Source organism: Triplophysa dalaica, unplaced genomic scaffold (genome assembly GCF_015846415.1).
Source record: "Triplophysa dalaica isolate WHDGS20190420 unplaced genomic scaffold, ASM1584641v1 Contig6, whole genome shotgun sequence".
Classification (NCBI taxonomy): domain Eukaryota; kingdom Metazoa; phylum Chordata; class Actinopteri; order Cypriniformes; family Nemacheilidae; genus Triplophysa; species Triplophysa dalaica.
Window position 1 is genome coordinate 298,751 of NW_026622640.1, and position 72,089 is coordinate 370,839.

At 40.0% G+C, this 72,089-nt stretch overlaps 1 protein-coding gene and 1 long non-coding RNA gene across 3 annotated transcripts; both read left to right on the forward strand.

The window, feature by feature from the left end:
- The first annotated feature begins 19,636 nt into the window (after positions 1-19,636).
- LOC130417003 (uncharacterized) lies at positions 19,637-30,294 on the forward strand. 2 transcript variants are annotated; one of them, XR_008906096.1, is made up of 7 exons: positions 19,637-19,695; positions 25,557-25,645; positions 25,751-25,803; positions 26,060-26,196; positions 26,276-26,387; positions 29,209-29,256; positions 29,514-30,294. It is a non-coding gene; the product is annotated as an uncharacterized LOC130417003 (long non-coding RNA). The 2 variants fall into 2 exon arrangements; XR_008906095.1 differs by having other exon boundaries at positions 26,296-26,387.
- Positions 30,295-31,806: 1,512 nt separating this feature from the next.
- On the forward strand, positions 31,807-36,460 carry LOC130417002 (uncharacterized). Its single transcript, XM_056742347.1, has 7 exons — positions 31,807-34,277; positions 34,375-34,548; positions 34,652-34,947; positions 35,024-35,187; positions 35,282-35,537; positions 35,612-35,924; positions 36,009-36,460. The coding sequence occupies exons 2-5, from the start codon at positions 34,484-34,486 to the stop codon at positions 35,426-35,428; spliced, it is 672 nt and encodes a 223-aa protein (XP_056598325.1). The 5' UTR covers positions 31,807-34,277; positions 34,375-34,483; the 3' UTR covers positions 35,429-35,537; positions 35,612-35,924; positions 36,009-36,460.
- Positions 36,461-72,089: the final 35,629 nt, after the last annotated feature.

Here is a 72,089-nt window from a genome sequence, read left to right on the forward strand (position 1 = left end):
TGGCGATTTGATCGGCCTCCGTTAACCCGGCGTAATGAGTGCTCAAACTTCATCGACCAATGGCGGCCATGTTTTTTGATATACGCCAATGTCCATTTAGATATTTATGTAGAATGAGACAAAGACACACCATACCAAATAATAAGTCAATCGGGCAAACTGTTGCGTAGTTATAGACATTTTCTAGCTCATTCAAATTATAGCGCCATCTAGTGGCCAAACGCCACTGTTTTTTTATTGTGACCCCGGACTGAGGGTCTACACATGTGTTCAAAGCCCCATGAAGATATCTCAAACAGTTCAGGAGTTATGGCCATTTTAGCTAAATATGTTACTTCCGGTTTGGATGTTTTAGCGCCACCTAGCGACCGTGAATTGAAAATTGAACTTTTTTTTAATAATTATTCATAATCACACTCCACAGAACTCATCAGCGTTGGTTTGGTTCCAATAGGGCAAAAATCCAGGGACTAGTTCATTTTTTTTTTTTTTTATAAAATGCTAATTAGCGAAAAATCTATAATGGCGGAAATGAAATCGGAGATATACGTTTTTTAAGTTTTGAGCCAGTGATTACACTGATATAAGACACTTGGGTGTGCGACAAACGGTTTCGGAGTAACAAGCGCAAACGCGTTTGGTATTGCTATAGCGCCACCTATGGGTCGATATGGCTGGCTCCGTGTATCTGAGTAGCGACAAGGACTACTACCATCTGACCAAGTCTCAGCTCTGTCGGCCTTACGGTTTGGGCTGCAGTATCAGTTTTATGGCAGAATAATAATAAGAAGAATAATAAAACCAACAAATACAATAGGTTTCTAGCCCTTCGGGCTCGAACCCTAAAAATCTCTACAAAAACAATAGGTTTTCAGCACTTCGTGCTCGAAACCCTAAATAAAAATCCTTACAAAAACAATAGGTTTTCAGCACTTCGTGCTCGAAACCCTAATAATCCATCTGACCAAGTCACAGCTCTGTCGGCTTTACGGTTTGGGCTGCACGATCACTTTTAGGGAAGAATAATAATAATAAGAAGAAGAAGAAGAATAAAACCTACAAATACAATAGGTTTCTAGCCCTACGGGCTCGAACCCTAATAAAACCAACAAATACAATAGGTTTCTAGCCCTTCGGGCTCGAACCCTAATAAGAATAAAAATCCTTACAAAAACAATAGGTTTTCAGCACTTCGTGCTCGAAACCCTAAATATAGCTGCAAGCAGCAATCATCGGGTTCGAGCAGTCTAAGGGGACTAAGGTCGACTGCCTTCGCTGACTACGGTCAGGAATCGGACCATAACACATCCGCAAGGGATGACACTTACCCATAACCAGAAAAATGAAAGAAATGGTCATCAACGGTTAATACAGACCACGCATGCTTACACTCATATGCAAAAACAGGTGTAAACCGATAATACCTGAGGGGCGAGTGAAATTAACCAATTCTCATGTCTCTACGATGTTCAGTTCCAGAGATATAGGTCTAGCTTAATGGTTGCTAAGTTAACATGTTTAGTTGCTATGGATGTGGCATGGCACCTGCCATACATTATGATAGACGTGTATAAAAAAAGCTTAAGGCTTATGGCCAGGAGCATCTTAAATAGATACATTGATTCCCATTCATAATAGTCTAGAATGCCGTGCCATTTAAATTGTGTTTATTTTGTACACACATTATACAGTATATCCCATTTTGATGTAAGGTTTGAACTTCAGGAAGTCATGTTTACCATGTCTAAATGCATTGAGTTGCTGCCATGTGACTGGCTTAGTAGCAATTTGGGTTTACATGCAATTAAACTGGTGTACCTAATAAAGGTGTGTTGTATATATATATATATATATATCAACACAGCATCATAAAAGCAGCCAGACATGTGCTGTATTTATAGATGTGTAATTATGGAGCAACGTTGAATGTGTAATACATTTTATTTCTAACACTGTCTTCCTGTGAGACACATTTCATTCCACACACATGCACAGTCTCGATCACACATGACACACAGAACTATACAGTACATGCACACTCTTATTATACAGAGAGACATAATATCCATAAATACACACATTGTGATCTGGTGACTCTAAAAAAGCCATTGAAATTAATTATATTTCACTTTTTTGTCTGTTATGAAGGCATGCCTCTTCCGATGACCTTCACATTTTGCATGCTTTTTTTGTGTCATAATATGTATAATAGTACTATATGGCAAGTCAGTTGGATTATTCATTAAGGAGCAGCAAGCTTTCAGGTAGACTTTTGAGGTTAATATAATAAAGGACTCTGTTATGGTCACATTTATGAAAAAGTTCAACATGTCCTTGATCATAAATTATCTAGAGAGTCCAGAGAATTGTACTGTGGTGAAAATTTGGAAATTGCTTGAAAGACCTAAAATTAGTATGCAAAAGTACGTCTTTAACATCATCACCAATAACTTGCGAACTGTTTGATTGACATCAATGGATCAAGAGGCAAAGTTGTTCTGAATGAGGAGAACTATCATATGATTATATTAGTTTGTGTAAATGACAAATGTCACGTGATACACAACTGCTTAAGCAATGAAATACGCAACAATTTTACCATTTTTACTGTTATAGCGCCACCTAGTGTGCAAATGTCACGTTATTTTGTAGGTGAACTTGGAGTGATGGTATACACATATTTCCCGAGCCCCATGATGATATGTTAAGCCGTTCTGGATTTATGGCCATTTAAATGTGATAGGCTCCTCCCATTTTTAAATTTGGCCGCCCCTAAGGGACCGTGAAAGGAAATTTCTGCTTTTTTTCGATAATTATTTACAATCACTCTCCACAGAAGTCATCTGCATTGTTTTGGTTCCGTTAAGTCGAAAAACCAACGACTAGTTCGCGAAAGTAGGTTTTAGACATCATCTGCGATAACTCACAAATCGTTTAATCGACAGAAGTGGTTCAAGAGGCAAAGTTGCTCAGAATAAGGAGAGCTATGATATGATAACATTAGTTTGGGTATATGTCAAATGTCACGTGATACACAATGGTTTAAGCACTCCTAAAGCGTTATTTCGCCCCCCGGTGGCCAAATGAGTTCATATTTCTTACAGACCTTAAGGACTGTGAGACAAATAATCCCAGCGAGTGTCGTTTTGATCGGCCTCAGTTAACTCGGTGTAATTAGCGCTCAAACTTCATTGGCCAATGGCGGCCATGTTTTTTGAGATACGCCAATGTCCTTTGAGATATTCATGTAGCATGAGACAAAGACCCACCATACCACATATCAAGTCAATCGGGCAAAGGGTTGCGTAGTTATAGCCATTTTCTAGCTCATTCAAATTATAGCGCCACCTAGTGGCCAAATGCCGCAGTTTTTTTATTGTGACCCCGGACTGAGAGTCTACACATATTTTCCAAGCCCCATGAACATATCTCAAACAGTTCACGAGTTAGGGCCATTTTAGTTAAATATGTTACTTCCGGTTTGGACGTTTTAGCGCAACATAGCGGCCGTGAATTGAAAATTCAACTTTTTTTTGATAATTATTTACATTCACACTCATCAGAACTCATCAGCGTTGGTTTGGTTCCGATCGGGCAAAAATCCAGGGACTAGTTCATTTTTAATTTTTTTCATAAAATGCAAATTAGCGAAAAAATTTGCATACCGGAAATGAAATCGGAGATATACGTTTTTTAAGTTTTGAGCCAATGATTACACTGATATAAAACACTTGGGTGTGCGACAAACGGTTTAGGGGTTACGTGCGCAAACGCGCCTTTCATCGCTGTAGCGCCACCTATGGGCCGATTTGGCTGGCTCCCTGTATCTGAGTAGCGACAAGGACTACTACCATCTGACCAAGTCACAGCTCTGTCGGCTTTACGGTTTGGGCTGCACGATCACTTTTAGGGAAGAATAATAATAAGAAGAAGAAGAAGAAGAATAAAACCTACAAATACAATAGGTTTCTAGCCCTACGGGCTCGAACCCTAATAATAAAAATCCTTACAAAAACAATAGGTTTTCAGCACTTCGTGCTCGAAACCCTAATTATAAAAAATAAAAAACTCACAGAAAACTCACGAGTGAATAATTTAGGGTTGTTGAGGGTTATTCTGATTTGTATAATGTTCATTTGGCTATGACTCCAGTCATTTTAAAGACAATGAAAACTGGCAAATGTTCTGCCATTAAATAAATGTGCCATTAATAAAGTTATCGCCCGTTATCACTGTCACAGTCGTATTCAGATCCAAGATCATGTTATACAACTTTCTGCATGATCTGATAATGAGCCTCCATAGCTTACAGTTAATTGTGATTTGAATTTAAAATAGCAAAACTGATTTATCTCATAGTATTCGTTAAGATAAACATCAATAAAACGTCTGAGTTAGAAAAGTTACAAATCCACACATTTTAATGTTATAAAATACTGTAAAAGTATAAATTATAACCAAAACAATATGGGCAAACATTAAAAAATATATAAACAGTGTAAAAACTTAACTTTAAAAGTGCTTCCCAATTATAAACTGCCATGAAAGACAAGTTATGTAAACACACACACAGCAAAAAAACTAAATAAAAAAATAAGTGAAGCTTTTTCAAAGTTATTTGTCAAGTTTAAATTAAACAAACACAAATTTGAATCCAAACAAAGTAATTTTCAGCATTTATAAATTCTTGCAGTCCGTCGAAGTTTAGAGTTGAAACATCAAAGGTGTTCTCAATGATCTCCTGTTGCTGTGAAGATGTGTCTGTACAAGAAAACATTTGCTTTACGTCAATGCACGTGAAAGAAAAAAGCGACTGATTATTAATGTGTTGCTACTACTAATGTACGTATATCAATCTGACTTGTTTTTCTAATTTTCCATCTTTGTGCGAGAGCTTGCAGCTGGATTGTACCATTGTCGCCGGGGGTAGGGGTAGTCTACAGCAGTGGTTCCCAAAGTGGGGGGTCGCGTGATGACTTACAGAAACTTAATTAAAAAAAAAAATTGTATATGTTAAAAAAGGTAGTAATGATGCGAGTATAAATTTAGGATAATTCAAATAAACTGGAAATAAAACTTCCCGACCAATATGACTGGATAAGGTCACCATTTAATGTAACCACGGAAAATAATGTGGCGTCAGATATGGAAGATGCGCTGATAGAACTGTTCGAGTTCTGGGTTTCTGTTGCGCTGGAATATCCACAGTCGTCGAAAGCCGCGTTGGATGTACTCATGCAATTTGGCTCAACGTATTTATGCGAAAAGACATTCTCCGCGCTGACTTACATTAAGAATAAACACAGTTCACGGTTTAACGTGGAATATGATCTGCGGGTGGAATATGATCTCCGGGTGGCGATCTGCTTTGCTCCGCGCACAGCGCCCATCCATCACATTAGGCGTTTTTTTCTGAATACAAAGTTATTGTTGTATGCGTGTTACAGGCAGCTTGTTCGTATTCTGTCTTTATTTCACAGTTATGGGATGTATTTGTTTTTGTCCGTAATTTGTTAATAAAATAGCCTGGCTTAGAGATTGTGTTCCTTTTTGTTTTAGCTCTGTCAGTATGTAACCAAATCGCAAATCCTTACAAGCTGTCAGAGGAAAACACAAAGATGAGAGAGGAGGGGGAGGAGGAGGGGGAGGGGGTCGCGGGTCGTCAGCAGTCTAATATCGGGGGTCGTGGTCTGAAAAATTTGGGAACCCCTGGTCTACAGCTGCGCACGGACCCACAGCGCTTTCACGTTATCAAATGTCTACGGTTGATCTGATAATATTTATCTCCCTTATGAAGTACACATTTATTAAATATATTTTCAATGATGCTACTGTCTGTATTCATATCCATTTGATATCGGTTAGCGTTTTGGTTTTAGTCAGTAGATGGCAATGCTGCGCATCTATGATGTCAGTGTAAGCGGCCGGCAGCAAGTGAAGTGAGTTCATGCACTTAAGAAGTGAAACTGATGGATAACTTATATCAGCCGCAGTTCAGCCTGTATAATGGCTCGAAGAGATTAATCATGGTAGCCCGAGATATTACGAGGGAGCGTCTGGAATCTATTTTTAAGGTGACTGTTTTTAATATATCATTGCTTTTCTGTCTATGTGCCCGGAATCCCTACCCCCCCATCACCTCTAGCCTTTTATATTGGCTAGTTTACCAGCTCCATATTGATATCTCCTAGGTATTAATAGGTAACTAGTAAACATGAATGAACCAAATGTGTCCATCTCCTTAGGTCATACCAGATAGTCTTTATTTGGAGGATGACATAATTAGAGAGACATTTTTTCCAGACCAATTCGGGCAATTTCAGACAACAATGATGCGAGACAGGGGGTCATTTGCAGTTTTAGGAACAAGTAAAGAACAACACATTTTGACACCAGTTGCAGGCCCTTCAACACCACTATCCTGTCGCCCAAGAGGGACCACTGCCATAACACATCCATCTAACACATTCCAGAACCCCCTCTGAAGGGCCAAATGAGTAAGAAAGCAAATATATGTAGCAAACATCGAAAACAGCGGAAAAATATCTCCATATAGTGAGTATAGTAGTACCCAAATCAGTAAGATCACACTATATGTTGTGTTTCAAATGCAGTTGCTAATGGTAAACAGGATTATTTTTTTTCTTAAACATAGTTACAGTGCATGTCACAATAAATGAAGGCCAGGGTGTTCAGGTGGTGGGACAGACTGTACAGGAATATTTAAATTCTGCAGACAGCTTCTCAATTTGTGTTGCCAAAGGTCTGGCAATTCCAGATACATTAGAAACCAAAGGTATTTCACTACACACATCCCATAAATCATTTGGGGGGGGGGGGTGGGCAGTGGTTACCCAGATGTTTGATAGCAGACAGAAACCATTGAATTAATGTTAAATTGATTTTAAATTGTTAATTGCGTCAATTTAGGTTAAATTTATTTCAATTTCAATTTTGCGGTGTTGCAAAGCAGCTTCACACAAGTTTAAAGCAGGTGAGTAAATATAAAGTCAATAGAGCTGGATCAGTTTGAATCATTTGTCCACGGCAGTGCAAGGATGAGCATCAGGCTGCGTGAGCTGGGTCCATTGGCTTCTTGTGTCCTGTTTGTGGTGTATGAAGAACATCAGACAAAAAAGATGGGAGGATAAGTTTTGTACTATAATGAAACCCAGCATGCATTGCATTATGAACTTTAAATTTGTTAATTGTAACCATTGTTGAGTTTCATACACTGATTCTTGATGTCGAATTGATGTTAACAATTTTTGAATGTGTACTTAATTTTAAATTAAATAATAAAAGAAAATGGTGATGTTGCTTCACAATGATTAAATCATTCAATGAATACATAATAAATTTAAATTTAAAATCACCATTACCTGATGCTACAGGATCACAGTTTTCTTGGCCAAATCAAATGAATTATAATACACTGTTACAACATGCAAAGAAATCCTAACCTTAAAATCCAAGAGCCTAGCCCAGGTAAAGCAAACACTGCTCACCATATTGATAGTAAAAATTAAACATTAATAACGGGTGCAAAAATGATATTAATTCAATGAGAAATCAATAATATATAACATTGCTTTTAGCCTATCCTAGCTTTAACTGAGTAGTTTACACACACAAAAATGTGTTTTTTGGCTATGTATGTTTTATTATATGTTATGTTAGCATAACAGATACATTGTTGCATTTTATATTTGGAATCTTGGAAAGCGTCAAGCCGGAAGGTATATGACATTAAAACCACGGATCTGTCCAGGGTGAAGAGGGGAAGACTAACCCTAACTCAAAATGAACCATTGTGGCCTGTCACAGTTTGAAATGGTGTAAATTACACTCATCATCAGTAGGTTTGGGTATCCTTTGAATTTTATTGATTCTGATTCTGACTTTTTCCATTTTCATAGAGTGGACTCTACTACCAGATGTTGAACTTGAGGTCAAAAACTCTGTGTCCAGGCTAACGGAAAACATGGATGAAAAATAAAGCGAGCTAACAATTTCAGTCGACCACATTAAGACAAATATCTTACAGGTAGTCCAACAGATGGATGTGATAGCAGAGTTGAAAGAGAAGGTTGCTGAGGTGTCAAAGTCATTAACCATTGCTTCCTCTCTGAACAATGCTTAAGCATGTAGAATGTGCACAAACATTCCAAATTCTGTGCTTGTCATTACTGCATGCTGTGGGCAGGTGTGGCCCCTGTATCCAGACCTATCTAAATGATATTGACAGCTGCCTTTTATGCAAAGCCAATATGTTCGCTGGCAAGCTGGTGTTTTTAAGAGGTCTAGGAGAAGTACTGTCATTATTGACAAATGAAGCGACGTAAATAGTCTGACTGACACTGTTTTGTTACAGTTAGGAAACATGTTTGATTCTGTTTATTGGAAGTGCATTTAAAGACAGCACAGTTGTTTTTGTTGGTGCTTTTTTTTTACTTTTTAAGAGCAAATGGAGCATCTCTCACATGTAGCACCTCACGTTGTTAGTGTATAAAGCACTGTTTACAAAATAGTACTGGTAGACTACTTAAAATATAGACTTAAAGTATGAATTGAGTATTTTCCTAACGTTATGGGATTAAGAAATCTTGTGGAATACTATAAAACATAAAAACTTGAACCGTTAATTTCTGTGATAACAAATGTTCAAATAAACCTGTTCAATTCGCAAAATGACTGTTGTCATTAATGCCAGTTGTGTGTGCCCTCGAGACAATGCTCAGTTTATCCATATTCATTTCCATTTAGTAGACGCTTTTATCCAAAGTGACTTACGAAGTTTAGGAAGACAATAGAAGCAATAATCACATTGAATAGCTAAATACTGTATTGTGTGTCATTATAGTGTTGTGGGATCATTTAATGATGCAGTTCATAAAGAGCAAAAACAGAATAACTCATTTTACTGAAATTAAGTACTGTACTTAATCTACAGCTATGTATTATAATCATGTTTGTACTGTAGCTTTGCTACCCTGTGGACCATTGTAGTCTGAAAATCTCAGTTTTCAGTAACTGACTTAAACAGAAAGTTCTCATTCTGACCAACCGCTTCGAATGTTATCAGTCGATTGAATGGCCGTTGTCAGTGATTATCATCTGATTCATATGGGCCAGATGTGGCTTGCTGCGGCAACTGGTAGGCTCAGAAGGCTGTTATCATGCATCCAAATAGCTAACGACTGTTTCAAATACAAGAGAAGACTCCAGATCAAGTCCCAGAGGAATCCAGCTGATCAGTGATCGAACGTCTACTTGATAACGTGGTGACGTTACGCTTTTTCCCGCTTGATATTTTCACTCCCGCATCATATTTCACTCACTTTCAGGTCAACTGGGCACTTAAACTGTAACTTATTTGTCAATAAGTAAATAAATGTAGAAAATGTGTTTTAATTGGCATGATATGAATGTTGACATGACATAATGATGTAAATTACTTAGTAGCCTACGTTATACTAGTTTCATGCTTTACGTTAGCATTAATGTTTGCTGTCTGAAGTTTAGTTTAACGTAAAATTACACTGTAACTGTTCCATGCTGTAAGACAGTTATCTACTCATAAATGCTTCACTGAAGCTAATGTTATATTATACTCGTATTGCGTGAAGTATTTAAACCCAAGACGTACTTTTACAGCAAATAAAGTGTTTAAATGTGTCTGTCTGTCTGTCTGTCTGTCTATCTAATAGAGTCACCAAATACATATACATCATCTGCATCCCATGTTCACTGAGGTGTTTATGTCTTTTAGGCTGTGATGAGAAGTATGGGTTGCTGCTTGCCTCATCTAATAATTGCCAAAAATTCTGATTTCAGATATGGGAAAAGCAGTTAAGGATGGCTCTGGCCAGCAAAAGCCGACACCCAGAAAGCCTTCTCCATCCCTCTGCTAGAGCTTTTTGTTTGTCTGTCACTGGAGTGTCAGGTTTCTGTTGAGGGTTTTTGCAACACCCTGTGCTGGAAAAATAACCTTACACTTGCAGAGGTAAGCCAGTTTGCAGAGGTCAGTTTGAAGTCCTGTCTATAATGTGAACATTTCTGTTACTTTCATATAGACAAACCATCTTGGATTTACAGTTGCTTGCAAACATATTCTTACTATTTTTCTATAAAATAACAACTTAGTGAACCACAGTCTACAGATGTGAGTATGTGAGACAGTAATGTTTTCACTGACTCCTGCTTATACCATAGGTTAACACACTTTACAAAGCCCTGGTGGGAGAATCCATCTCCTTTTCTGCATCACCACTTCCGAAAAATAAATTTGGTAGATGTTTGCACACAATTAGGTGATGGGACCACATGTCCAGCATGTCCAAAGGTTGGTTCTAGTTCCAGCGTGGTACTTGTTTGATTAACCATAATAACCTGGGCCCGTATCCCTAAAGAATTTTTGTGCAAAAAGTGGCTCCTAGCGGCCAAATTCTAAGAAAATTCTCAGAGTCATGACGTTTTCTTAGAATTTCCCCTAAAAGTGACACGAAAATCCCAGTTAATATAAAAGCTATTCCTCAAGATTCCTAGCGCTTAAAAGGGCTCCTAAGGCGAGATCTGCTAAGAGCAGGGAAGAGGACTTTTAGTGGCTTAGGAGTTCCCCTAAGCAGCTGCACAAAATGGCCAACAGAGGAGGCAGGAGAGATGTCCTGCAAACACTGGATGACAGAGAATTATTGAGACGCTACAGATTGGATCGTGCAGGAATCATGTTTGTCGTGGACCTCCTTAGAGATGCAATTACTTCAGCAACTGGGCCAGCAACAAACCTTGCTCCTCAGTCCAGTTTGGCTTGCGATTCCTTTTTTCTCCATTTTCTGTGTTTGTAGGATATTTGTTAACAAGCCTTCATAAATAGACCAGCCAGCAATCAGAGACATTGATAAAAGCTGAGCCATGTTACCCTCGTTAAGACCACACTGAGTTGTAATGTTGTAATTTCTACTTCATTACGGACAGCCCCTTGAGATAGGCCATCTTGTTTTCAATGGGGTCCATATGGGAGTGAAAGTACAAAATATGCCAGCTAGGATATTAATCTGAGCAAATAAGACACGAATCATTATTTGAACAGGGTGTAATGAGCTAAAGTTTTCACATATTTTAGATTCTAATGTTAGGCTATAACCCCTACAGCTTACTATTCATTTTCCAGATATTTTCTTGAAAGTGAAATATTATTTACAATTAGAGTCTGCATAAGATTAGAGTGTATAATTATGTTTATTGATTTGAGGGTACATCCTTTGCTCATTATCACCAAAAGTTCGTTTTCATCAAACTTGTAGGATCAACCAATCCCGGCTTTTGAAATGATGACTCATACCTAGCAACGGGGTCAACCACACCTCCTCACTAAGATAGGATTTCCCATCCATTCCTTGCTCAGAGTTCACTGAAAATGTTCTGGAATCACTTCTAAGCTAAAACTCCTGGCAAGGAATTTTTAGGTTAAGTTAGGAGCTCTCTGAGAGGATTCTCAGAATCTTTAGGGATACGGGCCCTGGTGCATATACAAAACCAGTATTACTGTAAGTGTTTGTCTTCCAGGCGGATGGAGATGTGATAGTGACATTGGATGCCAACTTTGGCCTTGTGAGGAAGCAAAGCTCAGGGACAAGTGCAGTTGAGCCATTACATGGAACCCACATGTTTGTTAGTGAAAAGGATGTAGAAGAATACCTGCTATCACATCTTGACAGCTCTAAGCCTCACGAGGTAAGACATAGTTGTAGAATACTCCGTGAAATATTAGATTTAAAAAAAACATTGTTCCTCCAATAAATCTCTGTTTTCCTTTAATCTTTAGGACTGCAGTAACTTCAAGGCTGGCAATGTGCTGAGGTCACCAAACAAGCTAAGAAACTTGATGTTACAGGAGTGTTTGGAGCCTCCTGTCGTCATGAAATGCCCCTAATGTTTGTCAACATGAGCCAAGGAGAACGGCAAGTCTATGCCACAGTAGGGATAATTCTCCTGTTTTATTCTACCTATTCAAAAACATTTTTGAATAGCTTGTCCCTAGCATTAGCCATATATTAATTGTATATGTCACCAAATATGAACCTCACTGAATGTATATTGGGGATTCTAAAATATTAAAAAATTTGAACTTTACCACCATTCGATAATCTTCACTTATCTAAGAAAAAGGGTTTGGATCATTTTGAGTGCCCCTGAGTATGTATGGTATGGAATTTGATGCTGGAGATTACGTATATATTTAATTTCACTTTTCCTTAGTGGAAAGTGTCATCATTTACATTTTTGTATTGAATAGATTAGCCTATCCCTTCTATGTCATCAATGAGCTACTTCGAAGATGTGAGAACAAGAACATACATCTGTGAGTAGTCTATGACATTGCGTGTGTGGTTGCCTCACATGTAAGTACAATGTTTCTGTGTTAAACTTAATTATTATTTGAGACCATGACATGTTAACTCAAAACCATGTTCAATCAGAAATCAGGGCAAGGCATACCAGACAACATCTCCTTGGCTCTACCAGCATTTCATGTTTATGGACACAAATTGCCCTGCCAGGTAATTCATTGATTTTATAGAGACATCAGCACTTGTGTCACACATAATTCACTCTGTGTATGGCCTCCCTCTTCCTGTCTATCACTATAAGCAGATTTCACTGTAGAAGGATCATGCTCAGTGTCAGTGTATGTGATATTCTACCAATTGCTTTTATCAAAGATCAAGTACAGGACCAGACGGCTCAATGGGTTTGGGCTCAAAGACGGGGAAGAGTGGAAAGGCTGTGGTCTTTGCTCCGAAGATTTGCCCGAGTCAAAAAGATGACTCCATCTCACCGCGTTGATCTGCTGACTGATACCTTTTTGCATTATGGACGGAGGTAATCAACCTTTCCTAGGTTTGTCCACTGTTGTATAACCTGTCAAAATTCTGTGACGGTGGTTCATTGTTTTTACAGTTTATATTTTCTGGAGTGAAGCACACACAAATCGGTCAGCATAAGTATATTAAACTGCTTTTACGGAGGTTAAAGTTTCCTGTTTCTCTTGGCTGGTGGTGGAATTGCCTTAGATGGAGCTGGGATGGTCAGTCAGTCTGCAGCTGTAGCTGGCATAATCTCAAATTGGGGATAGGCATCGGTCGTCTGGAGATGGTGGAACTTCTTCCTACCTCGGGATGGGCATGGGGGAAAGAGAATAAAGAGAATAATTAGCGTAGCTGCTGTTCATTAACTATGCATTAAGTGAAAGCTTGGCTGAAAAGATGTGTCTTTAATCTAGATTTAAATTGGGAGAGTGTGTCTGATCCTCGAATAGTATCAGGAAGGCTATTCCAGAGTTTAGGTGCTACGTATGAGAAAGCTCAACCCCCTTTGGTGGATTTTGTTATTCTAGAAGTCCTAAGTTTTGAGATCTTAGGGAGCGTGATGGGTTGTATCGTGATAAAAGCTTGGTTAAGTAAGTAGGTGCTAAACCGTTCAGGGCTTTGTAAATAATTAAAAGAATTTTAAAATGAATACGATACTTAATGGGTAGCCAGTGAAGCGATTTTTTTGTAGGAAGGTACACAGTTGAGTTGACACTACTTTTTCTAGTATTTTAGACAAGTACGGGAGATTTGAAATAGGTCTATAGCTTCCAAGTTCATGGGGTCTAAGTTTGTTTTTTTGATAAGAGGCTTGATTACAGCCAGTTTAAATGGTCCTGGGACATGTCCTAGATTAATTGACGAGTTGATTATGTTACAAATGGGCTCAATTACAGCAGGTAGTAACTCTTTTAATAAAGTAGTCGGAATGCGGTCTAATAAGCATGTCGTCGGTTTGGATGTTGCAATAATTTTATTAAATCTTCCTGATTTATAGGAGAAAAACACTCTAGCTTTTCTTTTTGGGTGACAGTTGAACCTAATTCTTCCGACACACTTGGAGGTTTGGTTTTAGCCATGTTGTCTCGTATTATTTCGATTTTCTCGGTAAAAAATTTCATGAATTCATTGCTACAAAGGTGCGGCGGAATACCCAGGTCAGGTGGAGTCTGTTTGTTTGTTAATTTAGCAATTGTACTAAATAAAAACCTTGGATTGTTTTTGTTATTTTCTATGAGGTTTCGGAAGTGCTCGGCTTTTGCTGCTTTTAGTGCCTTTTTGTAACAGCTTGCACTCTCTTTCCATGCAATTTTAAAGACCTCTAATTGGGTTTGTTTCCATTTTCGCTCCAGTTTACGAGTTTCTTTTTTAGGGCGCGAGTGGTGTTACTATACCATGTTGCTATGATCTTTTCATTTATCCTTTTTGACTTCAGAGGTGCGACCGCTTCTAATGTATTAGAGAAAATAGTGCCCATGTTGCTGGTCATGTCATCGAGCGATTCTGTATTAGTTGGAAAGGTTATTAGAGGAGTCAGATCTGGCAAGAAACTATCTTTAGTAGTTGAGGTGATTGTTCTACCCTGTCGATAACGAGATATACAACTGATTTCTGCAGTGCGCAGTGTACATGTTATAAGATGGTGATCGGAAACATCGTCGCTTTGAGGTATAACATCGATATTGGTTAGATCGGGTCCGTGAGATATAATCAAGTCTAGGGTATGATTAAGGTGATGAGTAGGTCTATTGATGTATTGTGTTACACCACAAGAGTCTAGTAGTTCTTTAAACGCCACAGCTAATGGATCGTTAGCAATATCTACGTGGATATTAAAATCTCCAACAATCAGTACTTTATCGACGTTAACCAATAGATCCGATAAGAAGTCTGCGAACTCTATCAGAAAATTAGTGTAAGGCCCAGGGGGTCTATACACAGTAACCAATGTAAGAGAGACCAATGATTTTTTACTTTTGTTTGGAACTGTTATGTTCAACGCAAGCATTTCAAATGATTTAAATGTATGCATTGTTCTCAGAGTAATGGTAAGAAAGTCTCTAAAGATTGTTGCGACACCACCACCTCGACCAACCGGACGTGGCTCATGAATATAACCGTAGCTTGGTGGAGTAGACTCATACTTTGCCTTACTAAAACCTGGCTTAAGCCATATGGTTATTTCAGTCTAGATAACAAAACTGTTGTCTGTGATCTTTTCATTTACAATAACTGCCTTTGGATTTAGTGATCTAATATGGAGATGGTGGTCTAGTGGGTTAAACCACTGAACTGGTATATCAAAGGTTGCTGGTTCGATCCCAGCAGCCACCACCAGTGTGTCCTTGAGCAAGACACTTTACTCCATGTTGCTCCAGGGGGATTGTCCCTATAATAAGTCCACTGTAAGTGGCTTGTGATAAAAGCATCTGCCAGATGACTAAAATGTAAATGTAAAATGTAATATTAAGTAGCCCAAACTTTAGGCATTGGTTTTGGTCACTGAATATATTGTGTTTGAGTTTAATCATGTAAAAAATCTTTTTTTTCTCTGACTTTTACATAAATTATTATTTGGTTGTATTATTATTCAATGCATTTGGAAGCATTAACATTCTTAACAGTTGGGTGAGAAGAACACAGACTATGGTTAAAGTTTGTACTTACTAGTCAAATGGTGCGTAGCGTCTTTGAGATGTTGTCAGACAGAATTTCCGCTCCAATGCTGCTGGAGAGCAGCCTGTCGGGGCGGAAAAGCCTTGGTCACTCCCAGACCAGATCAAAATTATTTACAAAGAGCAGCTTCTGTTCAATACACCATGACATTAACCAATAATTAAGCGTAAATAGTCTACTGAACTTTTTGTTCCCTCGTCGGTAAGTAGGAAGTGGCCCTGATACGATGATCCTCGACGTGGGCGATGTGTTGCAAACAGTATCGGTCAGACTGCCGCATTCTCACGTCATTCACCCCCGCGTGCAGAACTACGGCTCCCACTCTTGCATCCTCCTTCAGAATCGCAGTTACCTGCGCAGACACATCGAGAACACGGGCGCCAGGAAAACAGTGATTGCGAACATTACCTTCATTGAATGAAGTGCATAAGTTCCGGATGATTGAGTCTCGGATGACCACAACGTTGGGTTTCGTCTCGCAGAGGGGGCCAAAGCGGTTACTCGTAGAAATCTCGAATACCGGTGGCGGCTGTGGTAATCCTTCCGGTCATGGATTTTGCCTTTCGCCGTGTGGTTGCCGGTGCAGGAGTGAAATTCATTTTGGCTCGACGTGCTCTTGAAGCCTGGGCTCTGTGCAAAGAAACATTAGTGGTGTAATAATGAGAACAGTGGGTTAAGCAGTAAGGGCAATATTCAGAAACTAAAGGCTGGAAATGAGTGCGTTATATGACGATATTTGGTATGGGATACACTTAAGGATACGTTTTACCCTCTGTGAGTTATCAATTTAGAACATAAATATTAAGAAATAACAGGAATAAACGATGTATTTAGAAAAAGTTTGGCGGAGCTCTGTCTCAAACCACGCGCTCTCAGCCAACAGGAAGTGATGAGGTCATTTGTGAACACAAAAGCTATTTTATTGCAGCTATTTGCTAAAATCATTTAAGTTCATTTTTTTCCCTCATTAATGTACACACAGCACCCCATTTTGACAGAAAAACACAGAATTGTCGACATTTTTGCAGATTTATTAAAAAAGAAAAACTGAAATATCACATGGTATTCAGACCCTTTGCTGTGACTAGAGGTCGACCGATATGCGTTTTTCAGGCCGATACCGATTATTTCCATGTGAATTACACTGATAGCTGATATTTTGAACAGATATATATATGGTGAAGAAACATAAATTTATATAGAAATTACGAAATCAGGCTCTGAAACATTTGAAAGATTTTTAATTCTGACTGAGAAATCTTAATCATAACACTTATATTAATAATAACAAATGAAATAAGGGAGCACCCAGCAGAATTCTGTGAACATTTTGTAAACCACAAGCAACACAGTAAAAAACAACAAGAAACAAATTAAAAAATGAATTGAATGGAATAAATTATATTTATTTATGGAAAATAATATGTTCTGATGACTTAAAAATTCCATACAATACTAGAACTATTCAATTAATCATTATGCTCATCATTGGATTAACTAGCACAATTTGAATTTATATATTAAGTGTAAATAATTAAATTGCCTTCATAGCTTTATTGTGTATGTTGTTGAAAAGACCGCAAATGTTTTCATGAAGCTATAACATTAAAAGCATATTTTCGACACACTTAGTTAGTACATAAGCCTATTCCTTGAGTGTATTGTCGGCAAGACGGGCATTTAATCACACCCATGTGTGTCTTTGAACAATTATGTGTATAAATAAGTTGCGAAATATAACTCATTCTAACATTTGTCGCGAGCAGCTTGAGATGCGGAGTCTATGTGTGTGTGCGCGTGCATGAGAGTGCTCTGACTGAAGAACGACGATTCAAGTTCTTTATGCTTTAAAATGGCTTGTATTTTGAAATGGCGTAATTTAAAATGATGTGCAAAAGTCCAGCTCGATCAATTACAAGAAACGCGTGTGCAGTGTGCTGCTCGCTTACCGAGCGAAATCATATTTATACTATGGATGTGAATTATATCTACATGATAATGAGGCGTAAATCCTGCGGAACCTGAAGGAAACCCGCAAAGCTGCTCCGAAATTCAGGCCCTAATTAAATTGAAGTGTTTTGCATCTTCAGTGTAGTGGATTGAGATTTATCTCAACGTCTGATGCTATCTTACCTCAGAGAGCATGAACCCGGAGCAGCAGCACTTTCTGTTCCGCAGCCTCCCACGTTTATTGGCCGGACTTGTGACTTAGTCCCAACAAATCAGAGGGGCAGTGGGCGGGCATTACTCTTGGCAACAAACTACAGTGAAGTGTTCCGACTGCTCTCACTAAATCCTTGGCTGCGTCAGAGCCAAATAGCGCATTACAAAATTAAATGACTTTATCTGCCAATCTGCATTGAAAATGATCAATATCGATTATCGGCTAAATCTTTGATATCGACGCCGATAATCGGCCAGTTCGATAATCGGTCGACCACTAGCTGTGACACTCATATATTTAACTCAGGTGCTGTTCATTTCTTCTGATCATCCTTGAGATGGTTCTACACCTTCATTTGAGTCCAGCTGTGTTTGATTATACTGATTGGACTTGATTAGGAAAGCCACACACCTGTCTATATAAGATCTTACAGCTCACAGTGCATGTCAGAGCAAATGAGAATCTTGAGAGCAAAGGAAATGCCTGAAGAGCTCAGAGACAGAATTGTGCCAAGCCACAGATCTGGCCAAGGAAAAAAAAATGGGTAACACTTTATAATAACTGCATGCTATGAATCATTAGTTAAGCATCAATACATAGTTAATTAATCATTTATGAAGCATTGGCCCCACATTAATAGACATTAGTAAGCAGTTTATAAATACAGCTATAAATGCTTTGTTCTTGATTTATAAGCATGTGTATAATATGCTTAATAATTAAATTTTCATACTTTATTAAGGATGAATTCATCATTTCTAAATTAAGGATTACATTACTTACAAACCAGTTAGTTAGGAGTTGTCAGTGGTTCATGAGATCATTTAGAAAGTGTAAGTAAATGATTAATAAACTCTTTGAATGCACATTTATACATCTTATTATTCTGACATATAGTAACAGTTACTTAGTTAATTTGTTAATAAATGCTTTTTAACACACATTCCTGCTGTAATTCATGATTAATTATGGTAGTTGCAAAACATTTACTAGTTGTTAGAGAACTATTTTTTGTGAGCTCATCTAAAGTGAGGACTATGTATGTCTTGTGAAGCATCTACAAATGAGAGGTCATAAAAGTCTCTGCTTGAGTGACTGGTTGACAGAAACTTTGACAGGTGACCATAAATCAATCAAACTTTTGACACACAGTATATGATAACACTACTCACGACACACATGCGCACATGCAGATACACAAGCCAAGAAAAAACTGTTTTTTAACAGACTCAAAAACGTAAAGAAGAGTTTTTCCCGTGAATAAGAAACCGGAAAAGCGGATGCTTCGCGTTTTTTAAGGTGGAACGGAAAGCTTCAATAAGAAAATGCGAATAAGAAGCTGGATTAAGCCTCGTCGTCTGGTAGATATAATATGGCGAAGTGCAGCTTGTCTCTTCAAGGTAGGACTCATATTAGAATGGTGAAATGTGCAAATATAGATGTGTAACATGAATCGTAAATTACATTAGATTAATAATAAATGAAACGCGAATAGTCAATTATTGGAAAGGTAAAAAGAAATTAAACGTCACATGCTTTTGTTTATGAGTGTCTGAAGCTAGGCAACAACGATAGTTTCCCTAATGTGACGTCCTCGTCTACACACTTTTTTTGTTACCAACTCAAAAGTATCTACTTTTCCATAACAAAAACACTTCATACTTTTAGTACGTAATATAACAAGGCCAATTGGGACGCAGCAACAGTCTCTCTAATTGGGCAGACGAGAGCATAAGCCCCGCCCCTCTTGATAAAGTACGAGTGGTAGCGGAACAGGTAGAATATATGAGCACCGCAGTTTAAATCATCTAACAATAGATTCACGAAACAAGCGGAAAACTCGAGAAATAAATCTGCTTTTAATGAAGACTGTGAGAAAGTTTAACTTTATAAACCGCGTTAGGAGACGAGATGATGAGAGACTGAATCTTTCCCCTCAGAGGAACATTTATTTCTTTGTTCTTTAATGTAAATTTCTCCTCGGTGAGTATCACTGTTTTTATGATAATTGTGTTTATTAAAATCTGATGTTGAAATTTACTATTTAACGGGTATTGAACAGAAACCGATTTAAATTCAATGTATGATGTAAAATGCTTTGTTTGAGTTTAATAATGTATAAAGTGATGTTTGGAGGTTTCAGAGAATTATATCTCAATACAGTACAGTGAGATGTGCTAATATGTGCTGTGGGGTATCCACCATGTGACGCTAGCTTTGCTAGCTCTGTGCATAGACTCCATTGTAAAATCAAATTGGCGATTAGCACGTTTGATATATGTGTGCTAGTAACGTTAAATTGCGCATGTTTGAAATGTTGTGAATTCATTCTTGATTTAAACTTATTTCACATAATAACTGTAAAAATATTTATATAAATTATAAAACGATACCCAGCTAGACAAAATAAGTGACTGTTACGTAACGTCAACGTACAATTTTAATCAAATTTATGTCGTGGCGACGTAATCTTGTGACGTAATCTGCCGGTCTTGGTCACGTCGTGACAACGTAAAGGATATAAAAAATGTAATTATTTTAATATTTTATCTAATATTCTATTGGCGGACATGCAGCAAAACTAATTTAACTTGTCCTTATTTGCTCATAACTATTTTAGAGAATTTAAAAATAACATGTAACGACACAGACTCACTCCTTTCATTTCTATAGATAAAACGATATTAACAGCAACATATCAAATCGCGTTTAAAACATTAAAAACATTAAAATGAACATCAAGTGTTTGTTCAAATACATAACTTCATATAACAGATACTTTATTTAAAACAGGATAGAGCATGATTAAGACAGATCAATAATTACAGAATCATAAATATAACAAAAAACACCTCAAATATACTTTATATGATTGCTGGTTTTTTATGCAGTTATCATTCAGGGGTCTCGACCTTTCTCAACGGTGCGACTAAAAATAATCAGACTAAAAATAATCAGACTAAAAATAATCAGACTAAAAATAATCAGACTAAAAATAATCAGAGACGTTCCAGAGAAGAAAAGTCTCCTCAACACTGAAAGTCTCCCTGTGATTCAACAACAGACACACATTAGGCCCATATTGTAGTCTAAACCAATCAGAGATAGTGAAGGGCGGACCCCCCTCTGATTGGCTGTGGTCCTGATATTCCTGCACGTGTGTGTACCAGAGGTCACATTAACCCAAAATTCTGTGACATTGACGGAATGTTTGTTAGTTTCCTTGTGTAGTGATAATGACAGAGCTCTCGTTCTTTAAGTGTGTCCTGAACCATTTTCCTTACTTTCCTTTTGTTCAAACGGTTTTGTTCAGTATTTTTATAGACTTCAGTATTACGAAATGTCATTTATATTAAATTATTATTAGAGTAAGTCTCTTACCACTATAAAGTGACTTTAACTTGAAAATAAAAGCACAACAGTCCAGTATAAGGCTGCACGATATATCGTTTTAGCATCGATATCGCGATGTACGCATGCGCAATAGTCACATCGCACGAGGTGCGATGCAGGGAACGTTTTTTTTTCTATATTTGCCTGATATAAAGTATTGAATTCCGATTTATGGGTGCTTTTTTTTACAAAGCACACATTGTTGCTTCACGTTTTTGACACGCAGCCTCTGCATGCGTGCGCATGGCGAAATGAGTGAGGAACGGGAGAAAAGCACGGAAATGGACGTCTTGTTCGCAAAAAGAAGCGCATCTTCAATTATTTGGAAATATTTTGGCTACAGAAAGGATGATGATGACCAAAAACAAACAGGTACTTTGTCGGGAGTGCCGTGCAGTAGTTCCCACAACACGCGGAAACACAACTAATTTGTTTGATCATTTAAATCTGCACCACAGAGCTCTGTATGACGAGTGCAAAGCCAGATCTGATTGCCATCCAAAGCCGTTATTTGCCGTTATTTTGTCCCTCATGTTAATTCCCTAATGTGATAATTATGTGTCCTCTTTAGTGTAGCGCTCTGTTTTAACCTGGAATACATGCATATAGCATCCCCCATAACTAGATCGCCTCTAGACGCCAGACTGCACTTCTTCATTCACAAATGAGCTCCCTTATTTTAGGGTAAGAAGCAACATTTATTATTAAATAGCAATAAATAAAAAGTCATTTTCAGGGTTTCACATCGTTTACTTTCCATGAACATGACCACAAAATCACCCCAATTATTCTTGAATCAATTATTTATTTTTGGAGAAATTCAAGACATCTGATGAACAGCTCTGTATTTCTACACATCGCAATATATCGCAGAAAAAAAAACATCACAATGTACGTTTTTTCCAATATCGTGCAGCCCTAGTCCAGTATCACATCACTTAACTTTAAACACGTTTTTCTCCAAATCCGTTAATAAAAATCATAGCGCTTCAGCCGACCTCAGCCATAACTTTAGTTACAGACACAAGGTATGGGCAAAATAAAAAACTGATTTGGAAAGGGCTTGAATATGGTATCAAAAACTGTTATAGGCCTATATAATTGTGCACCATGTGTTGCGTTTTTCCCAGAACTAGTCACATATGAACATAAACATTAAAATTAGAGGCGCTCTGATTGATCGGTCGCCGATCATAATCAGCCGATGATCACTTTGGGAAGTATTATCAGCGGTCTCTAAAAGGCCGATCCAGAAAAGCAGATCAGATGACGCAAAATTGGCAAGACATTTTTTTTAAGCGCTATGAAAATGGCTTCACCGGTCTGGCAATTCTACAAGGTGTGTGAAATGGACAATTCATTATCAATCTAGAACGTGTTTATAATGTGCGAATTCCACAATGCGGGAAGAACCCAACACATTTTTACACCAGCAACCGCTTTAGACATTTGAGGGTTAGACACGTATAGGAGTGCGAGGAGTTTTCAAAGTAAGCTAGCGCAGAATGAGCGGGAAGTTCAGCAGCTCCAGCGCCACTCAGCTGCAGAGATCGCATCAACAGAGAATTCATTTTATCTACCAGTGATGGAAAAATCTGAATGCAATCTGTCATTTTGACGGACTACAATAAAGGCGATTTGTAGTTCCCCTATTTATCATTTGTGTCATTAGAACGTGATCGTGAATGGACTGAATGTGATTGTGAGCAGAAGGAGGTAGACTATCGCAAAGGAACGTGTGTTTCCTATTCATTGGACTTGAACTGCATATGCATCCATCACTCCCCGCGTCCAATGCACCCATACACACAAACGCTGTGGTGACGTCTTTACAGAGTTTTTACCTAAAAAATAGCTTTCAGTAGGTTAAAAAATGTCTCTCTCTGCGTTTTCTCTGTTCAGTGAGCGGCAGAAGCAGCACATATATGACCAAACCACAGCTCACTTGTGAGTACAAAACACCTTTTACAGGCACCTGTCATTGTTACTGATTGGACATATGAACATAAAATACTAATCTAATTACAAGCAAATGTTTATGTCCGACAACAGAAACATTGAATAATAAATAAAGCTGTCAGTAACAGAGACATTTTTAAAAGCCTCAACCCTACTGTAAGGACAGTAAGAAGCATAAATAAATATCAGATTATCAGATAAAATAATGTAATAAATTTGTGACCCTGGATCACAAAACAAGTCTTAAGTAGCACGGGCACATTTTTTTTAAAAGACAAAAATACATTGTATGGGTCAAAATTATTGATTTTAATTTAATGCCAAAAATCATTAGGATATTAAGTAAAGATCATGTTCCATGAATACATTTTGTACATTTCCTACCTTAAATATATAAAAACGACATTTTTGTGGATGGATGGCCTGCGACGGTCACTATGATTAACAACATTAAAGGCCATTTTCTCAATATTTAGATTTTTTTGGCACTCTAAGAGTTTCAAACGGATGTATCTCAGCCAGATATAAACAGAAAGCTTATTTAATAAGCTTTCAGATTTTGTAAAAATCTCAATTTCGAAAAATTGAACCATAAGACTGGTTTTGTTGTCCAGGGTCACATTTGCTTTGATCACGGCCACTTTATATATACGGATATCACGCTGGGACGCGGGAAAGACAGTTCACCTATCAAAGTAAACCACATAACATGAAGAATGAAGGAGTATTAATGCACATTTCCCGCCACTTCTGTGTAAACTATGGCATGTAAAGTTTTTTTATACAATGTTTTCATGAGATGACCGAGCTCTCAGTCTGCAGCACCAGGTGTTATCCCCGCTCCGCTGCTCATGCGAGCCGGACCGGGATCATAAAACATACAAGAGATGATCAAAAGTGAATAAAAAAGTCTAGCGCAGCCTCTGGTGTGCATGTCTGAAAATGTGTGTGCTGCAGTCAGACAGAGAGGTGAGTAGTCAAATGCCAGTATAGGGTTAACCCCTAATCAGTTAATCATAGTGGATGTAGCCGGCCCGCAGATGATGAGAGAAGATGAAAAGAACAATTGATAACTTTTTCGTGAATTATGTTAATTTAAGGCCTGATCCGTCCGAAAATCATAAGCAATGCTCTGACATCAACCTCCCAGGTTATGTCAAGCCCTGGTGCATTTATCTTGAGATCTTTTAACTTTAAACTTCAGTTCACTGAAGCACTTTAAGCACCAACACTTTTTCAGTCAGTTACCTTTCTTGTAGATTTGGGCTTCAAATAAAGAACTTTATGTTGACCAGATTGTTAGTTAATCATTTACAAGTCAATTTTGCCTATATGGACATGTAAAAAAAAAAGTGATCTGGTAAAACCAGTTAAATGTTAAAAGCCTTAAATGCGATGCGGTCTAAAATTTAGAAAAAAAGTTGGGCTCACCAGTACAACCAGCAAAAAGTTAGTCTAGAGCCCTGTCATATGTCCTCTTGAGGCGCCGTGTAATGTCCCGTTGCCTTGGATACTCTTAACTGCCAACGGTGATGTTCCATTCCATTCCATTCTCTACCGCTTATCCGAACTACCTCGGGTCACGGGGAGCCTGCGCCTATCTCAGGAGTCATCGGGCATCAAGGCAGGATACAACCTGGATGGAGTCCAACGGTGATGTGATTTTGACAGTCTGTCAAAATATAAGCAAAAAATCTGTTGAAATTCGTTTTCTACAAGTATTATACGATGAATGAGAAATTAAAACATGTCTTACTTTGGAGAAACTATAGGTACTCCTGTTGGACGCAGCTCTGCTGGGCACGGGCTGTTCTGAACTTGAGCGCTCTATAGGCTCGCGTCTGTTACGAATTTGAGAGTGTTGGAGGTGCGCAATGTTACATTCCCACAACAGAGCTGCCTGCATGTGGCGTATTAAATATCTCTTGGCTAATTTTATCAACAGATGTACAATATGCTGACTTAAAGCGCATATTTACATGTTTTGGTCATTTAATGATAATGAAATTACGTGCATGGGAAATAGGGGGAGATTTTTTCAGGAGTGTCGGCGCCACATCGAGATGAAAAAAATCTCAATTTGTAAGAACAGCACAAGCGCACCGCAGGTCATGTGACAAGAACCAACTAGCTAAAATAGACAAGATTAATGAAAATGGAGACACAGATGATCACAGCATAACTAAATCTTGTTGCAGAGTTATTGCAAGGTATTTTCAGTGCATATAATCCATATATCCTTTGTTTATACCTCCTCGTCTCAACGGCTATCGGGGGCGTGGCCGATGGTTTCAGAGAATATGAAAGTCCATCAAAAAAATCTGAATCATTTATTCAACATTTTGAAAACTAATATAATTTGGAGAAATAAGAAAACTCCACGTTTAAATTTTACTATGGTTGATATGGGATTTTCATATAGCTGAATTGTATTTAAAAAAATGTCCATCTGTTATAATGATGACATCATCTCATGTCTCTTTGTGTTTAAGACCGTTCTCCAGACGTGGACAACTATTCTGAAGACAATGACAGTTATTCTTCAGAGCAGGAGGTCAGTGATGATGCCGTTCAGGGTCAGGTCAGCACTTCTCATTATGTCAATCATCACAACAAAAATCCACTGCAGTTTTATTATTGTATTGTATGTTTCTGTCAGAATAAATACTGTCATGTGTGTTAACAGTGGATATGAACAGAAGTTCAGATGCGTCTATAGCGCTTCACTCTACAGCTGTTGTAAGTACACATTTTTGATTATGACACATGTATAAATGTGACTATTACACTTTACTAATAGTAAAGAAACACAACATATAGATATAAATGACACAATGATTATGATCACTGAACTGAATCCACTGTACTGTGACTCTCTGTCACACATCAGTTCACATGTGTTATCGGTAGCTTGTTTCTGATGTGTCTAGTGGTCGTTGTCACGGCTACATGTCTGTTTCTGTGGCTGTGTGCTAGTGTTTATTTGTGTGTGCAGGAGCAGACGGCTGGGGGGGATGTCACATGTGACGGGGATGTGAACGCAGACAAATCAGCAGCAAACATCGGCAAACTCTGCAAGGCCGAGTCTCAGACTCTCATGTCATGGAGACGCTGTGTCTTTCGTTAAAAAAAGTAAGACCCTTTGTTTAGCCCGGCTAAATTGAGACAACTGAAAAGGAATGGTTCAATTATATTTACAACACTGTTCAAGTTTGTGCGGCTCATTTCCAGACGGCTGCTTCACGAACGCTTTGGTTAAAAGTGGGGCTATTCCAACCATAAAAACTTTACAAGGACAGTCTGGAGCTTCTGATTTACAGCCTGTAAGTATATTTTCATTGTAAAACACTTTGTTACGGACTAACGTCAGTTGACTTTGTCGTATGTTTGTGGTCTGCAAATGCAGACGTGCGCGTGAAAAGTCCTAATAATGAGTAATAATGTTCCACTAGAGGCAACAAATGTGGTGTTTATATTGTCTTTTATTAAGTATTTATTTAGGGTTTAGGGTTTATTGTCTTTGTTGAGTTGCGATGAGATGTGGCCTAACACTGGTTTATCAAGAAGGGCAAAAGCGCTCGCGTAATTTTATTATGTTGCTCGCGTTGTTTTATAATGTAACCATTCCCTGCTGTAGTTTGAGGTTTTTAACATCGTATATAAAACAGGGTGTCCGCAGATCCTTAAAATGTCTTAAAAAGTCTTAAATTCCATAATGTCAAAACAAGGCATTAATTAGCATTACAGTTTTTCTCGAATGCTTTGAGTCATTTATTGAAACAGAAACTACATTCTCAAAATTCTAAGATCATTTGGCAAAACAGTCTTACAGTTCAGCACAACACTATTCATCACTTGCAAAAGCTAATATCTCTCCCAAAACTTTTCACTCATGCCTCAAAACTAAATTCTTTTCCCATATAAAGAGTCAGTGCCACGATAATGACAAAGATCCTTCTCAAATGCTTTGACTCATTTCTTGAAACAGACCGGACGTTCTCAACACTCTTGGTGCTTTTGCCAAAATAACGTGGATGTTTCGGCACAACACCATGGTTCACCTGCAAAATCTCATACCTCTCTCAAAACGGTTCACTCATGTGTCAAAACTAAATTTCCTTCTCTTTTAAACAGTCAGTGCCCCCAAAATGCTTCACCCCTTTGGCATTGTGTAAGCACTATATCATAAAGTCAAAATATTTAGATGTTTTGTCACTATGGCAGAGGACCATTGAAACATCCCTCATGTCCACCTTTCAGTCTTGGCCCATTCCTTCATTGACAATAGTTACTGTTCTGTTTTTTGTCTAGCTAACAGAATGCAATTGTGTATAAAACTGAAAAAAAGAAATAGGATTTTAGGGTAAGAGTAGCCTACAAGGTTTGACATCACACATTGCACTCATACTGCCAAGCAAATTTTAATCATTATCTTTCACACACATAAAGTTACTTAGTAAAAAGAAAATGTTTACACCATAGTAAAGTGTAATATAAATACACAAATAAAAAACTATTCAAATTATATGCAGCCTAGAGTGCTGTAAATAAAGCTGGAGTTTCTTCACTGGTCGCTGTCCTCACCCTCCCGCTCCTGGGCATCATCCTCACCCTCCAGTCCATCATCCTCACCCTCCTGTCCATCATCCTCACCCTCCTGTCCATCATCCTCACCCTCCTGTCCATCATCCTCACCCTCCTGTCCATCCACACGCTGCTGTCTGTCTGGCCACAGATTCTCGTCCACATCACAGCGTATATTCTCTCTGGCGATGCAACGAGGGAAGAAACGGCGTGCATGTCGCAACCGTCCCCTACACTGATCTCCTGTAATATCCTCACACGCAGTGTCCATTGCATGGAGCAGTGACCTCTGATCTTGAGCCTGATGCTCATACACTCTCTACCTCAAAGCGGAGAAAAACTCCTCAATAGGATTGAGGAAAGGAGAGTAAGGTGGCAGGAACACCATGACCATCCTTGGATGAGTAGTGAACCAGGCCCTGATGAGTGGGCCACGATGGAAATTGACATTGTCCCATACAAATACAAATTGTGGTAGGTGAGGCCCTATGAGACCTCTCTCTTTTTGAGGGATCAAATGAATATGAAGGCGGTCCAAGAAGATGAGGAGCTTCTATTTATTGTATGTGCCAAGACTGGGTATGTGAGTGGCCACACCATTCTCAGATATTGCAGCACACATAGTTATATTGCCCCCTCGCTGTCCTGGGACATCCACGGTGGCCCGGTGGCCAATAATATCACGGCCAGGTCTTCGCTCATTGGCCTTGTTGAAGCCAGCTTCTTTCACAAACATGAGGATGTGAGGGGTCTCGTTTCATTACAATGCCATTTTTCTCTACAATAGCGTAAAAAAAGAAAACATCAAATCAGTCATACAGAAGAGTCATACACTACACTTACAGACAATTACATAGGCACTAATTTCAGGTCTTTGACCCTTTTTCTTATAGTATGTTATATTCTTCAAAATCAGGATTATAATGATAATTTCATCATACAGTAAACTGCAGTTTTTAGGCGAATGTTGAAGTCAGATACGTGCGGCAAATGTGTCAAAATGCAAAGTTAATAGCCAGATAAACAAACTGTAACACCCAAGAAATAACGCTACATGCTAATGACCTTGAATTGAAATGAGGAAGAACCGATTACATTTTATCACCTGTCAGTACAATTGCTTGTGAACATGATGTTCGAATAAATAGGAGGCGTTACATTTCCGTCAAACACTTGCAGTTCAACCAATCACTACGCACTGGTTGATCACAAAACTAAATACCTTTATAAGGTTTCTTTTTAGTATGGGAATTTTGACATTATTTTGTGTTTATATGTCCGTTTCAGTATAAGAAGAGGTGAAGGAGAACTTTCAAGTTTAGTATTTTGTGCTCTGACTCTCTGGGCACGTGCATCTCTACAACCTGTGACACCTGAAGGCTTTTAGTTATTATTCTTCATGAAAGCTGATTTGATGCACGTTTGGCTTCTATCAATATAAACTGACAAATAAATAGCATTTATCGTGATGTATAACATTTTGTATGCTTTGCAATATTGTTGGAGAGCTTTATACAATAGTTCAGTGCTTAAAGTTTAAACACATGTTTCCTTCATAAGTTTCACAGATATTCAGATGAGTCTACGGCACTGGACTCAACAGTTGTGGTACGTACACATTTTTAATTATGACACATGTATAAATTTGACTTACTAATACGTTACTAATAGTACAGAAACACAACATATAGATATAAATGACACAATGATTATGATCACTGAACTGAATCCACTGTACTGTGATTCTCTGTCACACATCAGTTCACATGTGTTATCGATAGCTTGTATCTAATGTGTCGAAGTGGTCGTTGTAATGGCTACATGTCAGTTTCTGTGGCTGTGTGCTAGTGTTTATTTGTGTGCAGGAGCAGACGGCTGGGGGGGATGTCACATGTGAAGGATGTGAACGCAGACAAATCAGCAGCAAACATCGGCAAACTCAGCAAGGCCGAGTCTCAGACTCTCATGTCACTTAGGTAGCACGTCCATCCTTCTTCTCCAATCCTCTTGTTATCACTATCTCTCCGAAAGCTGTTTCATCCAATAATAATCATAACTGTTTGATCAGAATAAGGATGATTAGTATTTTTCTATGTTAAACATTCACATTTAAACATGTCTCTTGCTTTTTTATGTTCGCTATGGTCAAATACTTTTGTGTACACATTTGATAGTTTTACCCTTGTCTCAGTTCCAAACTGTCAGAAAATATGAATCCCTATACGACATTTTGAAATCTAATATAATTTTGAGGAATTTTACACTCCACATTAATATTAACTATGGCGAAAAAGACTTAAATTTTGACTTTCCCTCAATACCACAACAAACTAGTTGGGTTTTTCCAAACATTGCTTAGCATTTCTCATCGCTTTAAACAGTGGTTCTTAACTTTGTCCCGCGAGATCCATTTTCCTGCAGAGTTTAGCCCCAACTCTGATATAAAACACCTGAAAAGGCTAATCAGTGACTTCAGAAACAGACGCGCACAACTTAATGCGGGGCTGCACAGATTTCTTGACATGTCGCATTAAAGTACCGCGAGATCGATTCAAATGCGCACGGAGCAATCTGCACTTGAATCACTGTCGCAGTACTTCAATGTCACAAGCTGGTAGATTTTCGCAGCGCCGCATTAAGTTGAACGCATCTATTCCTAAAGACGCCGATTAGCTTGTTCAGGTGTTTTATATCAGAGCTGGGGGTAAACTCGCAGGAAAATGGATATTGTGGGCCGTCGAGATCCCATGCATCCCTGGGAGATCCCTGGTCCTCTTTGACACCCTCTGGCTCCAGTGCCCTCCACTCAGGCGGCCACTTGGAAGAAGACGTCGAAGAGGAGACCACGACCCCGTCAGCAGCTGCGGCAGAAGCGGCACTCTTGGGAAGATCCCATGGAGACCGAGAATACCTTTAGGCCACCCAGCCATTCCGTCGCGGGCCCTGCCCCGTCCCAACAGCCCACTTCAAGGAGTTTTCCTCTCCCTCTGGGTGTTTTTCACAGCTGCTCTCACCCTCTTCACGACGGTGTTTGGAAACCAGACGTTTCGTCATTGCGAGACGCAACGTTGAGTATACTCCGCAGCCCTCAGCACTCTCAAATCGAAGGTGCGTAGAGCTGAATCGCCAGGCAGGTATGTCAGCAGAGCCGATCTTCTCCCTGGGGGCCTCCCCAACACCTTTGCCCAACACCTTCTCTACAACCTCCGCTTTGAACCGGTGTCAGTCCACGTCTTGCATTGCAACATGTAGGCCATAGGGTGTATGCCTGCGAAAGCACCTTTCCATAGGTGTGTCAGTGTGCTGCTTAGCCTCCATTCTTTCCCCCACGGTGCGAAGAAAAAAGGCATTCCATACATGAATAAGCAAGCACCCCCTGCGGGCGGGCTGGGCAGAGCAGCCCTGCCCCTTAGGAGGAGTACCTTCTGAGTTGTCCACACATAGCTCTAACCGGACACTGTGCTACCGGACGTTGTACCTACCCCACTCGGACAGTTCCGTCTGATGTATTCTCATGATTTGTTCCCACCTTAGTAACTCAAGACCTCCCTAGGTGGACCTCCACCACGCGGCTAACTACTTCAGTCTGCATAGTTTTTCCCATGACATATACCCTGACAGTGCGACCGTGTGGGTGTCTCCAAAAGAACTCCTTCCGATGGTAGGAAGTGCTCTCTGTAGTGCATTCCCCATTCGAGGAGTGCACTTACCCATTGGACTTACGGCACAGTGAGGACAGAAGGTAGAGGCTTCCCACCTTTTCTAAATGCTCTGGGACCCTCTGCCTACCTATCCACTGGAAGATTGCAAATTTAACACAAGCGCTCCCGTCTGACACGCCCGGGCCAGTCACCATTGCTTCGCTGAGATTGTGATACGGCACAGCATTGTGGCGGATTTTAATAGGAACCCCATCTGTCGGTTCGACACAACGCCGAAGAAACAACAGAAAGGGAACATCTTGGTTATCGATGTAACCTCAGTTCCCTGATGGAGGGAACGAGACGTTGTGTCCTTCTTGCTACAAACACGTGCCAGCCGTTGCAGTAGTTGTGGGAGGCTCTCAGGGTCCTCAGAATTAAAGGTGAACGAATGCAGCACGCCGTCTCCCTTTTATTCCCGGATATCCGGGGACGGAGTCCATCCATCCATCAATTTTCTTCGGCTTAACCGGGGCCGGGTCGTGGGGGCAGCAGTCTAAGCAGGGATGCCCAGACTTCCCTCTCCCTAGACACTTCCTCCAGTTCTTCTGGTGGGAAACCGATGCGTTCCCAGGCCAGCCGGGAGACATAGTCCCTCCAGCGTGTCCTTGGTCTTCCCAGGGGTCTTCTCCCGGTGGGACATGCCCAGAACACATTCCCGGGAAGGCGTCCAGGGGGCATCCGGAAAAGATGCCAGAGCCACCTCAGCTGGCCCCTCTCGATGTGGAGGAGCAGCGGATCTAATCTGAGCTCCTCCCGAGTGACCGAGCTTCTCACCCTATCTCTAAGGGATCGCCCGGCTACCCTGCAGTGAAAGCTCATTTCGGCCGCCTGTATCCGGGATCTTGTCCTTTCGGTCATGATCCACAGCTCATGACCATAGGTGAGGGTAGGAACGTAGATTGACCGGTAAATCGAGAGCTTCGCCTTGCGGCTCAGCTCCTTCTTCACCACGACAGACCGGTACAGCGACCGCATTACTGCAGAAGCTGCCCCGATCCGTCTGTCAATCTCCCGTTCCATCCTTCCCTCACTCGTGAACAAGACCCCCAGATACTGAGAACCATGGCCTCAGATTTGGAGGTGCTGATTCTCATCCCAGCCGCTTCACACTCAGCTGCAAACCGTCCCAGTGCATACTGGAGGTCCTGGTCTGATGGGGCCAGCATGACGACATCATCCGCAAAGAGCAGAGATGAAATCGTGTGGTCCTCAAACCCGGAGACAAATGGTTGCCCTGCCGGAGTCCAACATGCACCAGAATAAGTCTGATTTACTGCCGGCAATGCGAACCAAGCTCCTGCTCCGGTCATACAGGGACTGGATGGCCCTTAGCAAAGGGTCCCGAATCCCATACTCCCGGAGCACCCTCCACAAGATGCCGCGAGGGACACAGTCGAATGCCTTCTCCAAATCCACAAAACACATGTGGATTGGTTGGGCAAACTCCCATGAACCCTCCAGCACCCTGGAGAGGGTACAGAGCTGGTCCAGTGTTCCACGACCGGGACAGAAACCACACTGTTCCTCCTGAATCCGAGGTTCTACCATAGGCCGGATTCTCCTCTCGTGTACCCTAGGACGCATTCAAAGGCTAAACCATGTGGTGCACGAGAATGCGCTTTTGGTATGTTGTCGCACGCCCCTCGCATACACAGTAAGCGAAAAAAACGGCTTCCTACGGCTTTCCTACGAAAAACCTGCATGCAGTTTATGCGCATTCATATTTTTGTGGCTTTTGTGGAAATTTGGGCAAAAACCAGATGCTGTTAAAAGAGAAAAGTGAGATAGCAAAAACATATTCTGTCATGTGTTGTCATGTGACATGTTCATGTCATTCTGCTGTAGGCTTTACGTACATACGAGATCATTTTGACCTCTGACCTCTGCACACAGCAATAGGTTTGTGGTTTTTGCATGTATTGAATGCATTGTAGACAAATGAACCACAGTGATTATTGAATTAATCTTTATTCATTAATAATATCTTTTTATTGAGTATATTTAGTCTGCAATTGATTCATTTTGCATCCATTGGCTGTAATAGTCCACATGCGGCATGGAAAATCCGCATAGTCCAGAAATGTCGTAGGTGAGCAATCCATAAACTGCATGGAAATTGCGCGTAATCCACAAACTTCGGAGGTGAGCGACTCCCTTCTTTCCAATGCCCGGGGCATAAAAAAAACCCTAATTCCCACTTCTCTTTTCCCCCATTTCTTCAACATACCGATCGACACGTGTACCATTTGCAAGCGGGATTACGCCCAGCTGAGCCAACACCTCTGGGTGTCGCATGGGGTCAAAAACATGGAAGAGTGGAGGCTGCTCCTGGCACTGCAGTCCGGCAGGGTCAGGGCTGCAATAAAGAGTCGGCAAGGCTGGACCGGCATCTGAAGGCCCACACTGAGCTTACGGTGGCAACGCGCAGGCAGCACGTTAGTTAGATGAAGAGGCTTCTTTGTCTAAAGCAATTGGCTGCACTGCGGGCCTCAGACCTGCAGGTGCCAATGGTGTCGACGCTGGACTTCATGGAAGAGGAGGAGGGAGAGGTTGCTCTGGACCAAGCAGAAGAGTAGGGTTCGGAGGAGCAGGAAGAGACAGAGGAGAGTGGGTGTCCAAAAAGAGCTTGCGTCATGGCGAGGGAAACCGTGGCCCAGCTCAACTCCCAGGTGGACACCGTCACGTCCACCCTGAAGGAGCTTTCCAGGCTCTTCTGCATTATGCAACGCCGCTCACACCGAAGGCCTTCGGACTTCAGGCGTCAGGCGAAGCAACTCCTCTCTTCATTTGCGATCGAGGAAGACAACGTGGAGGAAGATGCAGTGCCGCCTCAGCATTCCTCCTCCAAGGCGTCAACCAGCAAGTCCTCTGCGACGCCTGGGGAGCATGGGCTTCCCCAGTTACCGGACCACGTCGCGGTCTTGAGTGAGTGTGACTCTCCGCCTGTGGCCCCTTGAAGGTTATGTGCTGTTTTGTGTGTCTTTGAGTTAACCTGTCTCTTTTTTGCTGTCTCTCTTTCCAGACACACTGATGGAGCAATACAGGGCCCACCAGGAGGGCCCCGACCCCTCCACTAAGCTGCTGGACAATGTCGCCAGCAATTGTATCGCATCAAGCGATTTGTTGCGTACATGGCCCAGGCAGGGGGCAAGCTCCAGACCCTGGACTTCCTCAATGATAAGGAGAGGATGCGAAGGCAAGACCAGTTGCAAGCGCTTTTTGTGACAAAACAGTGTTTTGCGTTTCCCCACTGACTGTCATTCTGTCTCTTTTTATTTTTTTTGTCTATCTGTCTGCAGGTGGGTAAAGACTCTCAGAACCATGGCGATTCGGGAGACAACAATCAATCATTACTTGAAGAACATAGCACAGTTTATGGACTATGTGGCCGCAACACCCCCTCTGAGCTGCCGCCTCTCCAAGAGGGTCTTGTTGTCGATCAGAAGGGAAGTGAGGATGATGCTGCAGTGCATGAATCGCCCCGTCACTTTGCACCAAATGACGGTGAAGCGGGCCAAAGACGGGCAGCTCATCTCCAAGGCCCTCTTGAAGAAGTGCAGGGAGGAGGCCAGACAGAAAATTGCCCAAATTATCGGTAAGTCGATGTCTTCAGTGGTTAGTTGCAGTTCACTATCCGTTACTAAAGCTCCTGTTATTTTGTGTTCCTCCAGATGAGCTGGAAAATACCAAGGCGCAGAAGACCCAGTTCAGATTTTATGGGTATTTGACAGCGTTCCTGGCCTCGATCTATGGTCACCGCTGCGGGGTCTTCCAAAATATGACCATAGATGAGGTCAGGAACGCGACCAAGACATCAAATACTTACCTCATCAATGTAAGGGATCTGCCTATGTGTGTGTGTGTGTGTGTGTGTGTGTGTGTCTCTTCTCTTGCTCATTTCTGGACGTTTTCTTGGATTTTGTTCGCAGGTCAACTTGCACAAGACCAACCAGGCCTTCGGACCGGCAGAAATTGCGCTCTCCGCAGAGGAGTACAGCTGGTTCGATCGGTTCCGGGCGATGAGGAAGGAATTGGTGGGCGGGGTCGAGGCCAAGCTAGTTTTTTTTTACATCTAGTACAAATCCGTGCAAAAATCTGAACAGCCACTTCCAGGCAGCTTGGAAGGAGATGGGGCTTCCAAAATACCCCACATTCACAGACCTCCGGTCGGCCATCGCCACTCATGTAAGTTTGAGATTTTGTCCTTTTTCTTGTGTGGATGTTGTGTCTAAATCCTCTTTTCGTCTCTCTCTCTACAGGCCAGGAACAATGGCACCATTGAGGACCGATCAAAACTGTCCCGTTTCATGTGTCACGACACAAGGACTGCGGACAAGTTCTACGCGTGTAACCTAAATACCAAGGAGGCATGGGAGCACAGGCAGCTCTTCGAGAAGGTGCTGGAGGGGCCTGACGTGCCGGACGAGCCCATCGGCAAGGCCGGCAAGAGGCCTTGCAAGCGAAAGCGAAGTGACAATGCGTCTCCGCTCACCTCACAGACCACAACTGAGGATGAAGTGTAGCAGGTCTACCAGGAGTTGGGAGTGTCCTCGGTGGATTCGGAAGAGATAGGTTTGTCTCCTGTCACAGTCATGTCTTCTGTCACAGTCATGTCTCCTGCCTATTGCTAACCTTTGTCTCTCTTTTTTCACGCAGAACTCATCTGATTGCGACCCATCTAAGGCCCAGCCGTCCGTGGCCAAGCCCATGAGGCAGGCAGCCATTGTCCTTACGCCTCTGAAAATTAGATGGTCCCCGGCAGAGTCACCTTACAAGCTTTCCAAAGAATACCCCTTCAGCGCCTGATCCAGTGCCTGTCCTGCTCCAGTGATCCTTTGCTCCGCACCTGACCCGCGTTTCCCCCGCCCCAGAGTTCCCCGACTACTCCACCCCTACCCAGCTCCAGCTGTTCCCTGTTCTGCCATCCCCGTTGTTTGTTGTTTTTGTTCCTGACCTTCCCAGCTCCTGCCTCACCTCCCCAATACCCCTTTAAGGGGTTTTCCTGTAAATAGTTCCATTTCATGTTTTTACTTGTTTGTTATTGTTTTGATGTTCCAATGTGTTTTTTATTATGTTCAATAAATGTTCCACCTTATGTTTCAAATGTCCATTTGCCTCCGACTCACTTGATTCAACTATGGTGCTAGCTAAAGTTGCTTAATTTAACGAATAGACAAAAATCTTAACTTGAGGTTAACTTAAAGTAAATTGCGGTTACTTGTTTTTTCACACAAAACACTCATCCACAAATGATTCATTTGATTCTGAATTTTTGGCATAACTTGATAATAAAATAACATAACAATAACCACAAAACACCTACCTGCGATGGGAAGACTCAAGCGTCGTCTCCAGCGTTGTCTCCATCTGATTCTTCAAATGGTGCTTACAAATTCTGTAACAGAAACAATAACTTATATAAAAGATGTTAAGTGACAAAAGACTCTATAATTTGTCTCACCTAAGCAAAATGTGCATGCACGGCCTGCATCAGAAGCTTTAACATTCATACTCTGTAAAAAAGGTTTAAGCATGCACATAATCAACAAAAGTATAATATATTATTGAGCATGTGTTTGCATTCTCATTTGTATCATTCACTACATTCTATGTGGTGAATGTATGCAAAAGGCCCAAAAACATTAAATTGTGAAGAGGTCACAGGTTAAACTGAGCTCATATGGATACGTAAAAAGACACAAATGAAAATGCAAACACATGATCTTTAATGTATTATAGTGTAGACTGTGGTGAATGTATGCAAAAGGTAATAATAATTTATGGCATTGTGCAGTGTGTTCACTGTGAGAGGTCAAAGAATGCTCAGGGCATACACCAGAGGCTGAAACATTCAGAACTTACAGAACAAAGTAATCAAACCATTTAAAATCATGTAGGCCATAAGTTTTCTCTGTGAACAATTGAACATGCTTTGAAGCTCAGGTGAGAGTGTCTGGAGAGCAAGATGTTTGTCAACAAACTTACCCTAACCACCATCTTATTCTTCAGCGAAACCACACGGTTTTGACCAGACAAGCAAGCATGACACATGTGACTATATCTTTGCTTTCTTTTAAATGTAATTTTCTTTAAAAAAGTATTTTAATTCAGCAATAATTGTAGCCCAGTTTGCAATGCAATGTATATGTTCATTTTGCATATGCTCATCACACTCTGCACTGTATTACATTAAAGATAATGTGTATGCTTTCTAACATGTGTCTTTAACAGCATCTGAGGAAGGCCCTTTGTGTGTATGAGCTCAGTTTGACCTGTGACCTCTTAACAATGGAATTACATTAAAGATCATGTGTATGCTTTCTAACCTGTGTCTTTTACAGCATATAATGTCTGCCCTGCATGCATATCTGCTTATTTGAACCTTTATTTTGTCTTCCAGGTTGCAAGGTCTGAATGCCACCTGTGCCACAAGGACATTACTAATTTTAAGCAGCACCTTAGGTTGATGCATAAAATCACAAATGTTCAGGCGCCAGTTATGGCAGAAGTTGGCAAAGGGCAGAGTCTTCCTTGGAGGACAGATCTGCCCCTTGTGCAATGTGTTTTTTAAACAGTTCGAAAAACACTTAGAAACTGGCCATCCAGACATCTCTGTAAGTCATTGATAAAAAACATTTAATTCTTGCTTTTTTGGTTAGTTTTCTACACACTTAGATGTCAATTTGTCTTTTTCAGTCAGTCAAGAAGAGCAAAATTGTTAAAAGAATGGAGAGAGAGGTCCCCATGGGGAAGTTGCGAGAGCTGGAGGCCAGCAACCCTGCCATCCCCATGGTGACCCTAAAGGATGAGGCGCAAGGCAATTCAGGTAGGTGGTAGGTTGTCAATAAAAAGTGTGTATACTACTCAACTACTCTCTCATGACATAATAAATCTCAAGTGTTGTGTGACTCTCGTGTTCTCCCAGGAAACCCCATCGCTCCTGAGACCCTAAACATAAACACCCACCCTTCTTCCCCTGATGTGACTGCCACCCCTTCCTTCAGCTCCTCTCTCACTCCTGAATATTCAAGCCCTCACATCAGCCCTCCTAGAAGTGCCATCCCTGCCACGCCAGCCACCCCTTCATATGATAATCGTCCCTTCCTGTCCTGCCTCTACAGCCTACGGGGGAGGCTTATTCAGTCCCCTCCTATTTAGTGAGGATGAACTCAGTATGTTGGAGAACATGGGTGAGTCTTCAGCAGTCACTGACATCTTAGTTAGTCTAAAATGTGCATTCAAACTCTGAAAACTAAACCAATGCTTTATTTAACCACAGACATTCCCACCATCACTCTAGAGGAGGAGGAGGCCATTAGTAATCAAATGTGTAGGTCTTCAATTGTGTTTTCGATGCTTCTATGGTGGAAAAAAAGTCAGCAATTTAACAGACTCTTCCTTTTTCTTTCAGACAACATGGAGATTGAAGAAATCAAGGATCTGGGTTTCAGGATGTTGATGGACCTGTAGTTTTTTTTAAATTGTAAATATGTTGTATGAATCTCTTAATATGTTTCTATGAATTTTTTTTCTAATAGGTTTTATGAATCTCTTATTTAATATGTTCCTATGAATTTATTTTCTATGTTTTATGAATTTCTTGTTAATTGTAACTTATTTAATAAAATGTAATGTTTCTAAATGCATTTTCTCTTTTATAAGATTCCACACATATTGCTGAAGTAATAGTAACACGTTAGTATTTAAAAAAACATTTATTTATAACAATAAAGGGTCTCTGGTCACATTTGCTCATTAAATATAAAATTAATTGGGTAAGATGCCATATATTTCAAAATAATGGTCCTCTGGGCAGTTTTGCTTATTATAAAATATAAAATTAATTGGGTATGATGCCATATGTCAAAATAAAGGTCCTCAGGTCAGTTTTTGTTCATTTTTTTAATATAAAATTAATTGGGTATGATGCCATGTGTCAAAATAAAGGTCCTCTGGTCAGTTTTTGTTCATTTAGAAAAAAAAAAAAAAAAAATTGGGTATGATGCCATGTGTCAAAATAAAGGTCCTCTGGTCAGTTTTTGTTCATTTTTTAGTATAAAATGAATTGGGTATGATGCCATATGTCAAAATAAAGGTTGTCTTGTTAGTTTTCGTTCATTTTTAAATATAAAATTAATGCGTAAGATGCCATATGTCAAAATAATGGTCCTTCTGGTCAGTTTTTGTTCATTTTTAAATATAAAAAAAAATTGGGTATTAATAAATTTCCTTGTCGTCTCAGTAAATTGCCATCGGGCACAATAGTGGTTTCGTGGGCATGTTTCCTTGAAATCAATAGAGCGTCTGTGTAAATTGCAAACGGGCACAATAGTGGTTTCGTGGGCATGTTTCCTTGTAATCAATAGAGCGTCTGTGTAAATTGCAAACGGGCACAATAGTGGTTTCGTGGGCATGTTTCCTTGTAATCAATAGAGCGTCTGTGTAAATTGCCATCGGCCACAATAGTGGTTTCGGGGCATGTTTCCTTGTAATCAATAGAGCGTCTGTGTAAATTGCCATCGGGCACAATAGTGGTTTCGTGGGCATGCTTTCCTTGTCATATACAGAGCGTCTGTGTAAATTGCAAACGGGCACAATAGTGGTTTCGTGGGCAAGCTTTCCTTGTAATCAATAGAGCGTGTTTGTAAATTGCAAATGGGCACAGTAGTGGTTTCATGGGCATGTTTCCCTGTAATCAATAGAGCGTCTGTGTAAATTGCAAACTGGCACAATACTGGTTTCATGGGCAAGTGTCTATGTAAATTGCCATCGGGCACAATAGTGGTTTCGTGGCCAGAGCAAACATGGTGGCTCAATGGGCAGAATGGTGGTTTCGTGGACATCGTTACCGAAAGGTCCAGCGGCATAAAACTTGCTTTACGGTGCTCATGGCGAAGCCTCCTGGAGGGCCCAAGCAACCTCTGCCTTTCCCGGGCGGAGTTTGGCAAAGTAGTTAGTTAGTGGGCATAATAGTGGGTCTGCGGGCCGGGGGGTGCGTGGGGGTGGCCCATCTTGACCCTGCCCCTCATTGGTGGAGTTTGACAAAATAGTGAGTAAGCGGGCAAAATAGTGGGTCTGCGGGCCGGGGGGGCATGGGTGTGGCCCCGCTTTACCTTGCCCCTCATTGGTGGAGTTTGACAAAATAGTGAGTAAGTGGGCAAAATAGTTGTTCCGCGGGCCATGGGGGGGGCTTGTGTTTCGCGGGGCTCGGCGCGGAGGGGGCTCTTCCACGCTCCCTTCAACAAAGGAGGCCTTAACATTCCACGCTTAGGATCCATACTCCCCATCATGCAGAAGTAACGCTTCTCTAAACTTCTTGATGGGACGAACGGCCTAATTCAGGTGGTTACAGCTACCAAGGCATTGAGAGTGGTCCTTAAGAGAACAGAGATCCCGATCAGGGTCGGAGGAGCTCTGGTGTCTACACCTGCTGAGGTGAACGAGGAATGGGCAAATAAGCTCTGGTCGTCATGGGATGGTAAGGAGCTATCTGAGCCGGATGTGGACGAAGGGAGCCATTATTGGCTAATGAAGCCACACAGAGTCTTCCCTAGATCTGAGGGGAATTCAACTTCGCGGGGGAACTCTATCAACAAAGGCGAGAGCTTTAGGTGAGAGAGTTACCCCGGGAGAGGATAGACGGTGCAGGGGAGGATGCCCTGACACGGAAAAGTTGAACCACATCTTGCAGCGCTGCGCAAGAACCCACGATGTTCGGTGTGCAAGACATAACAGAGTGGTGCGTCTTGGATGCAAGAAGCTGCACCGGGGGGATTATACCACTTCCATCGAGCCCATCGTCCCATGCTTAAAGTCATACATCAAGCCGGACATTATCATCCATCGCACAGAAAGGTTGACAGTGATGGATATTACGGTGGTATCGGGGCACAGGTTCAAGGAATCCCGGGACTTGAAGATCAAGAAGTATGGGGACGTAGACAGCCTAGAGGCGATGAAGAGCTGGTGGGGGTCCCGAATGGTGTTTGACCACCTGCCGGTGGTGATCTCCGGTAGGGGGCTGATGTTCGGGCCATCGGGAAGAGGGCTAAGACGCCTGGGATTTTCGACGAGGGACGTCATGGATATATGCTTATGTGCAGTACAAGGATCATTGAACACCTACGATATATATATGAGAGGCAATTAAAGATACAAGCAGCATGAAACCATTCGAGAGAACGGCGAGATTCACATTCAAATCAACGCATCAGCGCTTTGAAAAGGCAGCGCCTCAGCTGAACAGCCGTTCAACTGATAACATGATAGAAATAGCCAAATGCCTCGTCATCTAATTAGTGACGCGCATGAATGGATGAACGAGATTCCCACTGTCCCTACCTGCCATCTAGCGAAACCACAGCCAAGGGAACGGGCTTGGCGGAATCAGCGGGGAAAGAAGACCCTGTTGAGCTTGACTCTAGTCTGGCACCGTGAAGAGACATGAGGGGTGTAGGATAAGTGGGCGTGAAATACCACTACTCTTATCGTTTCCTCACTCACCCGGTGAGGCGGGGAGGTGAGCCCCCCGCGGGCTCTCGCTTCTGGCGTCAAGCCCTCGGCCCCTCGCGGGCCGGGCCGCGACCCGCCCCAGTGGCAGGTGGGGAGTTTGACTGGGGCGGTACACCTGTCAAACAATAACACAGGTGTCCTAAGGCGAGCTCAGGGAGGACGGAAAAAGGAGCAGAAGGGGAAAAGCTTGCTTGATCTTGATTTTCAGTATGAGTACGGACCGCGGAAGAGGGGCCTCACCGTCCTTCTGGCATTTTGGGTTTAAGCAGGAGGTGTCAAAAAAGTTACCACATGGATAACTGGCTTATGGCAGCCAAGCGTTCACAGCGACGTCGCTTTTTGATCCATCGATATCGGCTCTTCCTATCATTGCAAAGCAGAATTCGCCAAGCGTTGGATTGTTCACCCACTTTGATCAAAGGCAGACAATTCGCGCCCGGATTAAACTGTCCTGTTCCCGGATGCACCGTGACAGAGTTGGCAGACATTTGTGCCGCATACACAAAGTGGATAAACACGAGAAGCAGCGTCTCATCAACACGGCCCGCCGACAGGTGATCTTGTACGAGCTGAGTGCGCTCAGGGAGACTTTCCCGGACCCACCGATGGTGAGTGATCTCGATATGTGCGACACATCTTCCGCCTCATCCGCGGATCACATGCACAACGTCACCCGCATGTTAAGCACTTTCGAGCGGGAGAGCTGCAGGCCTCTCCCTTCTGCGAAGCGGCATGACAACGCGCAAAAGGTACCGAAAACTTCTTTGAATTCTGCAGACGGACCTATGGGGCACACTTCTTTGACACCATGCCACCCACCGATGAGTTGCTTGGCTCTCTCACTGAACTTTACGGTAGAAACTTGATGGTGTCCACCGTGAGACATTATCTGATCGACGTACTTATTTTCTGCTCATATGCAGCCGACAGCTCAGAGAGAGAGCCCTCGGTGACCGAAGCAAAACTCTGTCACCTGAAAAGAGCCTGTCTGTACTAGATGAAGCAGATGAGGGGAGAGTTACAAACTCATCGTGCAGAGAACAGGGCAGTAAAATTGGCAAGGTTCATCTCACGTGAGTCCCGGTGCAAATTTTTGAAAGGAGCTCGAAGTAAGATCCCAAACTGATCAAAGCCTTTGCCAGAGAACAGACTCTAGGAATAATGTTGCTTTTGCAAGGCATGATATCGGGCTTCATGTCTATATTGACAGGACACCCCTGTTGTGTCTTTGTCAACATGGAGTGGAGGTGAGGAGAGCAGGCACCTCACAGGACGGATTTGGGGTCATTTCGGTTGAGCACCACAAGACCGCAGCTTTTTTGACAAGGCAAAGGTGGTTCTCAGCCCGCTCGAACACTCCTGGATCACAGATACTATCAGCCACAGATCCGTTGTATCGGATTACGTTTTTTGCCCTTCCATGGTCATTGCTCCAGCAGCCCATATAGGAGCTACTGGGCTGGTGATCCGAATGCCTTGTGAGGCCCATAGTTGCGCACTATGTGGAGTATCGATGACACAACTGTGGAGGCAAACCTCGGCAGTGCACAAAAGTGTTTCGGTAAGATATATGTGCATCACAGCGGGAAAACATCTCCCGCCCCTCATCCGATCACATGCCACGTCCCAAAGTGCAGGGGCGACCCCGTGGCGAGGCCTCCGGGCCCCATCGTTGTGAAGCATGCGATGCCACGTTTGAGACAAGGAGGGGATGCAGTATCCATGAGATGCACGTCCACCCTGTTGTGCGGAACCGGAAGCAGATCGCATCGCTAATGCCGAAACTCGGCCCCATTGGGGAGACGGTGGAAGCAAGAGCCAATTGGCAAAAATTGGAAAGCTGTGAGGCCAACTTCAAGATTTTGCATGTGAATTCTTATTTCATCATGACAAACATTATATCTGAGTCTGAGTCTGAGACTCTAGAATACATATTTCATCACTGTTTCATAAAGTCTTTTATGCAGAAAGAGTCAAAAATCTGTATTTGACGAAACTAACATCAAACAATGGAAAGCCATGAGGCCAACTTCAAGATTTTGTATGTAATTCTTATTTTATCATGACAAACATTGTGTCTTTGGAAAGGTGTGAGGCACTAGAATACATTTCCCTTTCTGTCGGTCTCTCGACGTTGTGACCTTTATCCAGCTCTATCATCTCAGCTCTTGTCAGGTCACCGCTTCCCTTTCTCAGCTCTGCCATCAGGTCTGGGCATGAACTGCGTCCTGCGGTAACCTTGGAACAAAAAGACAAGACTGGCTGAGAGTAGAGTACTATTTACAAGAGAGTACTGTCAACAAACACAGACTCTGTGCCAGGCCCATCTATAAATTGTCCTCCATTTATAATTTAGAGCCATGAAAAACTATAATTGTGCTATATTTTTATCCCAGGTTATGTGCAGAGGTGTTTTGTCACTCACTGATGCATACAAGATCAACCATTGAGTAGTCCATTAAGTTAAAATGTTACTATATGAGAAAATTATACCGGTCTCAATCATTTGTAGTCAGAGCAGCGTTACTGTAAATTCATATATACATGTTACACTGTGAACAAAGCATTGTTCACAAGATGACAGGACACGGTGCTGCTGCATAGGACACGTTGCCTCAAATGTCAATTTTTTTTACACAGAGATCCTATAGAGGTCTCAACTGGGCATACTAATCGTAGACATTTAAATTTTCTAGCTACATTTTCTACCATAAATATGTAGTTATTTCTTTCTTAGAAGTGTCGTTTGGCCGAGTACATGTTTCACATACTCAGAATTTGTGCTCTGCATTTCACCCATCCAAGAGCTCAAGTTAAACCGGAAGAACCCTCATCCGTTTCCGGTTTGCAAGACTTAAAGCAGGGAGAAATGGGAAACTGAGAAAATGTATAAATTTTCCAGATGTCTTACACTGCAGCACACCGCAGTGGTGTAAAGAAGTGCTGTTCTGATTTAACTAATTTCTTATTATCCCATTTCACTCTGCTGTAAGTCTTCCCAACTAGAAACTGCAGTGGGTGCTTGCGTTAAACGCAGAAGTCACACATGCTCAAGGGCTCCTTTGGTTGTTGGAACGAGAGTGGAGAGAGTGGTGTTTATTCATTCCCCTAATTACATTTTCTGGGGGTCTTAAGACTCAAGTCCAACTCTTTAACCAATGTCGATCACCTACATTTATCACCTACAAATAACATCAAAACAACGTTCTAAACACATTGTTCTTTGAACATTTCTCTTAATATTATGAAGACCTTCATCTAGAGCAAAAAACCATCAAAACAATGTTACAAGAACGTTGTTCTAAGAACATTTTCCTTTAACATTATCAGAACATTTATCACCTACAAATAACATCAACACAACGTTCTGAAAACAATGTTCTTGGAACGTTTTCTCTTAATATTATAAAAACCTTCATCAAGTATAGAAAAACATCAAAACAACATTACAAGAACGTTGTTCTAAGAACAATTTCCTTCAGCTTTACAAGCGCATTCGTTGAGTAAAAATAACATAAATAGAACGTTTCTAGAATGTTGTTCTAAAGACATTTTTTCTTAACATTAAAGGAACATTACTCATACATTGAAAACATTATAAAAACATCACATAAACATTATTTTAAGAATGTTTTCCCCTAACCTTTAAATACCTTCAAAACAACATTAGTGAAAGTTGTGGGAACGTTTCCTGTTAGCTGGGTCATAGATGAGTTATTGAGTCTTTGTGGTGCCTAAAAATGCAAAGCATAGAGCTGACGTCTGTAGTCATAAGACATATGTGACACTGAATCACAAAACTTAAGTCTTAAATAGCACGGGAAAAAATACATTGTATGGGTCAAAATTATAGTTTTTTCTTTTATGGCAAAAATAATTTGGATATTAAGTAAAGATCATCTTCCATGAAGATATTTTGTAAATTTCCACTTTAAATATATAAAAACTTTCTCAGCCAGATATTGTTCTATGCTTACAACTCATACATCCATAGAAATCAGATTTATTCTTCTTTCAGATTATGTAAAAATCTCAATTTCAAAACACTAAACCATAAGACTAGTTTTATTGTCCATGGTCACAAATGTGAGCCAGTCTATGAAACCCATGCAATTGAGAAGCTTTAAGTTCAAAGTAATATATTCATTCAGTGAATATCAACAATATCAAGACTATATTATATATGATTATATAATGACTAGAAGGGGAATATAAGTGTTGAGTCAGTGTATTTAAGTGCTAAAGTACAAGAGCTTTTGATTGTGTACAGGTGCTGCTCATCATCATCATACTCAGATCTTATGTGTTCTCATTGGTGGAGGAAGAACTGATGACATCACACATCAATTTACTCATTAAACTAGACATTGGAGAGCAGCTGTGTCTCATACAAACACTATTAGATTGAAGCTTTATAAGGACACCTCATAGCACATGTCTGGATCTTCTGTGATTACATTATTCAACCAGAATTTATAAGTTGTTCCTCTGTCTCAGAACACTCACAACTTTAGAAAGTAAACTGTGGAAAATATGTGATTTCAGTGGTGTCACAAAACACCTGGGCAGGCAATGAGAGTTGCAATTTTGAAGTTTTCCCAAAATGAGTATCTCACGTAGGTATATTTTCCTATTTCAGTAAATCCCAATATATATTAATATATGAGTCCTTTTTAAATTTGGATTAAATGGTAACTTCGTTCATTTGGAATAAAGAAACTCTGAGAATTAAGAAGATATACTTGCAGAGAACTAAAGCAGAAGGTGGGATGGGTCTACCAGCCAACAAATTCACAAATGGATCACTATTTTTAAAGAGTCCATGTATTAAAGGAGGAATATCCATATATGTCATAAACTATCACAGTTAGAGTCTAATGTCTCACTACAACATAAGAGAGCCGTGGCAAGAAGATCTTGAAATAAATATACCTGGTAGGCAATGGTATATGTCTCCCTCTATGTCTCCCGGCTGGCCTGGGAACGCCTCGGTGTCCCCCCGGAAGAGCTGGAGGAAGTGTCTAGGGATAGGGAAGTCTGGGCATCCCTACTTAGACTGCTGCCCCAGCGACCCGGCCCCGGATAAGCGGAAGAAGATGGATGGATGGATGGATGGATGGATGGATGGAAACTGATGTTAACTACTATTAGTGTTTGATTGATGTCACAATCACAGAGAAAATGTCTGTAAATGAAACGTTTGCTGAAAAGACACCTGTAGTACCTTGTCTGGAGTCAACAAATGAAAATACAGCTGATGTTGAATTTATCTCACAAACTGTCAATGACTCTTTTCTGTTTAGCCCGTTTACACTGCAGCAACAAAGTATTTGCTTGAAGTTGAACATTGTAAATATTGAAAGGGAACAAAACAATGCCAATGAGATTTTTGAAATGGCTGAGCCTTGTGAATCCAAAGGTATTGAAGCTGATGGGAACTGCTTTTTACGTTCTGTATCATATGCTGTAAGTGGAAATGAACAAGAACATTCAAAAGTGAGACGTGCTGTTGTTACACACATTCTACAAAATCAATCAAAGCACATTCACTGGAAGGAAACAGTTCGGAATCAGATTATATTTCCACATCAAGAATGAAGTATCTGGGCGTTTGGGCAACAGAATTTGAGATTCAGGCTACCAGTGATTTAATTGGTGTTGACATATTTACATACAGTCAAAACACATGGCTGAAATATTCATCCTCAAGTGTCTCATCGAACAGACGTGGTTGTCAATACAATGTGATTTACCTGAAACATGTAAATAACTGTCATTATGAAGCCGTTGTGTGTGTAAAGAGAAAGATGGTAATTGTTTTTGCATTTGTAAATCATCATGGGAAGGTTCAGAGTTAAAACCTACATCACATCAACGTAGGCTATACAGACAGAAACTACAGGACTAATGATGATTTAAAACAGAGGACTAAAGACAATATAAACAAAAGATATCATGAGGATGAAACTTAAAAAGACAAAGTGATTAAATCTAGCACTAAAAAATATAAGCAATATCAAGAGCATCAAGAACAAGGCAAAAAATATAATATAGGTAAATAGAAATCAAATGATGAGCATCGGGACTCTCTGAAGGAGTTTAGCTTACAGATGTATACTACCAATCCAGAACACAGACAAATACAGTCAGAATAAAATACACAGAAATATGGTGATTGACTACAACACGCAGAAATATAAAAATGCTAAGATCAAAAGAAAAGAGATTGACTGTGTGATTGAACAGTTTAAAGAAAAAATATCTACAGGTCCTGTATATGTTTGTTCAGTATGCCACCAGTGTTGGTAAATAATCTTGCTCTGGATCCTGTTCCTGCTGAACTGAACTGTTTAAACTCTCTTCTTCATGGACCAATGACTTGTGTTCCATCTAATGTAACAGATGTGGTGAATGTCTTACCAAGATCAGAAAATGATCAAGATTTTTATGAGCCTGGCAATGTGACAATGTGTGAGACGCTTGATTCAGTAAAAAGCATAATGGACACAAACGTGGCAAAATTTGAAAAAGAAGCAGACACGATACAAAGAACTCAAGATGATTTATAGAGACTTGGACCAATGGAAGATGCAAATGTTCTAGATATTAAAATGCAATTAAACTATAACTGATATTACCGAGCTAGCAAAAAGTCAACGTCCAATTACGGTCCACTGAGGGTTGAAAATGAAAATTGAAAAGACGTCAAATTTGTCCAACTTTTCAACGTTGAAAACAGGTCGATCTTTGACGTTTATTAAATGACTATTGTCAATTCTCAAGTCCACATTAACATGCCAAATAACATTTTATATTAACATATGAATGAAACAAAGCATGTTTGTTTGGGTTAGCTTATAATAACTTTATTAAAACAGCACATTTTAAATAGTGCAAACAGTCATGAAAACCAACACAGATTTCAAATACGAGTCAGTGCAATAAACATAGGTCGGTCCAGTAACCACTTTCCAAGAGTCAACAAAACACAACTCTAAGAAAGAAAATGTACACTAAATTTTCACACTTTGCGACCTCCACCTCCAGCTCTCCCTGGAGCATGTTTAGGTGTCTCAGCCATGGCAGCCCTGATATCCACTTCTGTGGCTGTTTTACTCCACTTCATTACTGCGGCTGCTAAAGAAAATATATTAGATGGTGCATGAATAAACCACGTCTTACATCATTAAGGCCCCTACTACACATTGTATTTACATTTTATCAATTAACAATTGCATGGATTTGCATACCTTCCCATAAGACATACAATTGGTAAGCTAAATTAGATATATACAGGTGCTTCTCAAATTAGAATGTCATGAAAAAGTTAATTTCAGGAATTCAACTTAACTGGTGAAACTAATATATTATATAGACTCATTACATGCAAACTGAGATATTTCAAGCCTTTGTTATAATTTTGATGATTATTGGCTTACAGTTTATGAAACCCCCAATTTCAAAATCTCAGAAAATTAGATTATTACATAAAAAAAAGATTGAAAATACATAAATGTTGGCACTCTGAAAAGTACAATCATGCATATATACTCGGCAGGGGCGATTCCAGGATTTAATAAATGGGGGGACCAAGAGAACTAGTGAGGAGGGGCCAGAAAATTCAACTGGAAATAAATAATTTATTTAGAATGATGGTGATTTCAAAAATATTTGAAATGCCCAGTGCCTTAATATAGACACCACAGTTTTGTTTGAATACATAAAAATAAAATAAATTCCGTTTTAAAAAAAAACAAGTACTGAGTACATATGCATGATCGTACTTTTCAGAGAGCCAACATTTCTGGATTTAAAATCCCTGTTTTTTATCAATTTTGATGTAATATTCAAATTTTCTGAGATTTAGAATTTGTGGGTTTCATAAGCCATAATCAAAATTATAACAAATAAAGGCTTGAGATCTCTCACTTTGCATGTAATGAGTCTATATAATAAATTGGTTTCGCAGTAGATGACGGCGCGTGAACATCGCGCGGTGTTTTCGAGATGTCGAGAGCTCTACGTCCGAGACTAACTTCCACTTGACGCTGCTCTTACATGTAGTTTAGTTTTACGTACATTTTCTTACCTGTGCAATAATCAATGTTATATAGTTTACATGATGAGATGTTAGAATAGGATCTGTATGTTACTCTAATGTTGAAATTCCTGCTAGTCTCATACGGACAAACTAACACATAGAATAACATTATAACTTACAATACACAAGTTTAGTTTGATCGTGTAACAGCGCTGCAAGTTTCATTCGTCTAATAAAATGACCTGCGAGTAGTAATTCAACAATTCCGTGTATTTCGGTAGAATTGTCAATTTTCCTTTATATTCGCGGGACTCGCGCCGTGTGTGTCTTGTAAGAGGTTAGCAACCCCCAGCGGCGAAGAAATTTAGATATTGGACCTTTAAGTTGAATTCCTAAAATGAATTGACTTTTCCACTATTCTAATTTGAGAAGCACCTGTATAAACATGAAAAATGCAGTTACCTTTTACCACCGAGTAAAGAACGGTATCCTGGAAGGCTTTTTTCTCACTGGGACCCCGCCCCTTCATGTTGAAAGCAGCCATTAGGCTGTTGGTGAAAAGCCTGAGAAAACATGCAGAAAATCATATAGTGAGGTCAACGCCTACATTCTACAAATATTAATTTATGCTTGCATTATTCCTAATGAATCATCTCTTTCTGCATTTATGCTATGTATGTGCTAAGAGGAGGGCAAACAGAGCAGGCAATGAGTAAAAATTTAACTGCATAATTATATTCTATATTCGGAGCATGTGACAGTTGTTTAATACATGTCCATTACTTTATGGACGCAGTCTTTGTTATTCCTCCCTCCCACCTTTGAGAGCTGGGACACCTGTACATGACACATGAAAAGCCACTCAATACATTATGAATAAACCAATGGTGTTGTAAATATACTGATTGTTGCCAGATTGATCTTAAATGGGAACTAGCCATGTTGACTTATCCATACAATACATCCTATAAAGCTGTGTGCATGTTAACAGATGCTGCGAAAAGCATATTTTTTGCACAATATAGATAATTTAGACTTTTTTTGAGACTTGGAGGTCTAGTCTTATTGACAGTTTAGTCCAATTTCTGTAGAAATCATACCCTTTGCTCCCAGAGCTTGCGTTCTTTGAGACTTCAGCAAAATCTTCAAAGGTTTCTAGCCTAGCAACATGGACAGCAGAATTCAGCGGCTCATAGTGCTTTACAATTAATATAGGTTTAGTGAATCGAATGGTGATTAATGACCACCAGTTAGCTCTATTGGATAAGATTCTCATGCATTGCAACTGTTCACATGCGCACAACTACAACACGCCAAAAAGTCTAAAACACAAGTCAAGGGACAAGAGCCCAACTCAGGGAAACATTTCCATGATGGTGACTCGTTAGCTGGGAACTGAAAACATTCAGAAACTAGTCATACTTTATTATCAGCTCATCCCTTAGTGGTTTTAAAAACTTGTTAGCTGGAAAGAGTCTCATTTTTAATTAAATTCACCAAATTAAAATTGAGTTTGAATAATTCTATGATATTCCTTGCAAATCTGTTGCCAGTTTTATTGAGTAGATTCAGTAAATTTGCATACAGTTTACTTTGCTACCTATATTTATGTAAAATGTAACTTTGCATGGTTAGTATTTACGAAACCTCAAGAAAAAATTTACAGTATACTGGCACGCATGCATTACAAACATTAATGGATGTCTTTGAATAAAAAAATAATTTTGAAAGGCATATTTTTACCAGTTTTCTATAGTTCAGACTTTCAGGGGAAAAGCAGTATTAAAGGAAACACGAAACTTTATTAGGCCTCACCCTCTAGTCAAAACATCTTTACTTCAAAATGATTCTTACACACGAGACAAGGTACCGTTAACGGAGAAGACTCCTCGAACAATAAAGCATTAAGACATGCAGAGAGGTTCTACTAAGATCTGAACTTTATTGCAATACAAACATGCAAAACGTTTAACGCACCAGCAAGAAACACGAACAGAAACATTCAGCAGAACTTCAACAAAAATACGTACTAAATAAAGCATTTCAAACCGGACATTTGTGGCAAAGTCATTTGCCAAACATGAACGAACTAAACGGAATCTTGTGAACAAACACTGTACCTCACTCAACGTCTCTTCAGGTGCTGGAAGTACCACTGGCTGTGTGTGAAGAGGCAGGTGGTCTGCAATCTCAGCAAGTTCCAGCATCTCCTGAAGGAATTCATCAGAGTTATTTAAAGTCTCCTCCGAAGGGGCAGGTGGGTCAACAGCTCGTTGGATAGACAAAAGGAACCAATCAGCATTGATGGTCAGGTCTAGGCCGGGTAACACCAGAAGGTGATCTTCGATGGCCTCTGCGTCGTTCAACATACTGCACAGGCGGCCCACCGCAAGTAGATGGACAGCGCCGAGCTGATGAGGACCACATTGACTTCGCTGTTGTCCGTCCCGACTATGGCCTTTCCCGAGAAGGAGGCAACGAAGGCCAGCGACGACTGCTTCAGCCTGCAGCCCTCGCACCGGTGCAACACGGACTTTTCAATGAACGCCGTCTGTCTGGCTCGGCAACTGGGACACCGGCGTTGGATGGTGATTTCGACGTCCTTCACTTTGGCACTCAAAAGCGCCGTTGACCTCGATTCCTGCTGGCTAGTTTCGCTCTCGTCTTCCGCCTCGGTAAAATCGGTAATCGGCTCGACGACGCAGGACGGGCCTGTGCGCAGGTATATGAACTCGCCTCTGTCCCGGGTGCACAGATTTTTGAAGGCGTAAGATTTCATGGCCTTAGTTACATTCGCAAAAGGGTCCCACAGGGTCACCTTTATGTAGCCAGTCCCGTCGTTGATGACGATTTCCTTAAGCTCACAATCTGAGCAGTTGACGTGCACCACCTTGCTCACAGAACCGTTGAGTTTGACTTTGCCAAAAACTTCTCCCACCTGCAAAAAAGAAAGAAAGTGTGAGGCTCTGTCCATTTCGGTCAATGGATGCATAGAAACATTAACATTTAAGCATTTTAACAGTTTAAGTTTTAACATTCTCACCTTCTCTTTCGGTCCGAGGGCTTTCACCTCTGCTATAGTGAACGCCTCTTGGAGCTCGGCGGCGCACAGGGGAGAAAAAAAAACACGACTCCGTGGTACTCCTGCCTGGCAGATTGAAGTACGGCTCTGAAAAATGGGTTCCCGTTCTTCGATTCTCTCCTGGGAGACACGCTGAAGAGGAACCCTTCCAGTGTGTTCTCGTCTGCCTTTTGAACCTTGGCAGGACTAGCCATCCTTGTTTGGGCAAACTCAGGTTAAACGTCACTTCTTGCCGGGAATTTTTTTATTTCGGTCAATGATTGGGAATATGCATCGCTCTCTTTATGTTGTCCCAAGGACGTCAATCAATTGGCAAATTCAGAACTCAAACGAGACACAGGTGACGACAGAGAGAATACGACGATTAGAGCAGGTGAACGTATTAAAGAAAAAGAGACACAGGTGATGAGAGAGAGAGAGAAGACAACGAGTAGAGCAGGTGAACATCTTAAAGATAGTTATTGTTTCATTGTCTTCTTGTTTCATACTCAATGTTCGTTTTACTTTCTGTTACTTTAAACGTTGTGCATGTCTATGTTTGTAATAAAGTTCAGATCTTAGTCGAACCTCTCTGCATGTTTTATTGTTTTGTTCAAGGAGACTTCTCCGGTACCTTGTGTTGTGTAAGAATCATTTTGAAGTTTTGAGTAGAGGGTGAGGCCTAATAAATGTGTTTTTCTTGTAATACTACTTATTTCACTTGAAAGTCTGAACTGAAAAACGAAAAATAATTGAAAGGCATATTTTTACCCGTTTTCTGCAAAGACATCCATTAATGTTTGTAATGCATGCGTCCCAGTATCCTGTAAAGTTCAGTGAAGTAAAATTTAACTTATTTGCATGCGTAGCAAAGTAAACTAAGCAAATTTACTGAATATGCTAAAAAAAACTGGGCAACAGATTTCAAGGAATATCATTATAAATTCAAATTCAAATAGTTCGAATTATTTAGTTTCTTTATAGCAACGGAAGATTTGCAACAAAAAGTAAACATTCCATGCAATTATACCGTGTATTTCATAAATTTGCCCTTTTCAAGTTTACTTATTCTTCCGTAATTTTAATCTTATTTTGATTATGATTTCGCTTATTTTTTTTCCGAAGATGCTAAAGAAATGAACTGGAAATTAACGTGGTTACACTATGCGGCATTTAGAAATGTTTATTTTTGCAGAATTGTTCAATTATGCTGAAAATGTTTAACAAATGCTAACACGCACAGAAGTCTTAAGACATCTGAAAATATATATGTACAATTTGCAGGACTTGACCAGAAACTGGCTGCCACCGGCTTACAGAGACGCGACTTTCACCCGACCATTTGGATATCAGTGTTTTCCTCAGAAACATCTTCAACAATATATACATCATGATCATATACTGACTCGAATGTTTGTGTTGTTCTTTATATTAAGTATTATGTGTGGTCTGATTAAAAATCCTTTTTTTTAGTCCTCCTAAAAAACTTGCATTGCATATTTTAGATGGAACCTCGACAAGACCTACTGTAAGCCTGTTCTGGATATAGCATTATTATAAGCTTGTTCTGAAACGGTGCCACTGGAATAGTTTAATAATATAGAATAATAGTATTGAATATGACATGATGTTATATTCAGTGCCATTTGCAATGCATTTTTTTGCCACGTCCACACGAGACGTGACATGCACTTTTTCATGTAAAAAAACAGTGAAGCTCTGAATGCATATCAGCAGTTTAAAAGTCGTATATAATTCAATCTGTACAGTTTAAAAAGTTGTTTATTGTCTGTGGTGTAAAAGATGGACTTTCAGATTCACTTAATATGGAAGGCTGACAATGTCGTCCGACTGAAAGAGTTGTAAGTGCGAGACCAGTAGCGGTTCTAGACCATTTCAACTGGGGGGGCCAGGCTGGGGCAAGGTGTACTGTTAGAGGGCCCATTTACATTTAGACCTTATCGTTGTCATATCATTTTCTGCAGTGCAGGCATTAACAGGCAAAATACCATAGATATAATCATTCAACAATGAATTTTTTCATTTGCAATACATATTCAGTATTAGTCACAGTAACTGTAATTGCATTTCCATTATATTTTTACATTTGCATTACACATTCAGTATTAGTCACAGTAACTTGCATTTTAATTGTTTTTACATTTGCATTACATATTCAATATCAGTCACATTAACTGTATTCTACGATTTTTGTGGTTTTTTTTTTGCAAAAATATCAGCAAATTCATCTAGATTTAAGGCCTTTGCCCTCCTTGACTCAATACTTAGAACACCTAAATTACTTAATCTGACATTGTGGGCCTGAGATAGGTTTTCACCAGCTTTAGTGCAGAAAAACTCTGTTTACAAGATGCAGTACTAACATGGATTGAAACAGCTATTTTGCATAGTTTAAGGAGCTCAAAGAAAACTTCTTTATACGGTTCAATGAATAATTGCAGCTCTACTACACTGGAGGGCTTCTGCATGCCACTCTGTATTTTCCTTTCTAAAATTCTTCTGAACTGATGGAGTTCATACCCCAAGTCCTCAATATTTGATTCATACATTCTAGCAAATGGAAACAGGGACTTTTCTTTGAGAAACACATCACTTGTAGGGTTTAGAGTTTGGATACAAGTTATTATTTCACAGTTTTTTCTAGAAAACCTTCTGTTAAGCTCATTAAGCATCTGATCTAAAACAGGGTAGAAAAGGGTTGTACGAAAACTATCTTTTACTCATTTTGAATCTGACCTCTGACCCACTGTACTGAGTACACAGTCTGCATTCAATTGAGAGCTCAGCTTTTTTGGTCGTTTTGCAGGTGGCTGTATTGCAGTATCACATTGCTCAGCTGTGTTCAACACTTCATTCCATAGGTCATCAAAAAATGACTCATCCCTGTAGTCATTCAAAGTCTGAACTAAGGCTTCTACTAAATCAACAGCCTTTGATAGGTCAAGTGATGAAGACTGTAGCATATCTGATTGATGATTTTGCTTCTCCAAACACTTTATGGAGGGTAACAAGGCACACAATGAACTGTAAATCTATCTGTGCAAGCAGGCCTTTAGCCTCAACAGATCTGTCACCACTGTATTCTTGGACTATGTCTTGCAAGACTCGCTTAATGGCAGGCAGTCTAGAGCCATATATCGACATGCCCAGCGAGTGTCACTTAGCCTCTGAAGCTCTCTAGCCGGTGCACCTGGGTACATTTCTTTCTGTATGCCAAGCCATTTTTGATGCACATATGACCCAGATTACACAAAATCCTGTTGGAAACACTACTGTAACGATAATAATTATCATGTTCAAATGTATTCTTACCTCTTTATTATTGAAAACTTGGTCATCTTCACTCCAATCAGAATGAGAGCTGCACAGATATTGTTTCTTGTGTTCTTTTATCTCCAACAGATACATAAACAGGACTTCACATTACATCTATATTTTCTTACCTCTCATCATCATCAAGGGGATCTGAAATGAAGTGACTAATATTAGGTGTCTTTTAATTTAAAACTTAGTAACTAGGTATTTTAAAGTACAAATAAAATATGGCAAAACAAAGTCAGAAGCACATTTCGGTGGACTTAATGAATATTTATTTTTTGCTACCTTCATTTTATACATATATAAGTGATCAGACAGATATACCTATAAGACAGAAACGTCTAACGTTAGTTTTCGTAAGCTGACTCGTACATTTCGCATATAATGATTTGAATACGGAGTGTAAAAATTAAATAACTTTGTAAAATCATTTATTACATTGACAATAGTTTTTCATCGTTTTGATATCGACTCAGTAGTATTTACGTGGAACTCGGGAAAACTGTAACGTTATTTTCAATTTCATTTGTTGACAGCAACATGGCGCTGTTGACGTAGCTGCAAAGGGCTAAATCGACATTTGGTTCTATGCTAGCTGTCCAGGACACCCTATCTTAAGTATTTTAAGATGGCCACATTATTGTTTTCACTCTCACTAAACTAGAGATATTCTTTAGTATTTACGCTTAATAGTTAATTAAAGTTCATTCGCATGCGTGCTTCAAATACATTTCGTGTGGAGTCCTCGCGTTATATGGTGAAGATGTATTTAATATGCCAGACAATTAATTTACCAATTTTAGCCATATGATATCTTGTCATCTGTGGTTAAGGCTCGTTGTAGTAGCACAAATATCTTCTGTAATGTAACTTCCTCATCTTTCTTGACGGCTCCATTTTGTAAAAACTGAACGCCCGTCACCCACACCTCACTCTTCTCACTTCAGGTTGCGCTCGAGCAAAGAAGAACTTGACTTTGATTGGATGATCTGATTGACTCTGATCTGTTATGATTGGTTGCAATTAGCGCTCTTTTCACCTTTCGTTGCTAAGGTAAATCTAGTCAGACAGAGACTACTGTAAACTAAAGCTGCAATCATGAAAGTGCTTATAAAATGGATTAAAGAAAATAAAGTAAGTGTAGACAAAAAAATGTTAAGTGACCCCAAGAGTATCGGCCTGGTGGAACACGGCGCATTAGGAACAAAGCCACCTAAAGGCGGTTGGAAAGCTTTTCCGGGCCAAGTTCTCAGTATAAACGGTAAGTTATTATTTATAAATATTAACCAGCGAACATATTATGTAATTGCTTTTTTGTAGTTGTAATTTTATGTTGGTGACGTAATATACTATAGTAATAAAGTATCATAGAGAAGTCAAAATAAATCCAGGCTGAATGGAAATAAGCCTACATTACTTTTTTGTAACGTTAGACTGTGTTTCAGTCTCCAGTCAGGACTGGTCGTTTTTACAGAGTTTTAAAAGACAGAAAGTTGTTCTGATAGGAAATTTCGTTTTTACTATGTAAAAGACATACTTCTAAACAAACTAACTATTAAAACATATGACAGTGAAGTCTATGACGATGTTTTTTCAACTTTATTGTATGCTTTTATATTAGTTTTAAAGTAATGAACAATACTGGTATAGGGTTTAACAGGAAAATTATCATGGCAACTTTTGTCCAGTAATATGACAACTTCAACAAACTTATCACTTTAAATAACTTTTTTTGTTAATATTTGCATAATAATTTACTGTAATTATTTTGTCAACTACAAAATGCTTTTATTATGCTAAATTAAAACTGCTATAATGTATATTTATAAAGTTCAACATAAAAATGTGTTACCCACGATTATGTGCAGACATTTTAATGCAGTAGGTGTCAAACACTTCTTTATACAGACAGCCTTGGGAAAATAAGAAAGGCAGAACGTCAGTGGATAGAGACACACAAAAGGTGGACAGCATCAAAACCAGAGGAATGTTACACTATTATATGGCCGCCCCTAAATGAAAATCGAATATTCATTCCCCTTAAATAGGTATTCTCCCATTTTTTCGTCGGTTTTAATATCTTTGTTTTTACTCCTTTTTTTCTCAATTGTTCTGCATTTTCAAAATGCTTTCTGATTTGTCAGGCTACACTTTCCAATGTGGATGATGGTTCCTCTGATGATGAACAAAACGACCCAAGGTGACATAAACTGCTTTGTTTACACTTAATTATGTGCTAAAAGTAGGCATATCTTTTTCTGACTAGTTTTACCATTTTTACCAACACTTGATTTTTTTTACTGGATTCCTAAGCAACAGCTAACAAAACCATATTCTGGAATTGTCACATCCCGGACAAAACAAGTTTTCTAGCCCTGATAATACTAATTTTTTTGAATGGAGAAAATAAACTGTTTAATTACTCATCTCAACTCAACTCAACTTTATTTATACAGCGCTTTTTACAATTTTCATTGTTACAAAGCAGCTGTACATGAGACACGTTGAATACAAGCAAAACAACTAAAGGCATATACCTGTAAAAACAAGAAAAAGGTGAAAACAACAAAAGACAGACATACACATGCTCCACATACACAATATGCATACATACTTACTTACACACATTGACATAGACGCACACACAGAAACACACTCGCACACACGCACAGTGAAAGCACACATAGGAGAGAAAACCACAGGTTAAATATTAAACGGACTATATATTCTTATATGCAATATTAATTATGTCTAAATTCTAAAGCAGCCCCCCCAGCCAGGCAAACAGTGCAAAACAAAATGCAAACGGTGGCGAGGAACCCAAAACTCCAACCGAGAAAAAAAAAACTCAGGAGAACCCAGGCCCAACAAGGGGATTCCAGTTCCCCTCTGGCAAACGCTGCGGCCTCTGCACAAGCTCAACAGTGCTTGCTCAACAAGGCTAAATAAAAAATAAATAAACTTACGAATAAGGTAAATTATAGATTTAAGATTATCATTAACAATCTAATAGCATTTGAAGTATTGTAGAAAAATCGTGTCAAGTTGCCGCGTCCTTTATCCAGCTCTATCATCTCAGCTGCACTAACTCTATCAATGACTGCACTAACTCATCTACTGCACTGTAGCCTTAATAACCGCATTAAAGCATCTACTGCACTGTAACTTCAATGACTGCACTAACTCATCTACTGCACTGCAACCTTAATGACCACATTAACTCATCTACTGCACTGTAACCTTAATAACCGCATTAACTCATCTACTGCACTGTAACCTTAATGACCACATTAACTCATCTATTGCACTGTAACCTTAATAACCGCATTAACTCATCTACTGCACTGCAACCTTAATGACCACATTAACTCATCTATTGCACTGTAACCTTAATAACCGCATTAACGCATCTACTGCACTGTAACCTTAAAAACCGCATTAACGCATCTACTGCACTGTAACCTTAATAACCGCATTAACGCATCTACTGCACTGTAACCTTAATAACCGCATTAACTCATCTACTGCACTGTAACCTTAATGACCACATTAACTCATCTATTGCACTGTAACCTTAATAACCGCATTAACTCATCTACTGCACTGTAACCTTAATGACCACATTAACTCATCTATTGCACTGTAACCTTAATAACCGCATTAACTCATCTACTGCACTGTAACCTTAAAAAACGCATTAACGCATCTACTGCACTGTAACCTTAATAACCGCATTAACGCATCTACTGCACTGTAACCTTAATAACCGCATTAACGCATCTACTGCACTGTAACTTCAATAACTGCATTAACTCATCTACTGGACTGTAACTGTATAACTGCATCTACTCATGTATTGCACTGTAACTTCAATAACCGCATTAACTCATGTACTGCACCGTACCTTTAATAACCGCATTAACGCATCTATTGCACTTTAACTTTAATAGCTAATGTCTGTAACTATTGCACACTTAAGTCACTTGCACTATTGTATAGTCTATATTGTTATCTGTTCATAACCACCTGTACATTAATGTTCACAGTATATAGCCTTCTGTTTATATTGTTCTATTACATACCTACTGTCATTTTTTCATAGTACATGCCCATTGTAAAGTATTTTCCTAATATTGTATTCTGTATTTATTAACACTGTATATCCTGCACTTGCTAATTGCACTTCTGGTTAGACCTAAACTACATTTCGTTACACTGTACTTGTATATGTGTAATGACAATAAAGTTGAATCTAATCTCAGCTCTTGTCAGGTCATCACTTCCCATTCTCAGCTCTGCCATCAGGTCTGGGCATGAACTGCATCCTGCAGTAACCTTGGAACAAAAAGACAAGACTGGCTGAGAGTAGAGTACTGTTCTGCACTGTTTGATGCAACAAGTACATCATTTTGTTGTTGGATGTGTTCCTGGTTCCGGTTGATCTAAATAATGCAGCCTAGATCCTTTGAGGATTAATATTATGGAAGTGTAGTGTATGCAAGATTAAAAAGATGAGTCTTGAGTCTAGATTTAAACTCATCCTCAAGTAATTTCAGTTCTATTGTTTTGCTGAACACAAACAGAGATATATTAAATCTGTGAAACAAAAGACTTTGGAATGACAAAGAATTCTTATTAATCATTATTTGCTGACAGATATTTAACCATATTTTTTCTATTGTATATTCTCTCCACTAAACTTCCTCTTTCTAAACCAATAGAAAGACTACAAAAATGAAATTAAGGACTTTGAGGAGAGACTTAAAGAAAAGGACAAGGAGATAAGGCGGTTGCGAAGGTTGAACCTTCAGCTGCAAGGGGGTAAAAAAAGTGGAACCATTTTGCAGTATTACTGTAATAGGTATTTTTTTGCTATCAGTCGATGATCTCTTTAAGTTAAATGTGCATTCCTTTGATCTAATTGTAGGACTTGCAGAGACTAAAGCAGTAAAAGATGCTTTTCAGGCAGCTCAGTGTGCCCCCAGCCGCCCAGTGGCCACTTCTAGCATCCAAGAAGATTTTCTTAAACAGACTGAAGGGATACAGGTATAATATACATAGTCAGAAAAGCTGATATAAACTTTATACCATGCTGTTTTTGTTCAACCAAAATGAAAAGGCTGTCATCCTGTACTTACCCCCCTGTCATTCAGAATCCAGAAGCCTTCATCTGTAAAACAGAAATAATCATTTTTAAAGAAACAGATGAACATATTTAAATGTATTATCTTCTTTCATTTTTACAGAACAAGTCAGTTACAGAGTTAATGAATCCTGTTGCTCTGGATTACACTCAAAGATGTGAGAGCTACAAAAAACTCACCAGATCTGTGATGGACTCTGTCTTCAAGGTAGAAGAGATGACAAAATGCTCCGTCACAGGAAAAAAAGGGCTTGTTGGAGAACAAAAACCAAGCCTTGACCAACATAAAGTTAGGCTTAAGATGAGCCCACTTTAATTGCTCTGCAGGTCTAAAGATAGTTTAAAATTGGTTCTGCGAATAGATGGTTTCATCAGACACACGCAAATTGCCAATGGTCTTAAGGCAATATATGGTTTTCCTTCTATATGCATATTCCTTCTCAAAGAAGTGTACCAAACTGATCTCCATGAAATCAGACTTAAGTCTTCAGAAACAAACAGTTGCATGTTCTTAAATGTAATCTACTGTAGAGGGACTTTTATTTTTGATTCTTTGAAGAAGTCTATCAGAAGTTAACTTTGGGCCAGTGTTGTTGCTGCTGAAACCATCTAAATTAAATTCATATTCAGTGATTGTTGATATGTTCAATTTTAAGGTGAATACATGTTTTTTGTCACACCGATTAAGTCACGGAATATTAAGCGAAAAGTAATTCTGCATGAATTGGGGAAAAATCTATTTTCTTAAAGGTTATTTTATTTCTTACAGACCATGTGAAAAAAGTCTTTCAAGGCATTGGAGACTCTGAAGTCTGCATGGCACAAAAATTAAAAGACCTGCTGAGACGAGCAGAAAGGTAAACACTGTATACTATAACCAAAATATAACGTAATAATTATGTCAAGATGCGAATAATTCAAAATCTTTTCTTAATTGGACATGACATATGTGTAAGATCTTATATATTCATACGCCATGACAAATTTATAAAATATTTATGATTATCAGCATCTTGGCATAGTACAATATACATGCCATACATGTACAATATACATAGTACAACTTGACAACCGTCGGATGTCAAGCTGGGACGTTTCAGCAATATCAAAAAATATGTCCATTGTCTTATTTGTCAAAATCAGGTTTTAAATAAATTATTCTATATAACATCAGGTCTATCATCAGTGTAAATGACTTCAATTTGAAAAATGCAATTTTTGTTGCGAAAGAATAACAAATTATAGTAGCAAGCTGATGTTAAAGGACATTCCCGGCAGAGATCACCCATAGATTACTACAGACCGGTAGCCTAAGGATTGCTGCCACTTAGCAGTTTTATTACTTTTATGAATCAAAATGATATTTTCTGAATTCGGACAGTTTAATTCATCTCTTCCGCAATGTTAACATTTTTCACAATGTTTTCAAAGCCGATGGGTGGGAGAAAGTGACCACGTTAACATAATGATCTTTAACCCTAAAAATTCCATTCCTGCAAATTGTAACATTCAGCCGACTTCTGATAAACATCATTTTTGCTACATACAAGGTATGAATAAAATTGGGAAAAGGGCTTGAACCCAGCTTTCATACGATATCAAAACCTGTAATATGTAACAACATGTGATGGGTTTTCCCAGATTTCTTTTATTGTGTTGTATTTTCTTAGTTATTATGGCTTAAATCAAAACTAATCGCAGTGTGATTGATATTAATTGGAATGCAAAATCAAAAAACATGATTCTTGAAAATGGATTTATAGCGTTTTGGAAACAAACTTTTCATATATATATATATCTATATATATATATAATTCTGCTCAACATTTTTATTTTGTTTTTGAATCCTAAAACATGGAGCCTACTGGAGGAGATCCAGAAGACTAATGCACAAACACACAATGCACATACAAACACTCTATACAGTGTACTTGTACTTGGATTTTCTTGTTCTTAACACAAAGTTCTTGCCCTCTACACACACACACACACACACACACACACACACGCAGACAGACACACCTGTACACAGATGTTATTTTTGCTCATTTTATGATCACTAGTTTTTAAGGATGTTTGCAAATAAAATCTCAATGTTGTACCTTTTGCAGTGTTGTTTAGTGAGTCATATTTTGATGTCTTTCCACTCTACATCACAGCATGGAGCCTTCACTTTGCATACTACCAACATCTTAACAATATAATGGCTTGCCTTGGTGTCAAAGGTTATGGTATGATGAATGAATAAATACAAATATTACTTCTTCCTCTAAAACAACCTAAACTAATTCTGCTTGGAGACCTGTAAATTAGTAGATTATATGTTTTATTTAAGAAACATTGTTTTGTACTGTACACGCACCCACTTGAAGACACATGCATTTGCATTTCATTTGTGAGCACAATTTTTGTTTCATGTAATTGTACAGATTAAAGGGTGTGCATGTGAGTTTATCTTTAATATTTAATTAATGGAATAATAATGGAATTTTACATGATTAAAATTATCTTATTGGTCTTAAATGTGTTTTACACGTGATCCCACGGGCTTCACATCGTTATTTATATGTGTCACATTTAATCCCATGGTCTTCACATAGGAATATGCATGGGTTCCACATGTGATCCCATGGGTTCCACATGGTAATTTATATGAGTGATCACATGTAATCCCATGGGTATCACATGAGAATGCACATGTGTCATATGTAATCTTATGGGTTTCACACATGAATGTGCATGTGTTTGACATGTGATCCCATGGGTTTCACATGGATTTCACACAGCTTTCACACAAAAAATGTTCCAAGAACACACATTTCCCATGTACATTTCACAAGGGATTTTAACATGTTCTCATGGGATTTTAACATGTTTCCCCACATGAAATTTCTTTTCTGTAAGGGTGGATTCTTTGTCTTCCGGTTAAAAAACTAAAACACACTATCTGTGATAACAAAATACGCGCCACCTAGTTACTACATCATGAAAATGCTGCTGTAATAAGAATTAAAAGAGGAAGTGATATCCCAACAAAAAGACCCAATATGTTTCAACCATCTATTAGTTAAAAATAACATGTAGATTCTCTTTTAATTTTTTTAATTATTCAATGTTTTATTGTGATGATGGACTTGGGAGTGTGTTACTTGCAGTTGATGTGTTTTGTCAATATTATTTTTTTTCAAAACACTTTTTACTGCGGTTGTTTTGTATGTTATTTTATTTAATTACTAAATTATCTGTGTTCAGATATCTGTGTTCTGTTGTTTTTTATTTCGGTTTGTAGTACTTACTTATTAACCAGTAGACTTTGGTAAACGTGGGGTTTGTTCAGACGTGGTGCATGGGTCTCTGCCTGTCAGAGTTTTTTTTTCATTTTTAAACCGTCAGCTGGCTCTAACCAGTTTTTTTTACTTAACGCAAACTCTTGTTCCTTACTATTTACTTCATAATTGCAACCGTATGTGTTGTATTAATTGTTGCAAAACTTGTTCTGTATAAAGTTCGTTTGTTATCGTGATCAAAACCATTGATCTGAAGCTCAATGCTGATGCTGTCATGTAAATATTTTTCTAATCAGCAATAAATATAAACATTTCTGATCGACCCATATCATTTGCATGCTTAAATAACATACCGATTAAAGCCCCGCCCATTTTAAGACAACCCTACCCAATTTCCGGGATAAATCCCGCCCACTTCCGGGTTAGGCCCCGCCCAGTCCGAGTACGGCTACAGATACAGATAATTAATATGGTTAACAGATACAGATACAGATAATGCTGTACTCGCTCATCCCTAGTCTGAACTCACAGGAAAGTGACGTTTTCCGACAGCTCTGAAAAAATTCTATTACTTTAGATGCATCTTAACACAGGATAACGAAATCTTATGTGACTGTTCTCTGACAAGCAAATCAACATCATCTGCATATTAAACTTTTAGTTTTAAATTATTGCTCCAATTTACAGATTCAAAGATAACCTTTCTTAGGAAATATTATTTTGTTATGTAAAAAACATATTAAATTAATTTTATTGTGCATCCCCATATTTTCTTGTTTTAATTTTAAGCTGTGACACTTTTAAACATGGAAAAATCTGATAATAGTCAAAAGAAAAATGCATTGAGCATTGAACATTGAACATGCAAAATCACATAACATGACATCAACAGTCCTTAACTTCAACAGGAACTCGTAAGTGAAATTGATCATTAGTGTTTAAATGAGTCTAACGCAGTTTAGTTTCCTTTGTTTGGGTCCGCTGAGTCACGCGCTGTTAGTTTGCATTTGTTTGCGTGTTAATATTGGGAGATTTGGAAGGCGTGTCCTGCTGAATTCAACTGCGTGATTGAATAGGGTATTTAAATGGGATTGACCGTCGCGTGCAGCCCTCATCGCGTGAAGACCGAAGAGAGTAAAGACCATCGACTCTACCACCGAGAAACGACACAGACAAGGCACTTGAGTATTAGTGTCTGCACTTCGACTATTGCACCTTATCTATGATCTTTATTGAATTTTCTTTATTTGTCTCGTACATTCCTTCATTTTTCAATATGTGTTTTGAAATCCACACTGTCATTACATCTCGTAAACCAATGGTAACTCGCAGAAGACCACGCATGGCTAATCCTAACAACCTGCGTGTAGTGATAGTGTGATTGTAGATGTTAGTACAGAAACTTACCACTAGGTGTCAGTAGCATTACACTGACCTCTAGGAGTGTTCAGACTGGGAATCAGTGAAGTAGAAGTTGTTGATGTTCATGCTTGCATCCTGTGAGTTAATAAAAGACAGTTCTGATATAAAACAGTTTCTTTACTGAAATAAGAAACATTACAAGGTACCAGGAGTGGTGATGATCACAAACACTGTCAGTCGTCATGGAAAGTGTTAAGCCGCCTGACGCTGTGAACTGGACGGGAAATGTTGATCACGAATGGCGTGTGTTTAAACAGAGATTTGCGCTGTACTTGCAAGCAGTGGGTCTGGATGAAGCGTCGGATGCACGCAAGATAGCATTACTTCTCACCGTCGCGGGACCTCAATCGATAGAGGTGTTTAACACGCTTGTGTTTGCGCAGGCCGAGGACAAAGGCAAATATGATAATGGAGAAGTTTGATTCACACTGCACGCCGAAAAAAAACTAGACTTTTGAAAGGTATGTTTTTCGTTCTCGTCTGCAACAACAAGAAGAGACTTTTGACTGTTTCGTAATGGATTTAAAGTTGAAAGCTAAAACATGCAATTTCGGACTGTTGCAAGATTCAATGATCCGGGACCAAATTGTGTTCGGTATCAATGATAAAAAAGTGAGGGAGAGGCTCTTGAGAGAGTCAGAGCAAACCTTGAATGAAGCTGTGCGGATATGTCATGCCAGTGAGATTGCTCTTCAGCATGCTAAAACCTTTGGTGACAACGCAAGGATGAGCGGGGGTGACAATTCAGCTGTAGCTGCAGTAACAGAGAAAATGCATAAATGCAGAGTGAGTAACATGAAACATCTTGAGGAGAAAGAATTGTTCAACTGTAAAAGATGTGTCAAAAGACACCCGCCAAAACAGTGCCCAGCCTATGGCAAAGTCTGTGCCAAATGTAAAGGGCAGAATCATTTTGCGAAGCAATGCTTTTCAAAGGGCGGACAAAGTCAAAGAGAACGTGTGCATGCAGTGGAAGAAACAGCCCTCAGTGACACATTCTTCATTGGAATGGTGCAGCAGGCTGATATCAGTCAAGAAGAAAAAGAACAGACTGATGTGAATAGTGTTGCACAGGACAAGTGATGACTGTTCTCGAAATAAATGGAGTAACAGTATCACTCAAGCTAGACACAGGAGCAAAAGTCAATCTGATTTCAGAGAATGATGTCAGAAGGATGAAAATCAAGCCACGTATAAGTCAGAAAAGGATGCAACTCAAAGCCTATAATGGGCAGAACATTCCAACAAAAGGAACATGCACTCTCAGGGTAAAAGTTAAAAACAGAGAACATTACCTCCTGTTCGTGGTTGTTCCAGATGGCCATGATTCTGTGTTGGGAGACAAGGCATGTGAAGACCTGGGTCTAGTAAGTACAATTTACACCATAAATCATGGAGAAACACAGAACAGAGGGGAACATATAGTGAAACAGTTTCCTGACATATTTGAAGGTTTTGGAGTATTACCATTCACCTACAAGATAAAGTTGAAAAAAGATGCACAGCCAGTAGTTCACGCACCAAGACGGGTTCCAGCACCACTTCGTGATAAGCTGAGGCAAGAGCTTGAAAGGATGACAGCGATGGAAGTCATAGAAAAAGTGGAAGAGCCTACAGAGTGGGTTAATTCGATGGTGTGTGTGAAGAAGGCCAATGGTGATCTTCGTGTGTGTATGGATCCAAAGGACTTAAACGCAAACATTCACAGGGCTATGGAACACATAGTAGAAGGCATCGAGGGTGTGCATGTTTATGTGGATGATATTCTATTGTGGGGATCCACAATAGAACAACACATCGAAAGGCTCATGGACGTCCTACAGCGAGTAAGGCAGTATGGGCTAAAGTTGAATAAGGACAAATGTGAGTTTGGTGCGAAGGAGATCACATCCCTAGGTGATAAGCTGTCAGAAGGGGGTGTGGAACCAGACAAGAGTAAAATACAAGCAATACTCAAAATGCCTAGACCCACAGACAGGAAGGCTGTATTGAGAGTGGTGGGGATGATCAATTTCGTCTGAAAGTTCATACCAAACCTGTCTTCAAAAACATCTTATTGAGAGCACTGTTATGTGATAAAGCCGAGTTCAAATGGACAGCTGATCATGAGCAAGAATGGGGACGACTGAAGACTCTCCTCACCACAGAGCCTGTGTTGACGTTCTTTGACCCAAGGAAAAAAATAAAGATTTCGACTGATGCATCGAAAGATGGACTGGGGTGCAGTGCTACTGCAGGCGGAGGGAGATAATTGGAGGCCAGTCGCATATGCCTCAAGAACGATGACTCCGTCTGAATGTCGATACGCACAGATAGAAAAAGAGTGCCTGGGTTTAGTGTATGGAGTGGAGAGATTTCACAGTTATGTGTACGGCTTACCGACATTTCTGGCAGAGACCGATCACAAGCCGTTAATAGCCATCATTAAAAAGAACCTGAATCAAATGTCTCCAAGAATTCAACGACTGATGATGCGACTGCAGAGGTATGACATGGAGCTAATTTACACTCAAGGCAAGTATCTAGTTCTGGCAGATGCTCTGTCCAGAGCTGCGGAACAGAGAGGAAAAAGTGAAAGTTCCACAGAGGCTGATGTGACGCAGCATGTAAACATGGTAGCTGAAGCTCTTCCAGTCACAGATAAAAAACTCAAACAAATTGCAATGGAGACTGAGAAAGATAAATGTCTGCAATTGGTCATTACACATCTGAATGAAGGTTGGACTAGGGGAGAATGTGCCCAGTACTACAACATCAGAACAGAGTTGAGTGTTGTCAAGGGACTTCTGATGAGACAGAACAGAATCATTATCCCCCAGTCACTGCGAAAGGAGATGTTGAAAAGACTGCATGAAAGACACCTTGGAGCAGAAAAGTGTAAAAGACGGGCTAGAACTGCAATCTATTTGCCCGGGATAAACGCAGACATCGACAGGATGGTGTCAACCTGTGATACTTGCTTGAAGCATCATGCTAAGCAACAGAAAGAGCCAATGATTATCCCTGATCAACCAGATGAACCATGGCAGAAAGTTGGGACTGACTTATTCTTCCTGGATGGACGAAACTATTTGCTAGTGATAGACTATCTATCAAACTATCCAGAGATGGCATTGCTTCCCAATACCTCTGCTGCTTGTGTAATAACACACATAAAATCCATCTTTGCGAGACACGGCATTCCGCATGTGGTTTGCAGTAATAATGGACTGTGCTACAGTTGCAAGGACTTCCAGAAGTTTGCTGAGGAATATGGGTTTCAACATGTGACATCGAGCCCATTATATCCGCAGTCGAATGGAAAGGCAGAGAAAGGCGTACACATAGTGAAACTATTACTCAAGAAAGCAGTGGACAGCCAGGCAGATCCTTATTTAGCTCTGCTGAATTACCGTGCTTCTCCATTAGAACATGGTGAGTCTCCTGCTGAAATCCTGATGGGTCGTAGATTACGAACCACACTTCCTTGCTTAGCAACACCAAACAAGAAGAAGGGCCTGAAAAGAAAACAAAAACACCTGAAACAGAGGCAAAAAGTTAATTATGATGAGCCATCAAAAAGCCTAGAACCACTCTCCAATAATGACAGAGTAAGACTTGAGGATTGCGGTACCTGGACTAAAAGAGCCACAGTCCTGGAGGAGGTGAACCCAAGATCCTACACTGTCAGGACAGAGGATGGTCAAATCCTGAGGAGGAATCGGAGGAATCTGTTAAAAACAAAAGAGACAGTGCTAGAGGATACATGTGACACAGACTGTGCAGATTCTACAACAACATCCAAAACACTTCCAGTACTGGATAACAAAGAGCCAGTTAAAGAGAACTGATCAGATTTGCATTCACCTGTACTGAGAAGATCGAGACGCACAGTAAAGCCTCCAGATAGACTGGATCTCTGAATATTGCTTAAACATATCATAAGCATTTGACTTTTCATACAAGAAAAAGAGGAAATGTAATCGGTTGATTATTAATACTCTGATAGTAATGTAAATAATTGTTGAGATTGTTGTTTGATGCATCTTGTATGATGTGTACAGTTGCTTGCTTAGTGGTTAGCTAATATATAAGTCATCAGTTGTAATAACTTGTCTTTATGTCTAATGGAAAGGGGATGTAGTGATAGTGTGATTGTAGATGTTAGTACAGAAACTTACCGCTAGGTGTCAGTAGCATTACACTGACCTCTAGGAGTGTTCAGACTGGGAATCAGTGAAGTAGAAGTTGTTGATGTTCATGCTTGCATCCTGTGAGTTAATAAAAGACAGTTCTGATATAAAACAGTTTCTTTACTGAAATAAGAAACATTACACTGCGTACTCTTTCAGCGTCCAAAACTACCTCTATTACCTTTCCTATTGGTTTATGGAACTGCCAATCCGCTGTAAACAAGGCAGATGTCATCACTGCTATTGCAAAACATTCTGGTCTTTCTCTTTTAGCACTTACTGAAACCTGGATCAAACCGGAGGACACTGCCACACCGGCTGCCTTCTCTAATAATTACACTTTCTCCCACAGCCCACGCAAATCAGGGAGGGGCAGAGGAACCGGTCTACTTATTCCTAACGACTGGAAATTTAAACAGCTAGCACCTTCTTATAAAAACAACACCGCCTTTGAGTCTCATGCTGTCACTGTCATCCACCCTGTTAAAACACATGTTGTAGTTATCTTTCGTCCCCTAGGGCACCTTGGACTCTTCTTGGAGGAATTGGATACACTTCTGTCATCATTTCCCGAGGATGGTACTTCTCTGGTGGTACTTGGAGACATCAACATCCACCTGGAAAACAAAAAAAGGCTGCTGACTTTAACAACCTGAGTGCGTCGTTCGACCTCAAGCGGGTCCCAACTTCAGCGACTCATAAATCTGGTAATCAACTTGATCTCATCTACACACGCCATTGCTTCACCCATCACTCCCAGGTCACCCCGCTGCACACGTCAGATAATTTCCTCATAACTCTTGATCTCGACTTAACTTCTCCAGACACTACACATGCCTCCGCACTGATCACATTCTGACGCAACCTACTTTCACTCTCTCCCTCCCGCTTATCCTCTGCAGTCACTGCTAATCTCCCACCCCCTTAACAGTTCTCTCTACTTGATGCTAACACCGCCACCCACACCCTTTGCTCCACATTAACCTGCTGCTTAGATCTAGGCCATCCCGTGCATCTCCTTCTGCCCCCTGGTTATCTGATGTTCTCCGTGAGCATCGCGCCTCTCTCAGGTCTGCTGAGAGAAAGTGGCGCAAATCAAAAGAACCCACCGACCTCTCTCTCTACCAGTCTATTCTCTCTTCCTTCTCTGTGGTTGTCTCCTCTGCGAAAACCCAGTACAACCACGCTACAATCAATAACTCTGCTGACCCTCATACTCTCTTTAAAACCTTTTCTACTCTCCTGCGCCCGCCTACCCCTCACCCCCATCAGACTTAACAGCTGACGACTTTGCATCGTTCTTTGTAAAGAAAACGATCACCATCAGTATTCAATTCTCTGCGCCACCGCCTATGGACCACAGCCAATCCCCAGCCACATGCTTGTTCCCCTCGTTCTCTCTCCTATCTGAAGAGGAAGTTTCCAAGGTAATTTCTTCAATCCACCCGACTACCTGCCCTCTAGATCCCATCCCCACCCATCTCCTCCAGGCCATCTCTCCATCGGTTGTCCCCTCTCTAACTCACATTATAAACTCGTCTCTCACCACGGGCTAACTTCCTATACTCTTCAAAGAGGCCCGTATTACCCCACTATTAAAAAAATCTACTCTTAATCCTGCACTGTTAGAGAACTACAGACCGGTATCCCTACTTCCCTTTGCTGCTAAAACACTAGAACGTGTTGTATGTAACCAGCTGTCATCCTCACCCAGAATAACCTCCTGGACAGCAACCAGTCTGGGTTCAAGACCGGTCATT

Coding starts and splice junctions, on each gene's coding strand:
- LOC130417002 (XM_056742347.1), top strand. CDS start 34,484: ATGGCCCAGGCAGGGGGCAAGCTCCAGACCCTGGACTTCCTCAATGAT. Junction 34,948..35,023: donor GAAAATTGCCCAAATTATCG/GTAAGTCGATGT, acceptor GTGTTCCTCCAG/ATGAGCTGGAAAATACCAAG. Junction 35,188..35,281: donor CAAATACTTACCTCATCAAT/GTAAGGGATCTG, acceptor TTTTGTTCGCAG/GTCAACTTGCACAAGACCAA.